Here is a 72089-nt window from a genome sequence, read left to right as displayed (position 1 = left end):
ACGTTAATTTTGATTGGTACTTCAGAGACCTGCTCTCTCCCCCAGCAGCACCGCTGCCACTGCTACTGCCCCTGTATTGTGTCAGTAGGGGTCGAGGCCCCTGTCTGCATGTTGTGCCCTGTTTCTTTTTCTCTGTCCGTTATTTCTTTTTGATAATTGTGTCTTGTTCTGTTTTTTCTGTCATTGTCTAGATCTCATATCTAGTCCTCTTGTCTGTTTCTACCTGTGCCCCTGTCCTCTCGCTACCCTCATTTCCAGCCACTGCTGTCCCTGCAGCCCCTCCCACCTGCCGTCTCCCACCTCTCAGCTGCACTTCCCTTTCCCTTCCCTATTGAATGGCGGCCGCTGTGCGGGCATACCAAAATCAAGCCCATCTGTGTCCCGACTGCAAACAGCGCCAGGGACCCTGATTCTCCAGCCACCCACCACAAGGGCTCAGCTGCCCTGAGTGCACTCGACCCTGGAAGGAAAAACAACTGCAGGCTGTCTATGCCAAACACCACCAACAGGCAGTTCTCCTGCCTACACTGCCATCAATCCTTCATCACCCTCCACACCCCTGCGGCCACCGCCCCCACGCCGGATGCCAGCACCCCGCATATGTGCTACCTGCACAGACATGCCATAGAGATCTGGGACATCCTCGAGACCATCTCACCAGACGTCGCCTTCTTCATGGAAACCTGGACCAACTCCACCTCCGCCCCCGACATCCCCACTGCCATCTCCAATGGATACAAGATCCAGAGAAATACCACTCCAACTGCCTGGGGAGGACTTGCATCGCACCCAAGAGCTCCCTCCTACTCACCACCTTCAGCACGATCAGCAGCCTGCCTACCAAAAACACCTCCATTTCCAGATCCAGACCAGCCCCAGAAACACCCTACGAGGCACCCTCGCCTACAGACCTCTCTTACCTAGATCCATGTTCACTACTACCATAGCTGACCTCATCGTGCCCCACACCATGGCCTACCTGGACTACATACTCATGGGAGACCTCAAATTCCACCCCGACAACCTCAACAACCACAACTCAGCCACCCTCCTCGACAACCTCGCCAACATCACACTAAAACAACTCGTCACCACCCCCACCCGCAAGGCAGGATACACCCTCAACCCCATTTTGCTGGAGGTAACAACAACCACTTTAGACACCATGCAACCCCCCTGGATGGACCACCACTGCTTACACTTCCACGTCAACAAACCAAACCCACTGCCCCCAAACCAGCACCACACCCACTGCGAAAGAACTGGAACAAAGTCACGGAGGAGCACCTCAATCCGCCTTCAACCACAATGCTCCCTCCACCTCGAGCAACACTAACCTTGTACCAAAAGAACTTCACAGATGGATCTCCAACTGTGCAGTTGAGCTTGCACTCTTCCGCAACCCCGAGTGACCACGCCCCAGAAAGGCCACCTGGTTCACTGCTGACCTCCAAGAATTCAGACGCCTCAAAAAGAATTGGAGAAACAGCAAATCCTTGGAAGATGACACCAGATACAAAAACACCATGACAGAACACCACCAACTCATCAGATCCACCAAAAGGACCTTCATCCAGAACAAGATCCTCACCAACTCCAGCAACTCAAAGGAGCTGTTTAGCATCATAAAGGAATTCACCTAACCCCTCAGCGAAGCCACGGACATCACCCCCTCCCAAGACCTCTGCAACAAGCTCGGCTCCTACTTTCATCTGAAAATCAAGTCCCTCTAGGACTTCGACGAACAGATCCCTGACTCCGAATACACTCCTGCCTCCAGCAACACCAGCCAGCCCACCATCTCCTCCTGGACCGCAGTCACCAGCAAAGACACCAAATTGACAATGAAAGGCATCCATTCAGGATCTTCCATGGACTCCTGCCCTCTGCACATCTTCCACAGAGCCGCCATCACACCTGAACTACAACACGCCATCAACACCACCTTCGAAACTGGCAATTCACCCGATGACTGAAAATGCTCAAACGTCAAGCCCCTACTCAAGAAGCCCTCGGCAGATTCTACGGACCTCAAAAACTACAACAGATCTCCCTCCTCCCCTTCATGGCCAAAGTCACCGAGAAGACAGACAACGTCCAACTTATGAAATTCATTGAAAATAACGTTATTCTTAACCCCATCCATTCTGGATTCCGCAGCAACCACAGCACTGAGACCCCTCTACTCTCCTCTACAGACATTATCTGGAACCTTATCCACCAGCGCCACACAGCGGCGCTGATCCTACTTGACCTCTCTGCAGCCTTCAACACCGTCTCCCACTGCAAGCTCACCTCCAGACTCCACAATGCTGACATACAAGGAACCGCCCTCGAATGACTCCGATCCTTCCTCACCGGTTGAACCCAAAGAGTCAGACTGCCGCCCTTCCTATCCGAGCACTCAGAGATTAACTGCTGAGTACCCTAAGGATCATCACTCAGTCCTACGCTCTTCAAGATCTACATGGCCCCACTTGCTACCTTCGTCAGACAGCACAGCCTCAGCATAGTATCCTACACCGATGACACCCGGCTCATCCTCTCCCTCACCAACGACACGGTCACCACCAGACTCAGCTTCCTGAAAGGAATGAAAGACGTTGCATCCTGGATGAGCAGCAGCTGCTTGAAGCTCAACTCGGAAAAGACTCAGGTTCTTGTCCTCGTGCCCTCCCCTCTGCATGGGACAACACCTGGTGGGCCACCACCCTTGTCTGCCCCCCCACCCCCAAGGACCATGCCCGAAACCTTGGCATCGTACTCGACTCCTCCCTCTCCATGACTCGACAGATCAACGCAGTTGCCTCCACCTGTTTCAACACCCTCTGCATCCTTCAGAAAACCTTCAAATGAATCGCCACCGAATTAAAGGCCGTCACCCACACACTCATAACCAGTAGACTGGACTACAGAAAACCCTCTATGCCGGAATCAACAAGTCTCTCCTCCGAAAACTCCAGACCATACAGAACACTGCAGCCAGAATCGTCCTCAACATCCCTCGACACGAACACATCACCCAACATCTGCGAGACCTCCACTAGCTCCCTATCTAGAAGAGAGTAACCGTCGAGATACTCACCCACACCTACAAATGCCTCCACAACACCAGACCCCAATATCTCAAGGAAAGAATCCCCTTCCACGTACCCAAGAGAAACCTCCAATCCGCCAACCTCACCCTCGCAGAAGCACCGCACATCCGCAGAGCAAGAACCAGTGGAACATCCTTTACCTACATCATGGCTAAGAGCTGGAACGAGCTCCCGATCAACATCAGACGTGCCCCCTCCTGCACATCATCAGGAGGACCCTCAAGACCTTGCTCTTCTATTGACCGGAACTGCCCCCCCAGCACCATGAGACCCTCTCGGGTGAGTAGCGCTCTTCAAAATTCCCTATTTGATTGAACTTATATCTTTGTCTTTGTTTTGTATCTTTACATGATTTTTCTGAAAAACAATGACAGGGTCGTTAGTTTCCCATTCTACAGTTGAATATTTTAATTTGTGATAGATAATTAGCAACCTACTCAACACAAAATGCAATGTCTTGTCAAACCAGAATAGAATTTATTTTCTGTTCCCACATTTGTCCTATACATCCAGCGGGTTGCAAATTACCTACAGGTACCTAATTACCTATTTCATGCAAGTGCTCTCTGATCATTACCTCACCTTCTTTACGGGCCTGTCTATAATAACAATATCTATGGAAACACAACATACCCTCCATGTTGCCCCCCATATTTTGCTTGCCGACAACAGCCAAAAGGTAAGGTGGAAATGTGGAGTATATGAACAATCAGAGGGGAATTCAACATGCAAATTATGGTTCCCCAATAATTTCACATTACTCGGGTTTTTTAAGGGTTAACATTTTTTTATACCTGTTAATTCTGCAGCTTCAGAGGTACCAGGACAACCAGTATGGTTGAGGTTTAATGAGCCTCTGAATGTTGTCCTATTCTGATGTATGAATAAAAGTCGATGAGGGCTGTTGATAAGTAGCTATAGTTTTACAGTGCTATCCATATTAAAACAATACAAATGTTTTATTCATTTATTTACCATGACGGTGCTTATCCGAATTGATTATATCCGTATTTATTCTTTGAAGTTTTCGACAAATTAATTGCTCTAGAAAATGTTTATGCAATATCCACTTACAAACAGCGAAATGTATTGTGTCTCTTTGAAGTGTGTTGAAAAATGTGAACTATACGCGTAAAATGTATACCAATGGGCAGATTTATGTTGCACTTGCGCCACTTTTGCGCCGCCGTTGCGTCACTTTTGTGACGCAGCAGCGGCGCAAATCCTGCGCCATGGTGCGGGGTATTTACAACGTGACGCATCTGGGAGATGCGTCACGTTGTAAAGCCCTGCGCCACATGTAGGCGTTCCAGGGCAGGTGGGGGCGTTCCGGCGCAGGAACGCCTCCTAAAAGTGGCTGAGTGAAATCTACAAGATTTCACTCAGTCACTTTTAGGCCCATGCTGCGTCAAAACCCTGCGCCTGCTTGAAGCAGGCGTAAGGATTGACGCAGCATTGTACAGATAGGGCCCCCCAGAACATTGCTGGAGCTGCGTCGCGCTTGCGACGCAACTCCAGCAATGCGCCACTTTTACGGCACAGATGCGTCACGCATCGGTGCCGTTTTTGCCCCATGGTGCGCCGCATTATAAATGCGGCGCATCCATGGTGGCGCAGCTGTGGCACATAATAATTGGCGCATCCCTGCTGATATGCAGGGATGCGCCAGTTAACATAAATCTGCCCCCAAGTATTTAGTGAGATGTTACACCTTCCAGCCAAAAAAATGCAAAAAACAAACATTGGTATTTAATTACAACAGCGCTAACACAAAAGGTTTTTCAAACATAAGCTTATTGTCCTGACACCAAAGGGATAAACACAGCTGCAAAGCGTCTTTGTACAACGGGAATTTCTGTTTTCAGAAATATTTCACCTCATGGTTGTTTATTTTAAAGCCAGAAATGCAGAGTTACTAAAAGCATGATTTCTTCAGCAAATGATTAGCCTAACATTTTCTGCTCATTCTGTGTGGTGGCTATTGTGATTACAAATGTGTTTTTATTCCTACAGAGACATCTTAGTTTGTATTTTATTATCTATAGCATTTCCTACATACCACTTAAAGTCATTGCATCTGAAACATGCTTATGTTGTTTTTTTTGTGACATGCTGCCGTATATTCTTATATCATGAAGTATTTTTGATAATTAAATCAATCGAAAAAACTAATTTTTAACCAAACACACAATCAGAAACTAAAGCTACATTCACCGCATTGCAATTTTCATCTGATGAAACAATTACTTCATATATCTTTGAGGGAGGGACACACACAAAGTGGTTCTGTAAAGAGTAACACCGAACATTTGGGACGTTTCTTAAATAATTGTTTACAAAAATGTGTTTGAAAAGAAATTTGACATCAATAAGCCTGACAGGCTTGATGTAGTCAGTAATTGAACTTCTCAATGTAGAAGCAGAGTAGTACTCTAAGGAAAACAGTTTGCCCCAAAAAATAGCTGTGGCTCACCTTTCCATGATCGACACCGATTTTACAGTGGAATAATTAACCAAAAACCAAGAAAATTAGACAAGGGTTACACATTGTTGTAATAAAGGAAAAGTCCCACTAAATATCAATTTAAAAAAAGTGTTGTGGTCAACGTCCATCAAAATGTAAACAGTTGAAAATCTCAAGTGTCATCTCAAGGTACAGCCCATATTTAAGCATCTCAAGTGGAAGACCCGTGAAGACGGTTGGTAGGTCTCATCGAACTTTCACTTAAAATTGTTGTTTACTGTAATAAAATGACAACTGGGACCAATGTGGACATGTTATCATGGACGAGTTCAAGCAAGGTCAAAAACATGATACAAGGAGTGTTCTGTGTGTACCAAATTGCTGTCTGTAAAAACTATAAGAAAAGTGAATAAATGAAGCCATACAAATTGAATGTGGCTGTTTGCGCCTTGTGAAGAATTCTACTTTTAGGATTAGTCACTTTTCTAAATCTTGAAGCTACCTAATATGATGAGAGCAATATATGTAATGGGCAAGGTATGTATGAGGTCAGTGCAGGAGGGCTTGAAAAACATATTTTGTGAGACTCTGAAAGCTGGGATGGGACAGGACAACAATATCACCTGTTCTTATCTTTCTCAGAATCATGCTCCAGGTGCCATCTGATCTTTCTGAATCCACAAATATGTAGATTTCTACAAACATTCAAAATATTAAACAAACATTGTCTTTACAGGCAAAATGGCCTTTAGAACTGACGTTTGAAACAGGTTCCTTTTTGAATGGTTTCTGATATTGTTTCTCTTAAAGTGAGGTGTAGGGATCCTAACTAAAGTGTTGCAGGACTTCATATTCCACACTTTGACACAATATTTAATTCAAATTTTTGGAGATGGGTCAGCAACACCCTCTAATGTGAGAGGTTCTATGACATACGATCTAGGAAAACAAATCATGCTTCACAAACATTGCCAAGAAATATTGATAACCCTATAATTGCGATCCAATACTTAAAAAAAAATAACAATAATGTACACTACAAAAACATTGCCATATTAAATATCTAAAATACCCAAATATTGTAAACAAAAATATAGAAACACTAAATCTTAATATATTGGTAGTATAATTTTCCAACATGGGAATGATCCAGACATGGGAGTGAGAGACACTCAAATCATCCAGACCAATTGAGGGTCTTTACCAATAACAGGGTGAAACAATCCAATTGTGGGGGGAACAGGGAAGAAAAACTCCAAATGTTTGGTGTCGTATTGCCTCCTGCAAGTAGGCACAAAACAACCCTTGGGACTAAATAAGGATGTGACGTAATCAGTAAGCATCAGATAGTTGTTTGGGAATTATACTAACCCAAACAAAGAAACGGTTCCAATACTGTACCCTGAGGTGCAGGTCGCACCTCTCCTGACCAATCTCTCACCTGCCTCCCTAAATATTAGGTTCAAAAAGAAAAGCTGTTTAGCTAACACAGTGTGCAACCTTACAACCCCCACCATTTCCCGGGGGTGATCCACTTGATCCAAAACTTTTAGGCCCACTGAAGGTCGCACCACCTTAAAAAGTCCAAATAACAATGTCCATCCAGTGATGTTTATATTTTCAAGTCTTGCTCTTTATTCTTCTTATAGTGTGAAAGTTCATAAACAGCCAACGCGTTATGTTCTTAAAAAAGAACTTCGTCAGGGCTGAAAAAACATTTTAAAAACACATATGTAATACAAACTTCAATAAAAATTGTAAAATAAGCATAATACAATTGTATTGTGAATCAATCGCAAAGACCTATTGACAGAAGTTATGGATAGCATCCAGCTAATAGATTCCACATGTCCAAGATGGTGCATTACAATTTATATAAATTCAATTGCTTGATTGGTAATCCTTTCTATCTCATGTACATATTCCTGATAGGGCAAGTCATATGGGGAGCATCTTATTGTATGATGTTAATAAAACATTTCAAAAGCACTCATTAAAGGTTCATAGTCCAGTTAGTTTAAAAACATGGCTTCCTCTGAACACTAAGGTTCCATATCACTCCAAAATCATATTGGAAAGGTTAAAGATGCACCTACCAATTGTTTCTTTGGCGTGTAGAAAGCATTAATTATGCACTGTATAGGACGGAACCATTGATTTTCTGGTCATTACGAATTTGTTGGGTAAGCTGATCCTTCAGTATTGTACTTGCTCATCAAGACGAGTGTCACTGGGCTAGTGTGCCTGTAATATAATCACACCATATCGAAAGTGGTCATAAACAATCAAGGTCTTATATTTTGACCTCACCCTATTCCCCATCGCTGATTATTTCCTTGCTGTATATAATAAATAAAGCAGCCTCAATTCAATTGACACTACGTATCTTACAGCCATGGGATTCTCGTCATTATGTAAAGCTCACTCGATAGTAAAACATAATTATAATTGAGAACGCATGTTGCGCCTCGCATTCCCCCAATATAAAGTGCACCTCCCTATTTTCGGCACTCTAAATTATAAGGCTGTGCATCGTCATTAACAAAAACATTTATTGGGCCTCTCGCACCCGCAGTTTTGACAAATGCAAGATACTAAGTCCTCCAATGTATATCTGAGCCCCACGCTATACATTTCAAATGGCAAGGCCTCCAAATTAACAGACCCTACACGCCTTAATACTGAGATTGCGCGTCCTTATATATAAGAAGGGACTTATTTTTTAAAAAACCCCATCCGAAATACGAAGTGGCAAAATAGAAATGCTCCAAATGGTCATTTTAAACCTACACGCCTTAACATACGCCATTATTCATGTAGTTATAAACAAAACCATGCGTGAATTCCAACTCCACGCGTGTCCGGGAATGAAGTCTCTAAATAAAATTAAATTAAATTAAACGAAACCAACTAAAACACGTCACTCCATAGTCCGAGCTTATCTGTAAGGGCCAACATCTACCCCTTCTCACCTCCAAGCAGTATACGCTGTCGGTCGTCTATCCGTCTCTGTCGGGTCTCCAACGAAAGCGCGCGTGCGTCTTTCCGTAATTTAAGTAAGTAACCACGTAGATCACATGGGCCTACGTTCGTTTTAGCAATTATGCTAGGGACCATCTCTAAATAACAGAAACCAAAAGGGTTCAGAAAAAGCCATGCGAGAGAAAGATACTGTTGTTATAGCGGAACTGTTTGTTACGAGAGTTACTATGTTTGTCCATTTTATAAAGTTATAAGAATTCATTTTTGGGTCACAAAAGCCGCTTTAGTTATCATATGAACAAAGCAACTAATACCTCCAACCATTATTTATATTTTTGGTTTGTCGAAGTCAAGGATCTCGAGCACAAAGATCTATGTACATATTGCATTTTGAATAGTGATGCTTTATGTACAAAATGTGTACAGACACTTGATAATAATTGTCCAAAAGACCCTTAGCGTGTACCTCTGGTATGAGTATGAGTTACCTCCTACTTTGAAAAATAGTCGGCCATATAGCTGGTAATCAAAGGCCATTACAGTCGAGTCATATATTCTTAATCATGTAAATTGGTTCCAAAAGGGAGGAGATTACCTCCACCCATTCCTGATTGGTACGATTAGTACGTTAAATTTCAGTATGTTATGATACCATGGGGTCCCAGATTGATTAAAGGGAAAGAAAAAGGGGTTATTGACAATCCTGCTGTACGGATCCCAACATACAAAGACCCCCTGCAAAATGTATATTATCAAAGTGTCAAGCATCCATCATTTTGAATCCTGAAACACTTGCTCCCTGGTGTTTATGATTTAAGACCAACCGAAAGTCAGTGATCAACGGCCGTTGTTTTCATAAACAACCGATATCTTGAATATTACATTTAGGTACACCTTATCTTACAGGGTCATCAAATTTGGAGAATATATTATCAAAGTGCCTGTTAATTCAATGGGATCATAGCCTGGTTTTATAAGAAATAGTGTAGTTCATCATCACTATTATGTCCCTTATCAGTGCTCCGTAGTCTGCAAATCCAACCCGCTTCATTGCGTCTTAATGCAGTCTCTCTATCCCCCCCCCGTGCTCTCATAGGAACATGGTCAATACCGTGAAACCAAATTTCAGGTCTACCTCCATGTTGTTCGTTCATATGTAATGTCATGGGGTATCTGGTATCCCGGTTACGAATGGCCCGTACATGTTCTTGAATTCTGTTTTTAAGGGGTCTGATGGTACTCCCCACATAGATCATGTCACAGCTACAGCCAATTACATATGTCACGTATGTTGTTTTGCACGTGATGGTATGTCTAATGGTAAAGCTCCGTTGTGTGTTGTAACTAAACTCCTTAAGTTTGTTCTTTCCAAATTGACAAACATTACAGTTTGTACACGTAAAGAAGCCATTCAATGGTCCAGGTAACCAAGTGGCTCCAATATTTTCCTTATAGGATACATAACTAGGGCAAAGCATTTCTCTCAATGTTTTGCCCCGTCTGTATGTGATCTTGGGTTTCTGGGTGACTACTTCCTTAACCCCGGGTATTTCATGGAGCAGAGGCCAATGTTTACAGAAGATTCTATATATAACCTGACTTTGCTTATTGAACCTACTTACTTCCAGTTACTTACTTAAATTACGGAAAGACGCACGCGCGCTTTCGTTGGAGACCCGACAGAGATGGATAGACGACCGACAGTGTATACTGCTTGGAGGTGAGAAGGGGTAGATGTTGGCCCTTACAGATAAGCTCGGACTATGGAGTGACGTGTTTTAGTTGGTTTCGTTTAATTTAATTTAATTTTATTTAGAGACTTCATTCCCGGACACGCGTGGAGTTGGAATTCACGCATGGTTTTGTTTATAACTACATGAATAATGGCGTATGTTAAGGCGTGTAGGTTTAAAATGACCATTTGGAGCATTTCTATTTTGCCACTTCGTATTTCGGTAGGGGTTTTTTAAAAAATCAGTCCCTTCTTATATATAAGGACGCGCAATCTCAGTATTAAGGCGTGTAGGGTCTGTTAATTTGGAGGCCTTGCCATTTGATATGTATAGCGTGGGGCTCAGATATACATTGGAGGACTTAGTATCTTGCATTTGTCAAAACTGCGGGTGCGAGAGGCCCAATAAATGTTTTTGTTAATGACGATGCACAGCCTTATAATTTAGAGTGCCGAAAATAGGGAGGTGCACTTTATATTGGGGGAATGCGAGGCGCAACATGCGTTCTCAATTATAATTATGTTTTACAATCGAGTGAGCTTTACATAATGACGAGAATCCCATGGCTGTAAGATACGTAGTGTCAATTGAATTGAGGCTGCTTTATTTATTATATACAGCAAGGAAATAATCAGCGATGGGGAATAGGGTGAGGTCAGAATATAAGACCTTGATTGTTTATGACCACTTTCGATATGGTGTGATTATATTACAGGCACACTAGCCCAGTGACACTCGTCTTGATGAGCAAGTACAATACTGAAGAATCAGCTTACCCAACAAATTCGTAATGACCAGAAAATCAATGGTTCCGTCCTATACAGTGCATAATTAATGCTTTCTACACGCCAAAGAAACAATTGGTAGGTGCATCTATAACCTTTCCAATATGATTTTGGAGTGATATGGAACCTTAGTGTTCAGAGGAAGCCATGTTTTTAAACTAACTGGACTATGAACCTTTAATGAGTGCTTTTGAAATGTTTTATTAACATCATACAATAAGATGCTCCCCATATGACTTGCCCTATCAGGAATATGTACATGAGATAGAAAGGATTACCAATCAAGCAATTGAATTTATATAAATTGTAATGCACCATCTTGGACATCTGGAATCTATTAGCTGGATGCTATCCATAACTTCTGTCAATAGGTCTTTGCGATTGATTCACAGTACAATTGTATTATGCTTATTTTACAATTTTTATTGAAGTTTGTATTACATATGTGTTTTTAAAATGTTTTTTCAGCCATGACGAAGTTCTTGTTTGGAAATTACCTGTTTGGTCCAGTGAGAATTAAATGTATATTTCACTTCTGGAATGTGCTGTTTAAAAGTTAGTTATTTAGGTGGTCGCCTTAACAAGCCTTAACCAAACCTCTTGGAACCTTACAAGGAAATAGACTTCTGATCTACTCTTCTCTAGATGTACCCATATTTGCCCATATTTGTTTGATTAGCTCAGTTTTTCTCTCCCCTTCTGTATAGCTTTCCTCCTCCTTGCCACTAAAACTACTAAGATTGTATCTGAAAGATTTGTTCATCTGGAGGATGTTTTCAAATGAATTATTCCAATATAATTTATTGGTTTTATTTTATGTGGACATTGTCGCATATGTATTTTGATTCTGTTACCCTTGGAACAATGGAGGTGGTAAGAATCATAAGGCCCAATGAAGAATTATTGTATTTGGGACTAAGAGTGATATTCATTTTGTGTGGTTTTTGTTCCCCTAGTATTATCAGGGACACCTATGGTATGATTGTGAGTCATTGGCAAAATGTCATATTAAATATATTGTCATATGGATTATATTAATTAATTGTTTGAATCAAATGAGGGATATTGATTGGAAATAATTGATGAAGAAATGAATGCAGTGAAGAAAAATAATTACCTGTACCACACATTTGTGCATTGTAAAGTGCAAACTGCTTTATCAAATTTGAAACTGGTACGCTGTAATGGGGAAGAGTCTTTTCTTTCTTTTTATAATTTTTATGTATATATGTTTTTATCTTTGGTCCTGCTCGTTGAAACTGATTAGGCGGAATCGCTAAAATGCATCTTGCGGATGGTGGAATAAACTCTGGATTGATTTATTCTTCAACTGCAAGCCATTTTCTTCCTTGTAACCAGAGGGGCTTTCTTGTTTGGATACCAAAGCAAGGAACCAACACTGCTGGCAGAGAGGCTCCTCACCAATCCATATTGAATATATATATATTTGTAAACTCGTACAAATGAAGAAGCCAAGGATTTCCCGATTCCTGAAAGACAACCAAAAAAAAGTCCACTCCTAGAGAAAAAAACTTATTTTTGAATAAGTTAAATAAATCATACTTAAGTTAGATTAAATAAATTAAAAAGTCCGCACATTTATTGTAACAAAATAATTGATATATGTATATAAATATATTCATGTTTGCTAAATACAGACAAAGAAAAGACACAGCCAAACTAATAGGAAAACCTCACTGAAAATAACATTGAATACATATTTGAAATTCAAACAACACAACAGCAAATGCAAAGTAAGTAATATGTAAAAAAAAAAACATCCTAATTAGCTAGCAACTTCTCTTTCAACAGCAAAATAAGCAATAGTTAAGCAATTAAACAAAATAATTACTTAGCATACTAAAACGAATACTGCAATTTCTCCTACAATCCAAAAGAAACACCTATTCCAAAAACATACAATATGAAAGAAAATACTAAAGTGTTGTTTCCAAACGTCACTAAAACATCAAATTCAAAAGTATATATGCAAAAAAATATTTTACTAATGTATAAAGAGTTCACTAGTAAAATGCAATCATTTAATCATTTATTAGGGCGTGGTCTCACCAGCGGCAAGATGGCTTCGTGCTGAGCGAGCTCTGCGGGCCGAGCCACCCAATCCGGCATAATCCGCCATCAGCCGGAGACATTTAGCTACTAAAATGCATCCCAACACCGTGCACCTTCACCGAGGCACCGGGGGGCCGTGGAGAGACGATGCCAGGGGCCTAGCCAGTTGAATGCCCATCCTGCAGTGTCCAAGGGCCTTGATGCAGCGTCCTGGCTCTCTCCTTGGCCCGCCCTGCGCTGGAGCCGTGCCGCTGCCTGCCCCAGGCCTACCATTGACTGCCGCCTGGACCGCCTGGACGGAAGAGGCCTGTGCCTGGGGGCTTTCTCTCTCTCCAGCCCTGCTTCACCTCGAGCATGCATCCCAACTGGCAGCGGGGCACTCCGGAGGCTTACACCTGATCGCACTACTGCAGCCACGCCGGAGGCATTGGTTATGGCCGAATGAGACCTGCCATTGCATCCACGACAGCACAACATGCGGGCATCACCACCCTATGCCCACGGTTTCTCTGCGGCTGGCTCCAGACCTTCTTGCGCCGGCCTCGCTGTCTGCAGGGGCCCCACACAGACCTGTTTAGGAGCTGCCCTATCATATCCTCCTATTACCTCGCTTGGACGGACCAGCCTTTGAACTTGAGAGCCAACCTCACCGCTGCAAAGCCCTCTGCGCTACTCACTGCCCCCACTGCCATTTCGTTGTGGGCAGCCATGGGGAAGACAGACACCAGACAGCCCAAGATCACTTTCTCAGGTGCGGTGCGGGCAAGGGTGGTGAGCCTTCCCCCCCCGATGCTGGTGAGCTATCTACTCAGACAGACCTCCCTGGTGAACAAGATGATAGTCTCAGAACCATCCTTCGACGCGAAAATAGACCACCTAACATCCCGCCTCAACCAGGGAAACCAGAGTTTGGACTCCCACGACGCACGCATTGTTCAGCTCGGGGCAAGGGTTTTGGATGCTGAGGATGCCCGAGGCTCCGGAGTGCAGAAGCTCCTCAAAATGGACAAAATCCTCAAAGTTATTTGCGCCAAGAATGAGGATTTAGAGGCACGCTCCCGAAGGAACAACATGTGAGTCATTGGCCTGCAGGAATCCATCGCGACCTTTTGATTAGAGGACTATCTCGAAACCCTGCTCCCTGATCTCTTCGGCGCGATTCTGTCCACCCACTTCATCGTCAAGCGGGCACACAGGTCACTTGGCCCTTGACCCCCCCCCCCGGGGCCTTGGCACAGCCCATTGTCGCCCGCTTGTTGAATTACTAGGGATCGGGACTCCTTTCTGTGCAGGGCCCGGGACCTGGAGCAAGGTCAATTATCAGGGAAACACGTTGTCCTTCTACCCTGACTTTACTCTGTCAGTCCAGGTGGCCCTCAGGAGTTTTCTTCCCACCAGGCATATCCTGCAACAGCTCCACATTATGTATGCGATGCTCTACCCCTCCAAACTCCGCATAAGAATTCAGGGAGGAACCTAAATTATTCACCGACCCAAAGGCTGCCCTCACCTTTGCGAAGCAACTATAGAAATCCTCAACACAAAGCCACCGCACTAATTTTGAGGGCTGCTGCACAAGTGACAATGACTGATCCTTCCATGCCCGGCTCTGCCTCACTGTTATGCATATTTCATTTTGTTCCCTCCATGCACTCTGCTTGATGTAATGTCTCATGAATCCTTTAGCTGTACATAATAACCTGTAATCTCTGTATGCCATGGCTACCAGCAATGGGAAGACATGTGTTGCTCTTCAGGGTTTGTGGGTCCCTGGGACAGCTTAAATACTGTAGTAAGTAGATTGTATTGTAATGGTAAATGTGTAGTGTTACTTTATGGAATGTAACTAGGTGAGCAGTAGGTAGAATGTTACTGGGGATCTAGAATCTCTGGTGGAAGTGAGATGAAGACAGGATGTTGATGGGATATGTCGTGGGTTCTTTGCTCTGAAAATAAATACTACATTTCCTGAATCTTCTGTTCCTGAGACTTCATTTCATGCTCTGAAGGTGAAGAGAGCATACTACATATTTTGGCGACGCACTGGATGGGATCGGTGAAACTTTGTAGTATATCGAGCATTTTGAACTTTGAAAAAGTGGCATTGTGTCATAATTGGAAAGAAAAAACCCACCGACGGTGATATCCTGCCTGAAGTTCACGTGCGAGGCTGTGAGTACATCGACAGTATCAGTACTTAGTTGTTTTTGTTGGCTGTCTTACCTGTTACGCCTCAGCATCTTTCAAACTGCGCGTTGATTCTCTGGGAGGTCCGCGCTCGCATCTCAACTGCCGACAGCTTGCTCAATCGGAAGCGGCAACAAGGAAGTGACGTCTATGCGCGATCGCATCATCACGTTTTGGCGGCCATTTTGTAAGGTTGGGATCGCCTGCATTGCAAAGCATTACAGCCACGTTGTTTTGTTCGCGCATTTCAAGAAAACATCGTTTTTATCTCGTTTTTTTTTTTTTAATTATTTGTTGCACTTGTCATCACTATCAGCATTGACTACAAAACGGATTAACACTCAGGTGTGTTTCTTTTTTCAAGTTTTTTTTTTCTTTCTTCTTTCTTCTTTTTCAATTTATTAACAAAACTGTTGCAATATGGCAAAATCTAATGAAAGTATTGTGGCTCCACCTTGTTTTTTAAAAATTGCGGGTAAGCCACCCACTCCTTGGCCAAAATGGTTAAGAGTTTTCACAAACTATTTGGAAGCCATTGATGCACTTGAATATTCTCCGTCTAGGAAAAGAGCCATTTTATTTAATCATCTTGGAGATGCTGGTCAACAAGTTTTTGATAGTCTTCCTACTGTCACGAATCCTTCAGCTGACGATTCTTGGAACGTTTATTCAGAAGCTTTAGCTCGTTTGGGTAAACAGTATAAAGATGAACCCTCAATAATGATTGAAAGACATGTGTTTTTTAAACAAAAACAGTCTGCGGAAGAATCCATTGAAGATTATTTAGCTACATTGAGGATGTTGGCTACAAAGTGTGAATTTGGGTCCTATTTAGAGACAGCGCTTCGAGACCAACTTGTTTTTAATTGTTACAACAAAAAAATACAGGAACGCATATTAACTTGTAAAAATCCTACCTTAGATGAAGTTGTAATTATTGCTAAGAGTATTGAATGGTCTGTCACATCATCCAAGATTTTAGCAGAGACTTCCAATGCATCTTGTAACACCAAGGTCATGAATGTAGATATGGATGTGGGTAATCAAATAGAAGTCAATGCTGTTGCAAATCGTTTAAAGAACACAAAAGTGTTTGAACGTAAAAATACCATTTTTTGTTACAGGTGTGGGTCCAAGTTTCATGTTGGTAACAATCCAAAATGTCCTGCTCAAGGAAAAAGGTGCAATAATTGCAAAATAATTGGTCATTTCTTTACTATGTGTCGGTTACCAAAAGACAAAAGTAAGGTGAGCCACATTTACAATGATGACGACATATGTGATGCGTTAAATGTGTCTTCCTTATCGATTCATATTAATTCTCTTGAAGGGAATAAGGTTAAAGGGCCTAATTGTAAAGTGTTAATAGGTCAAGTTGAAATGGAAGTAATGGCTGATTCGGGTTCTCCTATTACGATTTTAGATGAAAAAACATTCGACAGGCTATGGACAAACACAAAACTGATAGCTACTGATGTCAACCCGAAAGCCTTCGGGGAGTACGACATCATAATGAGAGGGTATTTCAATGACACTATTAATTTTAAAGGTAGAGTCATCAATACCAAAATTTATGTGGCTTTGGATGGCAGAGACATTTTGGGTTGGCGTGATCAAGCCAGTTTGGGTATTTTCTTGAAACCGGGTCATCCGGAACCTGTAGTTCTGGGTGACTTTCCAGTACTATTAGTTAATGATGATAACATACATGACCCCGTTCTGGACAAATTGTTTAACAAATATAAATCGGTGTTCAGCAATGAAATTGGTGTTCAGCAATGAAATTGGGTTGGTTAAGGATTTTGAACATACCATCAAACTTAAAGAGAAAGTATCCCCGGTTGTTCAGAAAGTTCGCCCTGTTCCACTTTCTGTTAGGGATGATCTAAAAAAACACTTGGATCAATTGTGTGCACAAAATATCATTTGTCCCGTCGAATCATCAGAGTGGGTTTCTGCTGCTGTGGTAGCTCGTAAACACTCTGGCGATATTCGTCTATGTGCGGATTTGCGGATGCTTAATCGCAATATTGTTGTAGATGCCCACCCGTTACCCAACATTCATGATATGCTTGCCAAATTAGGCCGCAGCAAATTCTTTTCCACCATTGACTTACGCTCGGCGTATCATCAAATTCCGCTTTCTGTTAAGTCTCAACTCTTGACTACGTTTGTTACACCATTTGGTGTTTTTATGTACAAGAGACTTCCTTTTGGATTAGCGTCTGCAGCTAGTATATTCCAGAGGTTAATGGATAAGATTTTTGATAATTGTGATGGTATTCAAGCCTTTCAGGATGATATCTTGGTACACTCAGAACCGTTGGAACAGCATCACACTCGTCTTGAAGAAGTTTTATTTAAATTACAAAAAAATGGTATGACTGTGAATATCGACAAATGTAAATTCCTGACACAAGACGTAGACTATTTGGGTCACAATTTATCTAAGGAAGGTATCAAGCCAAAGAATTCGTTGCTGGACGCTATCAAAAATGCACCAGCCCCATTAGACAAGGACTCACTAAGAGCATTCCTTGGTTTGAGTGAGTACTATGCTCGCTTTGTTCAAGGGTATGCTCTGGTGGTACAACCTCTTCGCAACTTGTTAAAAAAACATGCTAAGTTTGAGTGGTCTGTGGATGTGGAGGAGGCATTTAAATCAGTCAAGCAATTGATAGTCAATGCTCCTGCAATTAAGCCATTTACCTATGGTTTTCAAAGCATAATTACGGTTGATGCCAGTGCAAAAGGTTTAGGGGCTGTTTTGAGTCAGATAATCAATGGACAAGAGTGTACAATAGCCTTTGCTTCTCGTACTCTAACTAGTGCTGAGATCAATTATAGCACCATAGAGCGAGAAGCCTCAGCGTGTTCTTGGTCTGTAGAAAAATTTCGCACATATATTTGGGGGACTAGATTTCAGCTATACACAGATCATAAACCATTGATGTATATGCTTTCTGATAGTTCTTCCAATAAGGCATCTTCTCGGCTAGTCAGGTTGCTAGCTAGACTCCAAGGGGCAGATTTATGAGCCCCTTGCGCCACTTTTGCGTCACTTTTAACATGGGAAAAGTGACGCAAAAGTGGCGCAAGGGGCTCATAAATCTGCCCCCAAGAGTTCAACTTTGATATTAAATATCTTCCTGGTGGCAAAAATGTTCGGGCGGATTGCCTTTCGCGTATTCCGCTTCCTCATACTCAAGAAACTTTTCATGCGGATGATGAGTTTGAATGTGTGTTCTCTGTGGAGGTTGTCATACAAACTCACAAGATCACGCAAGATGATTGGGTGCAAAGCTTTCAACAAGATGATTGTTTGCAAAATGTCAAAAAGTTTCTTGTTAAAGGTTGGCCACTGGATCGGAGTTTATCATTAGAGGAAAAAAAATTTGCACAGGTTGCTTCAGAATTATCTTGTTGTAATGATATTTTAATGCGACAAGATAAATTTGTTCCTCCTAGAGGTATCCGGGATAAAATTATTTTGCTTGCTCATGAGGGACATCCAGGTACTACGGCTACAGTTAACAAAATTAAACTCTCATATTGGTGGCCTGGCATTGATAATCAGGTTAAAACTCATGTGAACCAGTGTGCTCAGTGCTTGTGCTCTGACAAACATTGGAAGTCATCTAATTCCCCGTTATGTCCTGTTGAATGGCCCTCTGCAGCATGGAGGAAAATTGGCTTAGATTATTCTGGTCCATTTTCGGTTTTCAATTCAGAAAAGAAATACCTTATTGTAGCTGTTGATTATTTTTCAAAGTGGATTTATTTTTCTATTGTCAAAAATGCAGATTCTAACACTGCTATCTTATTTTTGCAACATTTGTTTTACACGGAAGGTACACCTGATGATATTGTAACTGACAATGGATCTCATTTTATTAGTCGTGATTTTGAATTGTTTCTAAAAAAGTTAGATATCAAGCACACTCTTGCTCCTTTATATAGTCCTTCTACAAACGGGTTGGTTGAGCATGCCAACAGAGTGTTGAAAGATGCAGTACAAACTGCAGTCAGCAATGGGTTAAATATTCCTTCTTTCTTATTTCAGAGGATTTGGAATTACAATACTACACCACACACTACCACAGGTGTTTCACCTTTCACATTGTTAAGGGGCCGCATACCAACTTCCAAACTTAATCCGTCATGGTTGCTTGAAAAACAATCTCATGTTCCTCTTGATTTGAATAAAATTCGAGATTGTGTTATGAAGAAACAAAGTAGTTACAAACAAAACTATGACAAAAGATTTCATGTTGTTGAGAAACCTTTGTCTGTAGGTGATTGGGTTTTGATTCGGAAACCCATTAAGGTTTCTAAAGGTCACTCAAAGTTTTCATCTCCTGTTCAAGTTTTGGGTGTATCTCGGGGGTCTGCTATGCTACAAGATAGAGGTTGGTGGAACAAGAATGCGCTTATAAAAATTACCGATAAACAAGCAGCTATCATTTTGGAAAGTAAGACTAGTCCTGTTGTTACAGATATTTCAGATCAGAATTGGTTTGGTGTTTGTGACAATATTGGTACACATTCAGAACTCTCTCATCATTCTCGTACTAATTTGTGTCAGGGTGATTCTAGGGAGATTTTATCATATCCAGTTTCTCCTTGCGTAACATCTGAAAGGGGAGAAGGTGAGGGTAGTGGTAGAAATCTTGGTGGTGCAAGATTACGTTCAGCACCTATTCGCTTTCGTGATTATGTCATGACTTGAGTAATCTTAGTTTGCTTTATTTCTTTTATGTATCATCTGTTATGTTTGTGAATTATTTAAATTTCTGTTTGTGTAAAAAGGGGAGGGTGTGTAGTAAGTAGATTGTATTGTAATGGTAAATGTGTAGTGTTACTTTATGGAATGTAACTAGGTGAGCAGTAGATAGAATGTTACTGGGGATCTAGAATCTCTGGTGGAAGTGAGATGAAGACAGGATGTTGATGGGATATGTCGTGGGTTCTTTGCTCTGAAAATAAATACTACATTTCCTGAATCTTCTGTTCCTGAGACTTCATTTCATGCTCTGAAGGTGAAGAGAGCATACTACAAATACCCTGCTTGTCTTGTTTGCAATCAAGAACATTCCGGTAATAGTAATGTTTCACCTTTTAGTCGCCTACCTCTGAGTTACCCCATGCTCAGCCACTCTGCCTACATGGCAAGGGGAAATTGGCTGTGCCCACACACCCCGATGGCATGACTCACATTCCTGTATCTAACTCTCCAAATTTGAGTTCCCTGGTAGGGGGTGTAGATGCTCAACATAATTCGGGGGTTAGAGTGGGTGGATGGAGGGCAGAGGGTTTTTTGAAGGGTTCTGTAATTGGAGCCTTCTACAAGAGGCTTGCTTAGTTATTCTTTTTGTTCAGATTTCAGCATGTCACTGTCTTTATACATTCCATAATGTGCTGTACCTTATTGCACTAGCTTTCAATGCTTTCTTCATGGACTGCAGGCACTGCGCTACTCACCGCCCCTTAGTTGCTACATGACTGATACTACCTTTTGGACTTGGAACATTAGGGGTCTGAGTGACCACCGTAAGGCATGTCTTATGCATGCACAGCTTATCAGACACCAGGTAGATGTTTGTTTCCTTCAGGAGACGCATCTCCTCCCTGCTACCTCATCTAGGCTACAATGTCGCCACTGGGGAGAATCCTACACCGCCTTCTACTCCAGCTATTCACGTGGTGTCTCCATTCTTTTTAGGAGGGGCCTTCCTTGGCATGGCACCCACTCCCTCATTGACACAGATGGTTGCTATGTGATCCTTGCTAGCACACTTTACAATCAGCTGCTGATACTAGCTGCACTCTATGGCCCCAACTCTGATGACCCCGACTTCTTCACACATGCCTGGCAATTTATATCCTCTCTGGGGCCCCACTCCTTGATAATGGGGGGGGACTTTAACATAGCACCTTTGCAGGCACTGGACTGTTCTGGAGTTCACATTCTACACCCACCCGCCAACGCCCTCCTAAATTCAATCATGGCTGACAACTCCCTTTTGGATGCCTGGCGGCATGCATGCCTTGGCAAGCGCGAGGGAACCTGTGTGGATGGCTCGCGTGAATCCTGGTCCCGCCTCGACCTCTGGATCACTACCCATGATATTGCCTCTTGGACACTTCTGTGGACCACATGGCCCGCACTTTCTGCGACCATGCTTCCGTACGCCTATGTTTGCGGTTCCCGCTCACACTCCGATGCATGTTTGCCTGGCACCTACCTTCCAATGCCCTTCGCGACGCCGCCTTCCGCGAGGACATCCGCGGTGTCATTATTGCCTATTTTGAGTGCAACACGGGCTCTGTTGAGTGCCCCTCGACCCTCTGGGAGGCCTTCAAGGTTGTGATCCGAGAATGATGTATTGTCAAACAATCTGGGGTGTTAAAGTCTATCAGGGGCACCCTCGAACATCTGGAAAAAGATATTAAAGCTCTAGACATTAAACAATCTCAAAACCCCAGTCCTGCTACACTTGCCTCTATTAGAGCCAAGCTTACTGAATTACACAAGGAGGCTGATAGAGAGGTCACATTCCTTGGCAGAGAAGCCCGCGCTCAAAGCTATATTGAGGGTGATCGCCCTGGCAAGACCCTTGCAAATCTCCTCCGACAGCCACAAGCCTCTTCTTACATTACGTCACTAAACGGCGAGGCCGCGGGGAGGACTACCTCTTTCACAGACATTATTGCTTGGATTTCCGCCTTCTATTCCCAAAAATAAACTGCTGAAACTGCTGCATGCAGAGAGCTTATGGATCAATACTTTGACTCAATTGAACTGTTGTGGCTTGGCAACAGTCATCAAGAATACCTGGACAAACCATTTACTCACGAGGAAATCTCTAAAGGTATTGCAGGACTCCCAGTTGTCAAAGCCCCTGGTTCAGACAGGCTCACCCCCGCATTTTATAAAGAAAACGTGCCCCCCCTTGTCCTCTATCTGGCTGAAATGTATAATAAATCTCTCAAACTGGGCAGATTCCCCCATCTCTTCCTGAGGCCATGCTCACCCTTCTCTTGAAGCAGGACAAATCCCCCGAGAGTTGCGATTCATAGCACCCGTTATCGCTAATTAAAACGGACAACACAATTTGCGCTAAATTGCTGGTCAACCGTCTCCTCCCGCTCATGCCATTAATTCCTCACCCTGACCAGTCAGGATTTATTCCGGGACGTGCTACCTCGCACAATCTGCGTATTATCTTCTCGGTCATTCACCAGATTAACCCCACTCTACCTGCTGTGGCCACCCTTTTGGACGCCACTAAGGCTTTTGACACTCTAGTGTGCCCTTTCCTTTTTTATCTCCTTCCTCGATTGGGCTTTAGTCCGAACTTCATGCGCAAAATCCAATTACTATACACACTCCCGACGACATGTATCAGGGTAAACGGGCAGGTTACTGACCCCATAACCAACTCGAGGGGCACAAGGCAAGGTTGCCCCCTGTCCCCCATGTTATTCGCCATCGCTATGGAGCCTCTTGCAGTGCGGCTGCATCAACATCATTCCCACCGGGGCATCAGTTTCTCGGCTCGTGCCCTGGTCACTTCAATGTATGCAGATGAAGTCACAATATATATCCATGAACCTCAGGAGAATCTTGCGCCCATGACCAGGGAGGTCGTCCACTTCGCCTGCCTTTCAGGAGTTCAGGTCAACTGGAGCAAATCCGTCCTTATCTCACTTACCGATGCCACTAAGCAATTCACTGCAGACTATCCATTTATCTGGGCGACTGGCCTCACCAGGTACCTGGGCATCTGGTTGAGCAGAGATGTGGATGAATTATGGAGGTCCAATTTTGGCAGGACAGTGGCTTGAAACCAAGTTGTGCTTGCGGCAAAAACTCTCTCTATCACTTGCTGGGTGTATCGCCACCGCCAAAATGGTTGTACTCCCAAAATTCCTATAGCTCTTTTTAAATATCCCCATTCCTCTCATGTCACAATTCTTCCAAAAATGACGCTCTAGTATTATCACACTGATTTGCTCAGGACACCAGCCCAGAATTGCTTATGACATTCTAACACTTTCCCTGGTCAGAGGCGGTATGAAGTCCCCCAATTTCAATCTCTACGCGCTATGCGCCCAAGCCGGCTTTCTCCATTTCTGGTTTAATTCAACACCCTTCCAGCCTCATATGGCGTTTGAGGCGGATTTGGCTTCTCCATGGCCATTGCAGACTGCAATATTTTTATCACACAAAGCCCCCCGAGGGGAGATTGATACGGCCTGGCCTGGTCCAGGGATGGGCTGCGCAGATACACTGGCGCCAGTGCGCTCTATGCGCCATCCATGCAACACGCCAGCAACCCGTCATTCCCCCCACTGCAGACAGCGGGTATGGCTCGCCACGCAGCTGACCTGGATATTCGCACATTCGACATTTAGCCCAACAATAATTTCTTAAAACTTCATGATAACACAGCTCCCCTCGACAAATTACTCTATTGCCAGATGAGGGCAACGTGTATAAGCGATAACCCCACCTTTCCACTTGCCCCCCAGCCCAGTGCTGCGCTTGAATATGTCCACTCTTCCAGTCCTCCATGAAAAATGATCACAAGACTATACGCTCTATCACTTGTGGCTTCTCCCACAAACAGAGAGCGTGCCCGCAACGCATGGGGTGCAGACCTGGAGAGAGAACTTTCCCCCGAGTAGTGGCAATATTGTTGTAACCAAATTAAGTGCCTCTCCCCCAACTACCGTCTGCGGCTTATTCATATTAAGTATTTACACAGACTCTACCGTACCTCTACATCGCTACACAAGATGGGACTGATGGACAGTGACAGATGTGCGTGTTGCTCAGCACCCGGCATGGACTTTGCGCACCTGGCCTGGTTGTGTCCCAGAGTTTCCTCATTCTAGCTGGAGCTGTGCACCGTAATCAGCGAAATCACGCTTGGGCGCATTGCCCCTGATCCTCTACTGTGCCTCCTAGGTCATGTTAAACACATTTCAGATTCTAACCGTAATATGACCTTGATGCTACTGGTGCTTGCCAAGCGCCGGGTGGCCATTCATTGGGGCCACAAACCGGCACCACAGGTTAGACGATGGTGGGACGTGCAGCCCACTGTTAAACACTCCTAGGTGAATGCTGGGATTTGATGCCAGCAGCAGGCAGACCCCCAGACATATGGGGCCCTTTCATTTCCTATCTCCAATGGTTGGCTACCGCGGATGAACCTACGACAGACTCCCCTATCACTGACGCTCAGATTGCCAGCGATAATCCAGTAGACTCGAGTCTTAAATCCTGACTGACCACCCACACCCCTCTCTAGCATAACAATCACAGTTCCTAAGTCAATGTTAGCACCATGATGCCTCTTGATTTACAATGACTCTGTAGTGTTGATTCCAGTTGTAAGTGAAACCGCTATTATACTATCTGATGGAGTGAAAAAATGTAACATGCCATAATTTTTGAAACATAAAAAATAAAAAAAATATTAAGGCAAAAATATTGTATAACCCTCAAATAAAATGTCTAGCAGAGCCACATAAACAAAATCTCAGAAAGGAAAATGATTACTAAACTATATGGGATGACCATGCTGCAAACAAAGTACAAGAAGTGACAGAACACACTGAAAGTGTACACAATATTATTCTAGAGCACGTTAGGGAGGGCAAATTGAAAACAATTTAATTGTCGAAAATATTGGAGAGCAAAATCATCCATCCAACATAAAAAAAATGTAAGTAAGAAAAGTACTGCAAGAACTCAAGGTAGCTGGAAACAGCTATGAAAAGTACACAGGCACAGTTTAAATAATTATATAGACATTGTCCTGAATACTTCACAGTCCAGAACTCTGCAATTCTCATCTAAAAACAACCATAAGCCAGAAACAGAAAAACAACCAAAGAAACACCTGCTGCTCCAGAAGGATTTGAAGAAATAAATATCCTCGAAAATGTAACCTTATCACAGACAAATTTTAGTTTCTTTTTAAACGACAATGGTAGCATTGAGAAAAGAATAATATTTGTCAATGACAATAACATGCTAACATTTACACACAGCAACACATGGATAGCTAAATGTTCAAATTGTGCCTTTCAGCATTTATGCAAATCTATATAATCTATCGATAATATGGAGAAATGTAGAGGAGCTTTTGAAATTTGCACTGAAATTAGGCCACAAACCCATCAGAGAGCTTGTTACGGTTTAAAAAAAACAGATGCCTCTCGATCACCACATATGGTGCTGGGCTGTGTGGTTTGTGGGAGTATGACATGATTCCGAAAGTGGAGAATAGATTTTTGAGACGTCTGCTCTCAGTAACCCAATGTACCTATACATATTTGTGCCATACTGAATTGAGACTGGGGTACCTGAACAACGCCATCAGACTCAGCAATGTCTTATTGTGATTGGCAGTCTGGTCCAACACCTCAAACAACTTTACGTGCCAAGTAGTAGAAGGTTGTCTGCACCAGGACATGGCAAATAAAATTCCCTGGCTGATGTACATCAAGAAACTAAGTCACACCCTTCGTGCCCCTTTTTGATAATCCTAGTGGCTAACCTATCTATTTCAAGTATATCCTTAAAAGAGAGATTCTTTGATTTATGCCATTAATCAAGAAAGCTTTGTTGACTTTAAAATCTTGAGCAAAGTATTAGCCACGCGGCTCTTGCCATATATGACCTGCCTAATACAAATGAATCAAAATGGGTTTGTGCCGACAACATCCACCTCTGGGAACTTACGGAGGCTGTTCCATGTACTTCATCACTCTGACTGGGACCGGTACCCTGACGCACTAATAGTATCCATACACCTGGAGCAGGCATTCGATTCTGTAGGGTGTAATTGCCTAGAAGACACGATGGAACGAATGGGGTTGGGGGAAGGATGGATCAGGTGGGTGAAAATACTGTACAAAAACCCAACCACATGAGTTAGGACAAATGGGGTAATCTCAGAACCTTATGATATATCAACAGAGGCACTAGACATGGGTGCACATTGTCACCGTTAACATTTGCTATAGCAATAGAACCACTAGCGACAGCCTTTCGGCAACAGGAATGCCATATCGGCATTCAGTTGGGGCGAAGGCCTACTGTGATTTCTCTCTATGCAGATGATCTATTGCTGTATTTGAAAGATAGGGTTACAGGAACACATCGGGCCCCGGGCATGTTAGAAGAATATTCAGACCTAGCAGGACTCAAGATTAATAAATGTAAGACCTATGCCTTCCTGCTTCTGAAGGGTCACACACAACTTTGGAATTTCCCAGCTGGCCTGACATGGTCACTTTGCTCCTTTGAATAGCCAAGTTTTTAATACGTTAGATGATTTTCGAGAAGGCAACTTGAACCCAATTGTTAGGTCTCTAAAATAGTCTATTCAGTTTTGGCAGTCTCTTTAACAGCCTTAGATGGCATGCATAGTTCTCTCGAAAATGATCATGTTGCCCTGGCTGTTGTATCATTTTACGATTCTCCCAGTGGTGATACCTCCATGATGGTTCTCGGATTTGAACCAACTACTCCGGGAATTGACTTGGGATGGAGGGTGGAATAAAATGGCTCTGGAGATGGAGGCTCTCGAACTATTCTATCTGGAAGCCCAGTGGTTAGCTCAGAGGATAGATGGCCAGAACATGGAGCTACTGCACAAGATGAATGGGAGAAACAATCAGGAATGGTTGGTAGCCAAGCTACTGTCACATAACCAATAGGGACATTGTCGACATCACTAAGTTAGCATGATCCCTGCAGCCATGATGCAGCTTTGCGCACATTGCTACATGGCTTCATTTTTGCATGACTCTGTTTATGCCTTTCACATGAGAACCATCTGCTGTGTTCGTTCTCTGCTTGTTCCTGGAGTTTAGATGAGGCCCTAGCAGCTATACAAAACATACCAATGCAACTGCTGCTGGAGACTCGTGCTCTGATATTATAGAAAGAATGTTTAGGTGGCACACACTTGGAGAGGGACTTTTCTAGGGAGAAGAGCAACACGCACCTAAGATGTAGAAATATCATCTATAGTCTAAGGTATGGGGTCTGCTGACAAAGACACTTCTGTCAATGACAAGATCCCTTTGGGCTCCTTTTCTAAGCATACAAATACACTTTTAACTGTCACACACTTTTGAGACCACCAGCATTCACAAGAAACTAAAAAGTAATATAACAATTATACCGTGTTTTATTATATGCAATCCACAAAGGATTCAAAATGCACAAGATTTAAAAGCAATTTAATAATAAAAGCAACATATACATCATCAATATACAGTGAATGGTCAATTAGAATTAAAACAATTGCTAACACAAAGGAAAGGCTATGACAGTTGTTGAGACATAGAAATCCAATACATCAAATTGGCAAACAAAGTCTTATGGCTAAAAAAAACCCTGGGTCAACACTTTGTTGCGTTCTTTTCTTTCCTAATGGACCCCGGGAGTGCTTGGATGGTCAATCGACACAAAGCAACGCGTTTCGGTGGTATCGTTTAATTCACTACCTTCTTCAGGCTTAATGTAACAAACCAATGTCTCTCCATATAGTCCAACAAAATGATATGACACTGGACCGAGGGGAGTCTGTCTCTTCCTCAGGAATGGTTGTGTATCTCCTCAAAACACACCATTTATACGATAAGGAGTATTGTTATATATGTCCTCCCTTCGTTTTCCTTGTTATAGTTTTCGTAAAGATCGGTGACAGAGTGAGCACAAGTATACATCAAGTTTCGCTCATTCCCTTCTAGTATCTCCAACCACGCCCTGCCACTGGAGCTATGGCGGTATGTCTTTAAATGTGTTTAAAAAGCCTACGCGGTGGGCTTAGGTACAGCTTCTACTGGCGTAGACCATACCAAATCAAACTGCTGGGACGTAAAAAGTCTCCTGACGTGCTCCACCACCTTCCGGTATATTCCGACTGACAAATCCCAGAGATCTTCTATTATATAATAATACTTCTTCTTACCAAGGGGGGGGGGGGGCAGGCACTATAGTCCTTTCTCCATTGTCTTTGTATGATGACATCACCCTTTACAATATATGGCCTAGCTGCAATGCTAACTATACTAGTTTTATGCATGTTTCTGCTTGTTGTGGCCCGTATACAGCAAGTTAGAGCACGGTAGTTAAAATAAACTTCTTAACTTCTTAAACTATAGTCGTGTCTCTGTCAGATCTTATTGTGGACAGGTATGAGAGTGTGAGTGAAAAGGTGTGTCTTGTTACAGCGTTTCCTGAGAGATCCGGGAGTTCTGTTTTCTGGGGTGTCTAATCATTTGCTTCTTAGTGAGTGTGTAGTAGAGTGAATGAGTCACTATAGCTAGTCGGTCCTAGGCACATGGGCACCAAGGTTTTGGGATGACTTAACCCCTATACACTGAGGTCCTATAATCCCACGCATAGTTCTATGTATGTGCAGAATCCCTGCAACACTACTACACCAGAAAGTGTTACTACAGCACTATATTGGTGGAAGAGATGTCTTCGATGCACAGAAGACACCCACCCGTAAACACCTGAAATACCACTCATAGGAATCCTACAAGGGAACCCATTGGCTCCACGTCCAAGACTTCAATTAGTAGACTGGGCTGTGGCTGCGATCTCAACGGTGGGAGACTGCTTCAACCTGGGAGTACTGATAACCATAGATGATCTAATGTCCCAATACGACTTACCTCACAGGCAATTCTTGACTTATCACTCACTGACACACTCACTGACACAAACAGTCCGGCATTTGTGGCAAAGTTGCTCCATGGGACCCAAAACATATAGAGTACTCCAGGTGCTGCTGACCCTTGCGACAGCTAGGCACCTGATAAAATGGTTATGTAGAGCACTTCTGAAATTGGTCCAAAAACTGCTTGGACAAACCAGAGGGAAATGGGAGGAGATTATCAGGACAACACTAACAGATAAAGAATGGTCGTGAGCACTGATGTGTTTGAAACAAGTGTCAAGAAACTCTAACTTTAAAACAATCCAATTTAACTATATACATATGGTGTATCTGACGACCCACAGACTGAACGTCATGACTACCCAATTGGATGGTGGGAGGTACGGAGCACAGCCCCTCTTGCAACGGAATAGGGTGTGCCCTACCTTCACAAAAAGGGCCTCTTGACCCCAGATTGTCATGACAGTCAATTTAGAGCCAGGGCAAGGGAGGAAGTAAATTCCATGCATTTCAAAGCCACTGTTTAGAAGCATCTCCCATCTTCCAAAACTAGGGCACCAAGGTATAAAAGTAGAACCTTAGACACCAACTCTTCAGTACACTTCTGGACCTGTGGATACTCTGCCAGGAAGAACGACTATTGTGCTGCTGGAATGACTGCTACTCTGCTGGACTGCTTCTCTCAAGACTACTGCCCTGCTGGATTGCTGTTTTGTTATCCCGATGCTCTGCCACCTTCTGCCTGAGTAAAAGTACTGGATCTTCAACTGTCCTGTTACCACTTGAGTGACTCATAAGGGCTAGTTTGCTGGCCTCCTATTCAGAGCCACAGGGACACAAAAGGCTTCCTCCATGGAACCCATACCTGGACCCAGCCTGAGTGAGTCCTGGCCCTACAAGTGTTGGCTATCCAGTCCTGGGCAATTGGAAGTTGTGCTAAATGTGCCCAGTTAACCAAAATAGAAAAGTAGTGACTTAGAAAATTTTTGACTAAAAAATGCTCCGAGAACCAGGAGGAGACTGGGACTAACCCGGTAGGTTTGACTTTATGGCTTCTCCTGCTACATTCTTCTTGGCAGCGGCAAATCATTTTCAGCGGACTTTTGCCAAAGGGATGCCTGACCTTGTGGAACTGTCTTCGACTACAGCCCTTTACCTTGTCTCACTGGAGATGTTCAATTTCCATTTCAGTGACTAAGTCTGAACATAGAAATCGTTACTGCAGCTTTGACTTGAGGCCAACCGATGAAATCGCTCCTTCCTCAGACACCTTCTACAGCCATGCACAGCTAAATTTTACCTTCCCCGAAGGTTTTTCTCAGAAAAATTTCGAAGTCCGAAGGCAAGTGCTGACCAGGACTGATCCACTACTTATAGCTGAACCACGTTTCATTGTGGCCAGACATATTTTTTGACTTTGACCCAGTCTCACGCAACTCAATGTTTGTGCTTAGTTTTTACTAATAACTTTTAAAAATCGTACCTCTGGGTCCACTGATCGGAGTTTTGTTGTTTTGGTGACAACTCATTTATTTAATGTACTCTATTTTCCTAAATTATTTTAGGACTTTTCTTGTGTTGTATTTTCACTTTATTATTGTTTGTGTGCTGCATAAATACTTTACACATTGCATCCTCTAAGTTAAGGCTGACTACTAGTTGTGCCAAGCTATCCACGGTTAGGCACATGTTTATTTAGTGACTTTTTGTGGTTCACCCTGCAAGGGATTGTAGCTGTTGCTTGACCAGGACTCACACCCCAGTTAACTAACAACTCAATTTCTCACACCACTCATGGGGGATTGGCCAGTTGCAAGGAGCTGGTTGCCTGCAGAAGGTTGGGTATGAGGTCTGGTGACAGGTCAGACCCTGCATCCAACCCTCCACTGCGAATGGTCAAGGGGTATGCTCAGTAAGGGAGTTAGTTGAATATGATCAAAACTACTCAGAGAGTCAATGGAGAAAACAAAAGTTAAAGTGATGGTATAGCTAGGTATTGTAGGAAGATCTTGTTTTATGTAAAGAAAAATTAGAAATTCACTGAAAAAGAAGTTTAAAATTATGTTATAGTTAAGTAAGATTTTACTTTGTCTAAAAAAAATATAAAACTCACTGAAAAATCCATAGTTGAAGGCACTTTGTAGTCAGGCATGGTAATAGCTTTCTGTTGTTAAAAAGCCTGGAAAATTACTAAAAAGAAACAAAAGTCAAAGTGATCTTATAATTAGGAAAGAATGTCACCCATAGTCATGTTTCAAACGCAAAGAACCCAAAAACGCACTGAAATGCACATGCTACAGTAAATTGTGCCCCTGCCATTCAGTGTTTATTACCTCGGGACTCTTGAGGCAAGAGTTATCTCTATTTTTAAATCCTAATTTCTCTACAGCATGCGAACAGATTTACACCAAATCAGAAAAATGATGCTCTCTGATTAATATGTAGGTTTTACCAAATTGGGTGTCATGCTGTTCAACCTTTTTTTCTGTTGAATTGTTCCTACTGAGATTGCATTGGGGGAAATTGTGTTTTGTGACACCTTCTTTTCTTCTTTGGCCCCTGATTGGTTGATCACCTCAAAGATTTTCAAAAGGAATTAAAGAGGATTAACTTTTTTTGGGGACATTTCTGTGACGATTCATCAAGTGCCACCTAAGTTACTATCTCTTCCTCAATAATAATCACACAGATGCGCCCTCTGTGTGTGTGTGTGCGTTTACATATATATACATACATACATATCTATTAGATCCACCGGGACATACTATTGTTAGTTCCATTGGATACTTACTTGAAAATACATCAAGATTTATAGATATTATTTTTGCTCCATATGTGTCAAACTAATTGATTGAGTGAGCCTGGGTTTTGGATATCTGAAAAATGTAAGGCATGTGAGCATGGAACAAACAAGACAACCTATAGGGTTATCCAGAGCCAGATATACAATACACAACAGTCAGGCACAAAGACACATAGCTCACAGAAATGCCCTCTTCTAAAAGTGGCATTTCAAAATAGTGATAATAAATCTGCAAACAACATTACGCATTTATTACCACTATTCCAAACATACCAAACTTGATGACGCTACTCCTCTCATGTCAGTTATTACCACTGAAACACATACCAGGGAATCCCCAATGCATTCCTGTGAGAGGGCAGCCTCACTGTAGTGAGAAACCAAAATGGCTGTTTGACACTACCAGGACATGCCACACAGTTAAGGCACATGTCCCACCTTTTAACTACAGCACACCCTGCCCATAGGGATAGCTATGGCCTACCTTAGGGGTGGCTGCTATGTAGTAAAAGAGGAGTCACAAATGTGGCACCCACTTTATGTGCCATATCACAGCAGAAGTAAACTGCACGCACAAGCCCTGCAATGGCACAGGCCTGAGATAGGATTGAAAGACTACTTTCGTGGGTGGCACAAGCAGCGCTGCAAAGCCACCAGTAGCATTTAATTTACTGGCCCCGGGTATATGAGATACCACTTTACAAGGGACTGATAGGCAAATTAAATACGCCAAACAGGTGTAGACTAATCTTACCACGTTTAGCATAGAGAGTGCATGCACTTTACCACTGGACAGCAGTGAAAATGTGCCCAGAGTACTAAAACCACCAACACCAGGTCAGAAAAGATACCAGGAGGAAAGGAAAATGTTCTGAGATGACCCTGCAAAAAGGCCCAAGTCCAACACAATCATAATGGGAAAAGGATGTTGATGTTATGAGCACTTTAAAAGGACACTGGAGATCGTGAAACTCTATGATCCTGTGGAAGTTAAACTTCGAAACGTGGTGACTGTTCCCTTTTTGCACTGTTGATGAAATAAAGAAGAAAAATTGATTTATGGTTGTTCCATTTCTTTCCTGCTCCATGGAAGAGAGGTTGGGGGAGTTTTGCTGACAAATATATAATATTTATATGTTTACATATATATATAAATTTATATTAAAAAACCCTCCTTAATTTAAACAATTGTTGTATATTCATTTACAAATTCATCATAGAGTGTTACATTGTTAAATGTGAGCATTTGGTTTGTACGAATCTCACCTCAACATGTAGGTATTCATCAAAACATGACAGTTGCCCTACAGGTCAAAATCACAGTTCCCCTGACCCATTTAAATATGGGGAACTACAAGGTTTCAGGCAGCAAAAGCTCCGCTGGCTTCACCATCAGTAACCATTGACTAGACATGAGAACCCCTCATGTGTCCTCCAGGTCATAGTGACAGCCACCTCTTTCTTTTTAGGTCTTAGTGATCATCATGAAACTTACTTTGCTGGGGCAACTGTGCACAGGGATATTGCTCAATGGTCCTCGTGCACAGGGAAAAAGCAAACTTCATTGGAAGTTTTTTACAGAAAAACACAAAGGTTTGCGTTTTTGTGTAAACTATTCAACATTCAGAGTAACTGTCAAAGCAAGGGGTATATCTAAATCTGGCAGGTGGCCCCCAAGGGGGCAAACAAGGCCAGATCTTTTTGCTTGTTGAAAAGTTGGCAGGCCTCCAAATGAGGACATTAGTCAGTCCTATTCAATTTATTATGAATTGGTCTCATTTCACTAAGAACATTATTCTTGTAAATGTTAAATTCCCCTTGAATGCAAGGCAAACTTGAAAATGTGGTATGCTTCAGTAAAAATCAACATACAATGTTGCAAATCTTTTGATTTATCCCTTCAAAGCAGATTAGAAATGGTTCATGTACATGCAGATGTATAACTATGAAACACGTCTTCCTATATCTTTTTCCCTTAACCTTTTTTCTGGATGTTGTCCAAATGATCATTGATTTAGAAATAAACACAGGGGCTGATTATGATAACAGTTGGAAAGGCACTGAACGGCATTTGGTTTGTCCGAATCTGATCCGGAACCCGCGCTTCCGACCGACTCGCAAACACATCCAACCGACCGATTACGATAGTCGGAAACCGTTCGGTTGTTCCAACTCGGTTCCGATCGGTATTTGGAGAAACTGAGTCGGTCGATCTGACGCATTACGATGTTGGATTCGGACAGCCTTTCCAAATCGGTTTGTCTGACATGAATCAGCTGTCGGATTCTGACTTTGGTGGCCTGTAGCAGGCCCCCCTTCACCCGGAGACCTCCAGTTGGGGCCCATGGGGGTACCCATGAGTCCCCTCTTTCCATTCATGCACGATATGGCAGGAAGCAAGGGGTGCCCGCCACAGAGTGCAGGGTTTTCCGGAACCACCCCTTTTTTCAATTGAAGTCAATGGGAGTCTGACCGAACGGTGTCCGGAAACATCGTAATCAGTCTGTCGGACTCACCAAATCTGATTCGGTCAGAAATTATTCTAAGACTGAGTCGGTCAGAAGGCTTTCCGACCGACAGCGAAATGAGGCCCATAGTGTTTCTTAAAAAAAACACTCACCTACCTAGCAGGTGACATGCTTCTTCATAGTGTTCCACCCTGGTCGCTGAATGCTTCCAGGGTGTGTTGCATTGCCTGATTACAGCAGAGCTGGTTTTTGTGAAGAAGTGATATATTGATTGTGTTGGAGTAAGGTAAAAGATAAAATTAACTTGAGGCTCCAATCCACAAGGTATGATTTTATTTTCAGGTTTCTTGGTAATATTAAAATTGGGAGGGATACATTTGGTATATTAAATGACTCCCACTCATCCTTAGTGTGGTCAACATGTTTCAGCCATATTGTTTGCCTCTTAGGGTCAGATTGGTTTTCTTCAGGACCAGTAAATGTGTTCACCTTGCATGTGTACTATAACATGCAAGTGCTTGCTACGGAACTTTTAGTTCTAGGTAAACATTTTTTGCTGCCTATTCTATTTTTAATCTTTGTGCAAACATTGAAAGCTTAGTACATCCTTTACTAATCATCGTGGCTTTCATTTTAGAATTATTCATCGCTGAGATCTCAATCAAAGTGCCCCTACATTTTCCCTATTATTGTCCTGCCCCAGAATAAACATTTGGTTATGATAATTCCAGAGGTAATGAAATAACAAGGATTACTAGATTCAGAGAAATATCAATAGGGGAATCAATGTTTCTACATTTATTCTGTCATGTTTTCCCCTGGTCTTTCACTTGGAGATTTAAGCTGCCTTCAGCAGCCAAAACCTCTGTAAATCAACACATAATTCTGATAGGCCTGGTAACTGCAGTTAAAGATAATCTGCATAAGAGAAGATTGAGGGCCTGTTTTAAGAATTTTCTCAGATGGGTGACTTCGTAATCCTCATTACAAATGCATTATATCCTAAGGCACTGTATTAGACAAATTGGATATCCATCACATTTGTGACTGTTAGACCTGACATCCTTAGAGTCATATTGCCCCAAAACTTTTGGAATTACTCCCTCACCTTGTTAAAAAAAAAATAGCATTTGGCTTTTGTGCAGTTTACCTCTGCTAACCAGTGCTAACATGATTGTGCTCTTTACTTAGAACATGGTAACATTGGACAACACCTAATTGGCACAATTAATTGACTTGAAAGTCCCTAGTAAATGGTCCTACCTGTATCCAGGGCCTGTAAATTAAATGCTACTAAATGCCGGCAGCTCTCATTGTGCCACCCACTAAGGAGCACACCATGTTTTAAGTCTGTCACTGCACCACTTAGTGCAGTTTTAAATTGCTATTTGGACTTGGCTGCAAAACATTTTGCCAGATCTGAACCTTTTTTTTAATATAGTATAGTTCACCCGTAAGGTAGAACCTCAACATCCCTACGGCATGGTGCATGGTCTTTAAAAAGTAGGACATGTGTGTTTTGTTTTTACATGTCCTACCAGTGAAAAACTCATAAAGTTGTTTTTCACTGTTGTAAGGCCTAACTCTGCCATGGACAGACACTAAGTTATGTTATTACATTTATTAAGTGCTAACTTCAGATTCGAAAGCAAAGGAAGCAGGCAGAGATATCCTGTTTACACTCAAATGGATTGTAATTTTAAACCCTCTTTAATGGTGAAGTCTGATTTTAAGTTACAAACTAAAAAAGACACATTTTGAAGGTTTGCATTTTCTTGTTCCAACCAGTTGTGCCTTTTTGCCAGTGTCCTGGGTCACATGATTGTGAATGGCTATGCTGTTGAGGTATGTGTACTGATTCCAGACATGGAAACAAAGAAGGCCTAGGAGCAACAGGGACACAGCAAGCTTCCAGAGACTTGTCCTTCAACTGCCTAGCTGACCAGCACCAACTGAACTTATGTGGAGTTGTCTGAGCCCTGCTGCTGGCCTCTGCTGGAGGGAGTTTTTATCCCCCAAGTGGTGCTTCTTTAGTGAAAACTCCTCCTCTAGAAAGAGTCAATAAAGTGAAGTTTGGGCTCCTCGAGACCGCAAAGTGACCTCTTCACGCCAACGATCAACCACCATTGCAAGACTCCAGCGGGACCTGCTCACACACTGACAGCGACCACCTGTGAAGATAAACCATGGCAAATCTCCAATGACAACCAGATCTTTATGCTACAGCAACAGTCCTCTGCAACACTCAACTTGCTCATCGGCCTGAAAGCCTCCTCCTCGCAGCTTTCTCCAATGCAAATGGAACTCTTTGTGCCATACACGAGAAGTTATATATTCAAGGGGACAAACTCAGTCCCTGTATCTGAACTGCTTTGTATCGCAGTCAGCCTGAACCTGTGACTTTTCCCTGGTCATATGTGACCAGATAACCACGACTGGCCCTTTGTGCTTATGGAGCTGTCTTCATTAACAAGTTCAAAAATGTATATCCCTGATTCTATTGATTGGATTTTTATTGTACTGCTATCATTATATTTACTAAAATATGTTCTACTGTTCTAAAATGGTTTAGGGTTTTTCTTTTGTTGTGTTTTCACTTTATTACTGTTTGTATGCTGCATAAATACTTTACACATTCCTCTTAGTTAAGCCTGACTGTTTTGTGTCAAGCTACCAGAGGATTGAGTGCAAGTTAATATAGTGACATTTCTGGTTTCCCCGACACATGTTTATTATTTGAGTGCGGTTTCCACCCCTCTCAACTAATAACCCGATTTCTTACAGTGGCTGTGTAACCCATCTACCAAATTCTAAATCAGGCCCTTAGATTTTAAAGTGGCCAAATTTTGGCGGAAAGAGTTTAGTTCTACAAAGATCTTCTGTATATCTGCTATGTATATCTTAAAGAGAGTTAGGGTTTGAATGTAATCTTGTTTATGTCTCTTTTATGATGCGTTTACAGGAAGGGTCTTTATTCCGACTAGGGAGCCTTGTGTAAAATAGAGGCTTCAAACTAAAATTAGAAGATACTTCTAATTAGCAAAGGCTTCAAGAAAGTAGTTGTTAAGGCAATATTTTACCTTGGCCTCAGCCTTTTATTTCCAATCCATCCTAAAAATGTAGTCTTTCCCAATTTCCTTTATTCCCAAAGCCATTCTATTGGAGCGTACCCAAGGTGTCATTGTTTCCGATGTACTTTTAATTTTTAAAAGTTACCTTTCACTTGTCTGCTGCAATAATTTGGTACAAAATTCTGGATTTACACAGATTACATACCACTGCTCTTCATCATTAACCTGATCTCACTAAGCTGCTGTTCACTTGTACTCCTGCTTAATGGCAGCACGATGGTGGATGTTCTCATCAAACTTTGCAGAGTTTAATCTTCCCAAGACTGAGGTACTGGTAATTGATGTTTCTTCCCCTTATGGGAACCATTGCAACAGCATCTTATTATCAGTTTAATTTCTGAGGCATCTTGATCTGATACAAAATGAAGCCACTAGACTATTCACTGCTGCCGAAGAAGGGAGGATATTTTTACTATTACGCACCATCTGCTCTGGCTTCTAGTCCATAAGCACACACAATTTAAAACTCTAACCGTTATACCTTAAGTTGCGAATTCTCTTAAAAAACAGAGATCAGCCCCTATAGCCATTGGTCCATACATTTGATCTTTGTCAAGCAGTATGCTACTCATCGAAGGAAGGTGGTTCTTCTGTGTTCTAAAAAAAACATGAAAATCTTTCACAAGGAGGAACCTAATGTCATCCAATAATCCACCACATTATAAATGCTATGAGGCGAGAGGTGAGTCAAGAGAACAGGATAATACATCTTCAAGAGACCATTTACATGTCTGAGATTCATTGCAAAAATTTGCTCTCTCAGACACTTTCCCATAAGGTTGATCTTCTGGGCATTAAATAGAGCTGAGGAAGTTTCCACAAAGTGGAGCAAATAGCAAAGAAATTATTTTAGCATTTACATTAAAAATATCAGTCACCCAACAACATTAATATCAAAGGTATCCATGATTAACAATTCATTAGATATGAAAAAAGGTTAAGGATACTAACAGCGGGATTATTATGTTTAACATTCTTGGCCTGTAAGTACACACTGAAGAAAACGAAGTGGCTTAGCTACTTATTTGTTTTTGGAGTGTACCGTAAAACGGTAAGCATAAAGACCATAGGAGGGTGACAGCAACATCTCTAGCACCACTTGCCCTACCATACGTTAAATGCAATGCTTTAGGACGAAATACTGCAATGACAACAAGGTGATGGATGGAATTCGTAAATAAATCAACCACTGCTGATTGTTCTGGGCTGCATTCTAGCCCATTGCTTTTCCCACCATATCACTCTAGACATAGACTCACCTTTTGCAAATTAGTACCATTTATGCCCCAAATAGGAACAGTACATCCTGAACTACCAGAACAGCCGTACTACAGAAAGGACCAGAACCAACTCTAGACCAGTTTCGATCTACTTGAGGTTTGTCAGTAGGATATAGCTTAATTCCTAAGATACAGTGAGCATGGCGCCGACATCTAGACACACCCATCACACTTAAAGCATCAATTGCAGCAACAACAAGGTGATAGATGGAATACTTGAATTATTTCCAGGCCCTTACAATCACTTGTGTTCACATTCTATTTCTTCATTTTTTACCCACCATGCCCTTCTCATTAGGAAAGAGCTAGAGAACCTCTATCCCTTACTCTAAAATAAATATTAGGTTATTTACTGTAAGGAAATGCCCCTTTTTGCTGCTCACCCCCATAGTTTTGGACTGATGCTGCTGTTTTTCTTAAACTCTGAGAGCACACCAAGGCCTTCTAACTAGACCTCAGTGCCAGTGTTCTAACCCATCTCAAAATGCAAGTTGAATTGACTACCCCCAATTAGCATAAGCTGACTTACTTATACGTCCCAAGTAGATGGTACCAAGGGTACCAAGTTCATGTAAGTTGGAATATCCAGCCAAGGCTGCAGCACTGATTCTGTGTGTGACAAAGTACAAATTGGCTCCCAGCCTGCCACTGCAGCATGGAATAGTACATTTAAAACTGCTAGTTTGACTTTGCCATTCAAACCAATGGCAAAGAACCCACTTCACTCAACAATATAGAGAAGTCTCCCTTAAGGAAGGCATATGAAGCCCTAAAACAGAGAGGTGTATATATTTTTTTTTTTTTTTTGAAAAACCTTTATTGACATGTCAATCAAGAACAAGTATGGGCCTACAACCCCCCGGGGCCGGCCGCTAAGCAATCAGAGCAACAAAGATCAAATGTAAACACAGGCAGCACCTCGGGGAGTAGAATCTTCATGCTAATACTGTGAACAGCGCAGGTAGGACACCAGGAGAAAAAAAAGGTTTTCATTTTACAATGAAACAAGACAGAAGGATCAGGTGCCAAACAATTTCCCAACAGCGATAAAGGGTAAGCAGAGTAATAGACGTAAGCAATATACAGCAATCTATTGAATCAATGGCGCAAACACCGGAAATTCAGGATGGGGAAGAATATCATAAACAGTTGCGCCTGCAGTCCCCCGCCCGAACTCCCAGAAAACACCCCGGAAATTGCGGCACACATGAAACGGCAACGAGTCATAACAAAGGAGGTGTATCACACTGATCCCAGAGAAAGAAAAACAAGAGGAATCAGAGAAGAAAAAGGAGGCCATGGAAAAAAAAGGTGAAAGACTAAAGAATCCCCTCCCCCAACCCCCCACCCTGCACCTCTGCAGATGAGTACGGCCCCCCCCCCCTAGCAGTGTGCCTGTCGCCCTAGAACCAGACCCGAAATATAGAAGAATAGAGAAAAAGAAGTAGGAAAGGAACCCCACCAGACGGGAGGGTATAGAAAGTGTTAATAAACTGGAGGAGGGCCTTCAAAACATACCCCCGGCTTCTCCCTCCCGCATGGTAAGTTTTCCCCAAAGTAAACAATAAACAGCACAAAATCGATCGTAACAAAGAAAGATGGGGAACATTACGCACCTATTATGCTAATAACTATGCGATGAGAGCACGCAACCCCTGGGCCCGCCCGTCCACTAGATGACCACCCCTGAAGGATCAGTCTTATCCCTGACCACTCTTTGCAATTCTGCCCATGCCTACCCCTCGACCCAGTGCCATGTCCGATGTTCCAAGGTAGAGGAGTGTCCAAAACCGACCGAGAAGCGACGTACACAGGTGGGGTGGAAGTCTCTGAGCACCAACACAGTCCGCATCATGGGGGGACGGGCTTCCCAGTGCCGCCCCAGGATCTGCACTGCACTCGAGGTCCAGGAAGGCAGAAGCAGCCAAGGTAGACAATTGTTGCTGGAATTGTCCCCGAATCGCCGGAGGCTGTGCGCGGGACGAGGCCACCACCTCCCACTCAGGTCCAATACCTCCGGGACAGATCAGACCCTCAGCTAGCCGATCACACGGTAGCATATTGTCCGGAGTGTCCAACAATGCGCTAATCTCAGGGGTGGCCGCAGCAGTGTCCTCCTGTGCGCGGTGTGGGAAGTCCCTGTGTACCTGAAGACAGGCGGACCTCCGCTGTCCCAACGCCGATGCCACACCGTCGAGCTTACTCCCCAAGACCCCGACGCCATGAACCAAGGAGGAATGAAGAGCACCAAGGGCCTCGAGGAGGTCGCCGTACCCCAGCACAGCTCTCTGCGATCGCTCCGCCACACTCCCAAAAGTCACACACTCCCAATCCTGCTGCGACCCAGTGGACAGGATGGTAGGCCGCATCGCAACAAGATGGCCGCCAAGTATGCCCGACCCGTATTGGGGCCGGGACCCAGTGACAAGCGCCTCGAGGTCCACGTCGCTGGAGACAGGGTTCCGGGGGCAGGCAAAAAGTTAACCGTTGCGTTGTCACGGGCAACAGTCGTCCCCACCACGGGCCAGCTCCCGCGAAAATCCGGGGGCGGCCCGCAAGGATCAGGGCGAGATACGGGCAGCGTCCGAGCAGCTCACCATCAAAGGCAGGGGCAATCACCGGAGGATCTGAGAATTGCACCCCCGGGCATGCATTCGGTCCGCTACGCTTGACAGTAGGGATGACCCCGACGAAATGTAGGCCGAGTTTGGCACCGCTCCGGTGGACCGACTCCACCCAGTCACCACAGGCCGCTGTTGTTAAACTGCCACCCGGCCAAGGCGTCCACTCGAGGTCCTGGCTCCAGGGCTGCACGGGCCGCAAAGTTCAAATGCACATTTCTCCGGCGATACCGCAGCCAGAAACCTCGGAGTCACACGATCGGGTGCCACTCTCCTTCAGAAACACAATCACATAGCACAGGCTGAGGATCTCGTGCAGGATATCCGTGCGGGATGCGGAGGTTCACGGAGCCGGGAGTCTACGCTGCCGTCCCGGTCGCCATCTTGGCTCCTCCCCGAGGTGTATATTTTTAAGTAGGGTATAAACTTTTAATATATCCTAACCACCAAACGTACAAAGTGTTGTATCTGCTGTGGAAAAGTTCATATCCTCATTGGCTAACATTGAGTTACTGGCTGACCTCTCAGTCCAATAAGCTTTTGAATCGACTGCTAAAATGGATACTTCAAGATATCAAATTAATTGTGGCAATAAACCTGACTTGATTCCCAAGTTGAATTTAATGTCTGTTTTAAGGAAAGGCACATATTAGAAAGTTGCCACTCTATTCTACAGTTTGTCCAGTGGTCTCCCACCACTTCTGGCCACCAGACAGCCTTCTGCTCTCCTGGGAAGAGGTGTGAATGACTCCTAGGCTCTAGTACAAAAGTGTCCTTCTGTAGAAGGAGGTGTTACCGCCCCCTCGCAGAAAGCAACAAAGGGTGTTGGCCCAAAAGGTGAGCATCAAAGGTGAAGCTGCCTTTGTTGGGCAAATGGCGAGTACACTCCTGAAAGGCAGCTCTTTGTTCGGGTAGAAAGGCTGGCAGTGGGAACAGAGAAGGACCGGTAGCCCACAGGTAGCCTCAACTCTAGGTTGGGCTACCAAGCTCCTAACATTCAAGGAGGGGTTTAAACATCTTGAGAGTGAGCAAAAGGGTTCACACTGGGACTTCTAGATGCCATACATAGCAGAAAGTCGAAGCAGGGCGGGAGGGATCCTGGTACCCCATTGGCTAGTGACTGCATCATCACCCAGGGCACTTTCTGGTCATAAATATGCCACCTTTGGCACCCTGAAGTCCAGCTCACAACAAACCTGGTGAAAGTTCCGAAGAAGGACTGCCCTACTGACCCCTGGAACTGGCAAGAGATGCTGCACCGACAGTTGGACTGCACCTGCTGCACATTGGGCTAGCAAAGGAGGGATTGTGCCTGTGGCTCTTAGATCTTGGAAATGTCGCTCGCAAGCCCCAGACCAAAGAAGTGACTCCAAGGGACATTAGGCTGACTCCCTGGAATTAGCACCAGGGCCATTGAAGCTGAAGTAACCCACTACGGCACGACAGTAGCCACATTTGTCGAATGGTCAAAAGTTGATCCTGAGTTGGCTGGACCTGGGCATGTCATCTGAGTCCACATTGGTCAACAAAGACGGACATTAGTCCTTAATATCACTGAATACTGCTGGAACTTCTCTGTATGGATATCAGTAGCCCAGCCACAGTTGGCCTTCTACTGGCTCCAAGGGGACTTTGAGGGACACTGACCCCTGTGGCCAAAGTGGCCTCACCTTACCCATGGACTAAAGAATAATGGCAAGGACACCCCCTTTGGCCACACAACACCCACAGCAACCGCAGCATCAGGACCTCTTCATTACAGTCTGTGGGGGGTTTAATGTAAAGTGTGGAACTGGACTTGAGATTGCATTGGTGACCATGTAAGTGTCCAAATACTCCTTCTTGGCCCTCTAACCCTCACCCTGCTAGAATTGGTCATCCACCTTGTGCTGGAGTAGCCAAACATGACTCTTTTAATCTTTTGAAAAGTTTCCAAACTTTATAGGTAAAAATACTTATTTGCACTTTGGACTAAAACATAAGATTTTTTTTTCTATAAAAAAATCTTTATCTCTGAAACCCTCAGTGGATTGTTCTCATCTTATAATAATATAACCTATGCATATAAACTGATATTGAATTTCTTTTGTGTTGCATGACTTTTCTATTTACACAATAAGGTCGTACAACCATAACATAGAATAAACCAAAATCATCATATTTACTGAACAACAACTGTAATACATAAAAACTTAAGATACAAATGACATAGGATACAGGCTAAGAAGATTTTAAACATAATAATAATAATAATAATAATAATAATAATAATAATAATAATAATATAATAATAATACCTAACAACAAACCAGTAAAGTACTAGAGAACAGCAGATAGAAACAACATTAAATATTAACATTTCTATCAAAATGTAAAATATTTGTAACAGAGCCTTAGGGAATCAGGGCTACGCTTTTTCATTTTTTAAGGTCTACATTATTCCCAAAATGATAAATTGCGATCAGAATTCCTTCCCTGCACAAGGCTCAAGGCTGAGTAGATCTGAGGGAATTCTAAACAGCACACAGACTACTTTGTGCACATTACTTTTGCATTCAGTCTTCCTTGAAGCTCAAGGTATCACAAGTGGTTTTCTTCTTGTGCAGGTGTAGAGGGACCTAAGAGTACTCTTTGTTGTAGAGGGTGTAACGGTGTTTCCTTTCAGCCAATACGGGAATTCTCGCTTATAGATCACAGATTTTGCTTAAGATTATGCTTTTCACTTAATAGTCCTGCTCCTTGTAGCCTTTGATGTGAATGCATTGTTTTGGTGGGCTTAGATGCTTAGATACTGTTCTTTTACATGGAAGGCAACCCTAGGCAGTTTAGGTTTCAATGGTTTTTATCATGTGTTTACCATCTAAAAAGGTAGAAATTACTATATCTAGCAATACACAATAACCAGAGCCATTATCGATCTGATCATTATCTAAAAACTGCTTAGAACTGAATAAACACATGATTTCTAGGATTGAGTTTTGGCTGACCTTGGTGTTTGTGTGCATATATTATAGCCTGAGGTCAACCATAGCATCCATTTGCCTCTGGTTTGCTCTTTTGGGAGGTAGAGCAATAATTTGTAACATATTTTTGATTAGAAATATATAATACTGGTAAACAACGTTCAAACAGACGTTCATATGTATGAAAGATGATTTAAATTGATCATGAGAGGTTCTGTCTGTCTGTCTGCTTGCACGGGCTCAGAATTCATGCTGTTAACGAAACGAGTAACAACACATAGACGAGGAGCAGATTCTGTGACTGGGACATTCTTTCTTTGAGAAATACTTCAGAGTTATCACCAACATTTCTCTATACTCATGGTTTGAACTATTTTATCGCCAGTACCTCTTTCAAAAAGGCTCGAGCCGTCAGAATCTCTGTTTGTGCCCTAACAGCCAAAGAATGGAATTCACTGCTTGCTCGAAGAAGGCTTATTGGCAATCACCTCCAAATCAGAAAAGTATTAGAAACATATTTGATAAATAAAAGATAGAGACTGTGATTTATACAAACTGGTAAATTGGTATCCATGGCTGCGCCTCTTCTCACACTTTCTACATCTGTTCATGCATATGAGCTGGGTGGCTCCCTGCACCGGGTATGGAGGACTCCTTCAACCCTCACACTCCTAGACCACATCTCCCACATAGAACATACTTCATATAGCACACTTGGAAATGGGGCAGCGTTGCGCTGCTGCACATTTTGCGGTACAAAAGGGGGTGGTGATGGACGGAGCATCAGAACCAATCAAACACTCACACCCAGTCAACAGATCTGGGTTTGATCCATCACCGTTCTTTAGCCCACTCTGCCACCCCAGTTCAGACATGGCCATATGCAAATCAGCCTGACCCTGTGCCTCATGGGAACAGTCCAGCCCGAACTGCCAAGCCATGCCTTCCCTGGACCGGAAACAAGCTTCCTAGGACCGGTTTCTGGCATTTCAGCCGTCTTCAGCCACGCACATTTTGCAGCACTGCACTGTGCCATTTCCAAAAATTCAGGGATGTGCTGTAAGTACAAGAATATGGCTCACCCCTGTGTTTTCCCTAGCCCTGGCACAAAAATAGTAGCCTGGCTCCAAGACAGACACCCTTGCAGCATAGTGAACGGGCGCCAGCGTTGCAGGGAGGAACAGTAATGGTGGTTTGCTACTTCTATGTGTGCATTCATTCTGCAGCACACATAGAAGTAGCAAATCACCATTATTTAATTATTGTTTTTGTGCTTGAAAGGACGCCTTATGCACAAAACAATCAATATTGACATTTTGCATTTACTACATGTGCTGCAGAATGCGGCATACAGAAACAGCAAAAACAAGGAGAAATAAAAAGATTTCTCCTCGTTACGCCACTCTAATGCCTGTTTTTGCATGGCGTTCGTTTTTGATTCTGCCTTAGATATACAGATCCTTGTAAATCTGGGGCAGCGTCAAAAAGCAAAAGGTGTTGTGGTGAAACACCCACAGCAACACCCATTGCATGCCCCTTTCATGCAGATACCTGCGTGTAAGGGTACCATATTTACAAAGCAGTGTTAAGCCACAAAAAAAGACGTAACGCCACTTTGTAAATATGGAGCAGGTCCTTGCGCCACCATAACATCAGTAAAAGCGACGCTCTGGTGGCGCAATCCCCATGTACCTATGACCCACACTCTTTAGAAAGGGTGCCTAGAAGCCAATGAAAATCGAAGTGCTTTGAGGCCATGCCAGGGGTATGAAGTAATATATAAATGCTTCACTACCATACGATATATAATGCAAGTGCCAGATTGAGTTCTACAATGAAGTTACAAAGAGTATTAAGATAATATTTTTGGTGTGTTATGGTATGGTATATAATTGGTATGCTGTGATCCTCTGTGTCCATAGACTTGAATTTTTGTCATTACAATAAAAAAAGGAAGAGACTTACAAAAAACTTACTCCCCATATGCTGTACTGCAGAAGTGGACACAAGTGCATTTTGCACATGAACTGATTAAACAGTGTGGGGAATATTTACAAAGAAATTACGCAGCACAGCACTGCATCATTTAAAGAACACAGGGATATGCTGTATTCGCAAGAATACGGTGCCCCCTGTGTTTTCCCTTGCCCCAGCACTAAAAAAGCTGCCTAGTTCCAATGCAGACACACTTGCGCCATGGTTCAAGGGTGCCTGCACTGCAGGTATGATTGTTTATGTGCAGGAAGGGACACCTTCCTGCACATAAAAAATCATTGAAGACGATGTGCTCCTATGTGGGCTCCAGAATGCAGCACACATAGAAAGAGCAAAAAAAGGAGAAATAAAGGTATTTCTTCTCTCTGCCCAGTCCTATGCCTGATTTTCAATGGTGTTCGTTTTTGGCACAGCCTCAGATTTACAGATCCTTGTAAATCTGAGGCAGCGCCAGAAAGCAATGGGTGTTGCTATGGAATGTGATGAGTGAAAAAGGGCCGGATTTAAAAGGCCATGAAAAGCCACCAGGGTGGCTTTTAGTGGCTATGTAAATATGGACCACTACACAGTGTCACTGAGGCATAAAAAAAAGTGATGCTCTGGTGGTGCTAGGGGCTTTTAGATATGCTAATAAATAGATATTATTTATGACCCAGTTTGCATTGCTCTTGCACCATGCAAGGGGGTGCAAAATCGATGCACACCTAAAGTCATATTTTGAAGCAGTTCAAACCCACTTTGCGTGGCTTTGAATGGCTCCAAAAATATGGAACTGCAACATAGGAGACACTTTCTGCATGACAATGCATTGGGTTTGATTAAACTGCTATTGACAAATTTGGCTTAAGTCGTGTTCTTGATGAGAGGTACGGATGGCCCAACAGGAGCATTAGAAATCTGGAAAAATGCCACAATTCCTTGCATGCGGATTAAAAAGTTCACGAATACAAGAGTGAAAAAATGGAGTGAAGAAACGTTGAAAAAGAAAATTATTTAGTAGCGAAGACAACATTATAATGTATTGCAAACGCAATTTGCTGTGCCAGTGGACAGGGGCAGAAAGTGTCCCAAATGTTGCAGTTCTGATATAAACGTGTCTGTTGGGCTGGGCACGATACCATTGAGCACGCTGTGTCAGTAATGACTTTCAAAGATTTTGGATGAACTGGGTGAAAATAGGTGTCGCAACCCATTCTACTATAGTGCTTCCAAAAATATGGAGTAATGCAACACAACACAAATCGCTGTGTTGCCTTACTTTGCACAAAGGAGGCATTCCATGGGCATAGTGTGGGTGTTCCAAAAAAATGCGCCCCAGGTGAGGCGTAACGAGGAGAAATATCTTTATTTCTCCTTGTTTTTTCCTTGTTTTTCCTTTTTCTATGTGTCCGGCATTCTACACTCATTGAAAGAGGAAAAAGAAGTTTCCCTTCCTGCACAAAATCAATCCTGCCTACAACACAGGCACACTTGCGCCATGGTGCAAGGGTGCCTGCATTGGCGCTCGGGTGCCAAAATGGCACCATAGCAAGGGTAAAGGACAGGAATGTGCTGTAATGGATAAATATGGCACATTTCTGCCCTTTCCCCGTGACACAGGCCAGCACAGCAAGGTGATTTGCTGCAATGTCGTGCACCACAAGGGTCAAAAATACCACCCCTAATTTGGGCATGTAAAAAATGAGCTTTTGATGCCCCATTTGTGTTTTTTACCCACTAATGACCCAAATCAAAATATCCTCTAAAGTACGTGGCCAGTTGTATGAAAAGCCCATACTTTGGGACATCCCTTGTTCACAATGGGATGCACTAAGATGTGTTGTTGGCCAACAAATTATCGTTATCTTGAAGTCATGCTTAAAAGAGGACTGGCAAAGCAGAACACCTACTGCTTATGGAGACAGCATATCCACATGTCATTATTGCCCACATCTGCTCTTTACTCCTTATGATATATATTCACACTGCATTGTTGCATTCTAGCCCTCAGTTAGGGGAAGAAGTGCAAATCCCTGTAATGCAATGTTTGCTATGCACAGGTACTTAAAGGTTCTTTGCAGGTTCGATAACTGACTTGTATGTAGGAGCAGAAGGATGTTGACATCATGAGACCACGGTGGCTATCCCCACGTGGCTCAAAAGAGCCAACGTATATTGGAGTCGTGGGCAAGTACCTGCAGCTCTTATATGCACAGAGCTTGGCTAAATCTGCTAATTCACCGTCCTTCAGTCTGCAGGTCCCGATATTTTTCCAGACCTTTAAATAAAAAAATATAGCCGAACATTTGCGACACAAATACGCTCTTCCATTTACGTCATTTGCTTTACATTGATGAGCCCTGCTTATTTAGTGGAGAAAGCTGAAAGGAAATTCAGATTGTGAGGCACTAGAATAGATACTGCTGTACATGTTTTTTTTTTTTAATTGTCCAACTCTAGAAGGATGAGCTTAAGACTTTGAACTTGATGGGGGGCGTGGCTTGCGCGCCGCTGCGAGATGGCGGTTTGCGCTTGAGCTCAGTGTTGAGCGAGGGCCGTCGGAGGTTATTTACCGCTTTGAATTGCCCCGTACATGTCAAAAGTTGGCCTCATGTTCCTGATGCTGCCGTGTGCTGCATGAGCGAGTTTCCTGCTCTCTGAAGCTGCCGGTGACTGCATTTCTGACGTCTTAAGGTGGCGCTCGGTGTTTTCACGAGCGGCCGCCATTTTGTTTCCTCTCTGACAGAGATGTTTTTTCTTCACAACGCGACGGCGTTATTTCTACAAACTTGCCAGGAATGATGACAAACAGGTGCTGGTGACTATTTTCATACTTAAAAAGTCTATATTGGATTTCTTTCATTCCTAATGTTACATTGCTGCCTATTGTGAGAGTATTTTGGTTTTTTTCTACTATACCTCTCTTCAGAGCGCCTCCAATGCCTTTGTATGGTGCTTCTATGCTCTTTTTTTCTTGGTGTCGAAAGGCGTCCTTCTGATACCGGCAGGGCATGGTATTTTTGTGATGAGATTCCTCTCCTTGTCATGTAAGCCCGCCATTATTATTATCCTGTATTGATTGCTGAAAGGGCGCTCTCCACTTTTTGCTCATTTCTTGATTACACATTGAGTATACTTGTATCTACTGGCTCTTTCCTTCCCTTCATTTATCTGAAGTGGTGTATTTTGCTCCTGCTGTGGCTGTGTGCTCTATGGCTGCGAATATGGGCTTGTCACCAAATGCTAAAGACGCAAAGGACTCTAAAGCTTCTCTTAAGAGGTCCAAACAAGTGTCTCCTACACCTGAGACTGCTCCAAAAGACACCAACTCCACTCTTGAGACTATTCTGATGCGCCTTAATGAGGTTCATGACATTGCGCACTCTACCAAGACTAACACAGATTTGCTGCAAGTGGAGGTGTCAGCCATCAGGAATGATTTCAAGGCCCTTTCTCTTCGTGTTTCCACAGAAACACGTATTAGTGGTGCAGAAGATACCATGCAAAAGCAATCTAGATCTCTTTGCCAGTTAGAGCGCTCATTGGCGGCATTGCGGAGAGATTTCACTGAACAAGAGGAACGTAACCGCAGATCCAATCTGCGCATTTTTGGTCTTCCGGAGGATGTTGAGAAAGATGCACCTTTTATGATTGATTTCCTATATCAATGGATTCCTTCTACGCTGCAAATTTCTTTCCAAAGAGACTTTGAGTTGGAACGTGCACACCGTGTTCCTACCTTTCGCCCTAAATCGGCCACGCAACCAAGAGCGTTACTTTTTAAGCCACTGCGCCATCAACATACGGAACAAATTCTGGCTCATATGCGGAAGGTTAAAGCTCTCTCATGGAATGGCCATCGCATTTCAATTTCTGAGGACTTTGCCAGAGACACGGTAATAAGGAGGAAAGGCTTTCTTAATCTCCGGAAGAGTCTCTCTGAGATGAATATCCCCTTCTCTTTTGCTGGCCCATCAAAATTCCGCATTACCTTCAAAGGTCGTTCCAGAATCTTCGATGAACCTGCTGATTTGGCCTTGTTTTTGGACAATCAGATGGAGCTGCAGATGGAACTTCAAATGGAAGCTTCGCTTGATCCTGGTCCCTCTGGCACCTGATGTGGTTACATATAACTGCAATGAGTTTTCTCTTTTCCAGTTCTATTAAGTTTGTCTTTTTTAGATATGCGTGGTGGTCTTAATGTCCATTGTTGTTGGTGTGCTTTTGCTGTTTTTTTCTTCCTACATATCTTTATGGTGTAATGGATCACTATCTCCGTCAGAGTTACTTTATGTATCTTCTAATCTTCGTGGTATTGTTTCTTCATAGATTGGCCTCACTCCTGTTCGCTTTTGTCGTGCTTATCAATCTTTTTCCTCCTTGCTTGCTTTTTGTCCTTGTCAGGTCCTGGTTCTTTTCTTATCTCATTCTATGGATTCTCTTATTCCCTTAGAATTTTTGTGTGAGACTTGTTCTTATCTCTCTTTTGATTTGGTCCTTTTGAGTGACGTTTTTTTCTTGTTGTTTTGTATCTATGGAGTACGCCATTACTTATTAACTATATTGTTGTATAGTTTGGTTACATAAATTGGCTCATAGATGCTTATTAATTGCTATATATAGAGTTAATTTTAATTTTTTTATAGTTAATTGCGATACCTATTTCATTGTTATATCATTGATTGGTTTGTTTACTTATTATTATTAACTGCCTCTTTCTTCTAGGTCTAAATTACTATATTTATATTGCACTTCATAGTCTCATGTTTTTTACTTCTATGGTTATATATTTAAGATATTCTTGCCTCTTTAAATTAAATTAAGTATAACAAGTTTATATATATTGTGGACAGTTAACTAGATGCCTATCTTTAGATTTGACATATTTAACTATATATATGTTTCTTCTATTTTTTTTTTCCATAGGGCTTCATTGATTGTTATACTGATCAGCTATTTCATGCCTTTTTCTATTATGTCTCATTTATTCTCTTCATAATGTACCTTATAGTCTTCTTTGGAAATATATTTCTTTCTCTTTATTCTTTCCTGCTCTTCATGATGTCTGCTTCGGTTTCGTTCTACCTAATATTAGAGATAGCTATTAGCTTATTTTTCATCATCTCCTCATCTGTAGCATTAGATATCTTTCTCTCTTCTGCTCTCTCCATTCTTTTATGTTATACTTTATGTGTTACCTACTTATCAATTTGGTATATACATGTTGCCTTTATAAACTTACATGATGAATTGTTTTTGGTATACTCTAATTAATTCTAGGTCATATTTTAGATATTTCTTCCTCTTAATTAAGTATAATCAGTTATGTACTGTATTGGGGCTGTTTATCCTGATTATATTTATTACTCGTGATGGTCCCCTTGCTCATCTTCCTACGTTCCCCCTAGTATGAATTTGGTCTTTTTCAGACCTTCCTTGTTGGCTCTTCTCTCTTTTCTTCTTTTTCCTTTCCTTCTTTCTTTTTCCTCTTCTTTCTCTTTTTCTCTTCGGATTTCCTCCTTGGATTCTCCCTGTTTCGTGTTGTTGTCTAGTGTCTGGAGGCGAATTTTTATGGTTGTTTTATATCCTCTATCATATATGGAATATCATTTTTCCTATTATTGGCTCTATGTCTGGATTGAATATACTTTCCCTTAATGTTAAAGGGTTAAATCACCAGTAAAAAGGTCAAAGATATTAGACTACTGCAAATCTCTTTCTTCGGATCTAGTCCTTTTTCAAGAGACAAAGGTCTCTGCCAGAGAGGCGCTATTTTTGAAGAAAGAATGGGTTTCTGATGTTGCTTGTTCAGATGCTTGTGGCAAAAGAAATGGGGTAATTACTTTAGTTTCTAAACATTCTGGTTTATCTATTGTCTCCTCTGAACAGGATACAGAGGGACGTTGGCTATTATCTAAGTTGTCTGATGGTAATGCTGATCTCTTTGTCATGAATATTTATGCCCCTAACAAGGATGATCCGTCTTTTTGGAAAGTAATCACCAAAAAGTTAAATAACACACCTCATTCTGGTAATCTTATTGTAGGTGGAGACTTTAATTTACCAATGGATCCCATCCTAGATAGGAATTCTGCCTTTAATTTCCGTCCCCCTAAATCACATAAACAAATGATTAATATGTGCTCTCTTATCCATCTTCAGGATGTCTGGCGTCTTCATAATACCACTGGTAATGATTTCTCCTTTTTTTCTTCCCCCCATTCGTCTTTTTCACGCATTGATTATCTTTTGGTTCACTCCTCTCTTGTTCAATCTTCCTCATCTCCGCTTATCCATCCTATTGTGATTTCAGACCATGCCGCGGTGACTTTCACACTTTTGTCTTTTGCCCCTAGAGCGAGATCCCGATCTTGGAGACTAAACACAGAAATCTTACATGATGATTCCCAGGTTCGAGAGTTTTCCAATGATATTGAGACGTTTTTCCTTGAGAATGTTGGTTCAGTCGATTCCCCTGTTGTTCTCTGGGACTCTTTTAAATGCACTTTCCGTGGTCAGGTCATCAAATGTATGTCAAGGAGAAACGCTGCCATTAAAAAGGAACTCACGGACTTAGCAGCTGAGATTAAAAGTCAGGAATCTCTTTTTAGACATTCTAAAGATAAATCTTGCCTACAATCTATTAAGTATTTAAAATATACATACAATACTATAGTCACTAGGAGAGCTCATATAGGTCTTCAGGCTCAGAAATCAAAGAAGTTGTTGTTAAAAAACCGTGCTGGCAAGATTCTTGCGGCTACATTAAAGTTCCAGGAATCTTCTTATAAATCTTCCCAAATCTCTTCTATTAATGATCATCTTGGTAAGAAAAAATTTCAGACTGAAGAAATTCTTGAGGTCTTTTGAGATTTCTATTATAATTTATATACCCCCTCTACCCAATCTTCTTTTGAACAATGGCAAGAGTTCCTAAAGTCAGTTCTTGTGGAAACTGTATCAGAGGATGATAATAACTCTTTGAATGGCCCGATTACCTCTGACGAAATTATTTCTGCAATTAAAGCTACTCACTCCGGTAAGGCTCCAGGTCCTGATGGACATCCTATTTTGTTTGATAAAACCTTTACATCTGTAATTGTGCCGAAACTTCAATCCGTCTTTGATGCTTTTATTAAAGATGGTTCTGTGACTGGTACTGCTGCTGATGCTACTATTGTAGTAATCCCCAAAGAAGGAAAAGATCATTCGGACCCCAAAAATTTTCGTCCTATTTCTCTTCTTAACATGGAAGCTAAGATTTTTGCTAAAATTTTAGCTAAACGTTTAGAATCCTTTATTCCTCAATTGGTTCATCCTTCCGAAACAGGTTTTGTAAAGGGTCGTCTTGCACGTGATAATATCCACACTTTTTGTCACATTCTCGGTTCAGCCAAGCGATCCAATCTCCCGGCGGCGGCTTTGGCCCTTGATGCTGAAAAGGCCTTTGATAAGGTCTCTTGACCTTTTCTACTAGCTGTTTTATGTGCACACAATCTTGGTGATTCCTTTATCCGTATGGTCATGTCTCTTTATTCCAGACCTAGAGCTAACATAAGAGTAAATGGAGCTACGTCGTCCTTTTTTAACCTTCGCCAAGGTACTAGGCAAGGATGTCCCTTGTCTCCTCTTTTATTTTTGTTATCCATTGATCCTCTTCTCAGAATGATTGACTTACATCCAGACATTAAGGGGTTCTCTTTTGGGTCTCATCAGATAAAAACAGCTGCGTATGCGGATGATGTTCTTATTTTTTCTGATGATATTGCATTGGCCATCCCTGCTATCTCTGATACGATTTCTCTTTTCTCAAAGGTTTCAGGATATACGCTGAACAAAGATAAGACAGAGATGTTCCCCTTAAATGCTTACTGTTTCTCTTCTCATATGGGTTCGGCGGGTTTTAAGTGGCAGTCTAAACAGCTAAAATATCTGGGTATTTATTTTTGTTCCACCCTTTATGCTACGGTTACTTATAATGAATCTCAAACTATTCTTAAGGTGCGACGTCTTTTAGAAATTTGGTCTCCGAAGCATATTTCCTGGTGGGTTCGACTGCAGACTCTTAAAATGATGATAACATCTATTATTAATTTTGTTACTTCTATGCTTCCGGTAAAGCTCTCTGATTCCTTCTTTCACGAACTGGATGTACTTACTTCCAAATTTTTATGGAATGACAAAAGGGCTAGAATTGCTTATAAATTCTTACGGAAATCTTACGATATGGGAGGCTGTAATCTTCCTGATTGGGGGAAATATCAATCTGCTTTTCTGGCGTCTCAGGGTGCGCTCTGGTTTACTTCTCCCTCTATTCATGTTCCATCTTGGTTGCTAATAGAACAAGAATTGGCCTCCCCTCTGCCGACTGCCTCTTTTTTAACCACAAATACCCTTTCTATTCCATTCTCTCGATCTATTATTTTAGACACTATTGCTGCGGTTCGCAAGGGTGATAAGAAAGTGGCAATTCCACTGCATAAAACTAGATGGTCGTCTATTTGGCGGAATTCTAAAATCAAAATTAATATTGATCCAGAGTTGATGTCTTATTGGGCTGGGAAAGGTATCTCACTTGTTAAACATCTCTATGACTCCAATAATGATCCTTTCCCTTTCTCTTCCCTAGCTCAACAATTTTCTTTATCTAACTTAGATTTTTATACCTTTCTTAAGATAAAGGTAGCACTTGCTAAAGTGCACCTTCATCCTTCTTCCCCCACGATTACGCTTTTTCAATTATGGATCAGGACTGGTCATGTAGCATCTAGGATTTACAAATTTTTGTCGTCCTCTACACTTCCTTCCCAAACTGTTGCACAGAAAAAATGGCTACATCATTTCAATCATAGTGTTACCGATCATATCTCTTCAGACACATGGCAAGATATTGGTAAGCTTTCTCTTCGTAACAAAATCGCCCCCTCATTAATGCAATCTAAGTTTTTCTCTGTTAATCTTCTTCACTGGACTCCCATTCGTTTGTATTCGCTAAATCTCAAGGAAGACAATCTGTGTTGGAGTTGTGGTGTTTCACCAGGCGATTTTCAACATATGTTCTTTGATTGTTCCCTTCTCCAACCCTTTTGGGATGTAATTCACAAACACCTCATGATTATCTTTAATATTAAGTTTCAACTCTCTTTTCCATTAATTCTTTTAGGCCTGTTGGCGGCCCCGGTCCCTTTGCCTTTAGATTCCATGGAATTACAATTGTTGGATCTCTTATTGACTATTGCAGTCAAAGTAATTCTCATGGAGTGGAAATCTTTCCCTTCAGTTTCTACCATACTTGGTGGGCTTGGGTTTCCTTTTTACGAAGTGCTCATACGTCAGTTGATCATGCTCATCTCTCTCCTGTTATATCTACTGGTGTTTGGAAAGCCTTAGATACGTACATGGAATTGGCCTCAGAGGGGTTGGTGGAACAATATCCTTTTGATTTGTCTGGTTAATGTTGTCTTGTGTGTTGGGTGAATCCTTTGGAAATCTTCTCCTCTTCCTTCACTCCGCCCTGTTTTTCTCCATCTCTTTCCTACTTTTTCCGTCTTTTCTTCCTTCCTTTCTTTTTCCCTCTCATCCCTAATTTACTATCTGATGGTGATACTTTTGATAATTACTTCTGCCGGCTATCATTTGTTTCTTCCCTAATTAAATTATTTATCTGATATCGGCAGATTAATGAATGTTAAGGATGTGTTTCTTATTATTTAATTTCAATCTAACATATTGTGTGTCTGTATCTGATATCAATTGTATCACTTTTGCTTGTATCCTATGTCCTTATTTGCTCCTCTAAAATAATAAAATTATTTTGAAATAAAAAAAAAGACTTTGAACTTGATGTCAATTGAAAAGTGCTTCTAATTGATGATTTGAAAGTACGAATTATCCTATTGAATCGTATATCTTAAGTGTATTTCATTTAATGTGATTTTAAATGTGTCTAAATGTAATTGTAATAACCATTCATATGTTTTGTTAAAACTTAGAATTCCCATATTTCTAAAAAGAAAAAAGTATTATGCATTAGGAGCATATTTTGGTTGGACAAGCTTCAAAGACTGTGAGCACCTTGTTGAAAGGTAGCAAAACACAACTGCGCTTTCACGTGTTACACAACAACAAGAATCATCCTGAAATTTGTATCCTAGCTATCCTATTTAACATGTTCTTCCACACTGCTGGCAACATTCAAAAGCTTTACTTTTTAAGAAGGCTTCATGTTTTTATAAACTCACAACTTCCTCTCCAGTTGGGTATTCATGCCAAAAATAATGTTGGGAAAACATTTGCCCAAAATCATGATTTGACAGAAATTTCTCCAACTAAATTTCCGTTTTACAGAGTTTTTTTCTGGTATACTGGACATTTTTTAATTTAAAAAATCCGCTCATTGTAACCTGCACATTGTTAAAGAAAACTTTACAAAGTTTACAATGGAAAAAGTTTGAAACGACTTACTCACTTAAAGGTCATCTGAGTTTTACATGGTTTCTTTTTATCTCTTTATTTGCAAAAACATCCCAAAAAGAAAGGAATTTTATAGCTTGTTATAGGCCAGGGTCCAACATATTCTAGAGGAAAATCCATGCGAACTGCACTTCTCCGGTGATGTCCATGGATTGGAGTAAGTTCAATACATGTAGCAATAGTGGACGCATTCCCATTACTTAGTAGTTAGACAATTTTACTCAGGGCTAGTAGAAGGATTTTTGCCAGTCAAAGTGATTTTTAATTTGTCTTTCATTTTAATCTTGCCAAGCACTCTGTTGGCCTTTGAGCGTGGCTTCCAGGGCAAATAGCTAGAATTATTTAATGGGAGATTGGGTCATAGTTTTAGGATATTTTGATGTGCTCCTAAATTGTTCAAAATATTTCCTACAAAGTATCCCTCAGGCTGGAAACATATGAAGACTCTTGGCCAGTGTAGGGGTAATGCAATAAAAAGAATAAAATCATACCAAGTGGCATATTTACTTCAAAATGACGCAGCATGGCTGCGTCATTAGAAAAGTGCAAGGATGCGTCATATTTACAGCGCCAACGCAGGCAATCTTGCTCCAAGCCTGTGTTGCAGGGATGATTGCCTTTTGTGCAGGGTAGGACACCTTCCCGCACGAAAACAATCATTGATGACGTTTTCCTTCTTTATGTGTGCTGCAGAATGCACACATAGAAAGAGCAAAAAACATGGAGAAACAAAGGTATTTCTCCTCGTTGCGACACTTTAACACCTGGCGATGTGTTAGAATCTGACACATTCCCAGCTTTACGAACCCATAGGGCCATATTTACAAGTCCCCTGCGCCACTGGAGCGTCACTTTTTTTGATGCTTTGGTGGAGCACAATGCTGAGCAAGGCCATGCAAAGCCTCCAGGGGTGGCTTTTCATGGCCTTGTAAATATCGCCACCTTTCACACATTACTCTGCGTGAAAGGGGCATTCCATGGGTGTTGCTGTGGGTATTCCCAAGCAATACCCATGAATTCTGACGCATTGCTAGATTTTCAAGGGGGCATATTTACTAGAGCAGTATGTAGACCCCAAGGGGCAGATTTATGTTAACTGGCGCATCCCTGCATATCAGCAGGGATGCGCCAATTATTATGCGCCACAGCTGCGCCACCATGAATGCGCCGCATTTATAATGCGGCGCACCATGGGGCAAAAACGGCACAGATGCGTGACGCATCTGTGCCGTAAAAGTGGCGCATTGCTGGAGTTGCGTCGCAAGCGCGACGCAGCTCCAGCAATATTCTGGGGGGCCCTATCTGTACAATGCTGCGTCAATCCTTACGCCTGCTTCAAGCAGGCGCAGGGTTTTGACGCAGCATGGGCCTAAAAGTGACTGAGTGAAATCTTGTAGATTTCACTCAGACACTTTTAGGAGGCGTTCCTGCGCCGGAACGCCCCCACCTGCCCTGGAACGCCTACATGTGGCGCAGGGCTTTACAACGTGACGCATCTCCCAGATGCGTCACGTTGTAAATACCCCGCACCATGGCGCAGGATTTGCGCCGCTGCTGCGTCACAAAAGTGACGCAACGGCGGCGCAAAAGTGGCGCAAGTGCTACATAAATCTGCCCCCAAATTTCTATGTAAATAAAACAGACTCTAACGCTAACAGACTCTAACTCCGTAGATGCGTTGGGGTCTGCAGCCTGTGTGCATCCATTCAGGCTTCAGATTGTGTGTTTTCGACGATTCTCTTCAAGGCACCCATTTATTTGGGCACGCTGTACTGCTAATTCAATCACAGTGGGTATGGTTGCTTATTTTCCTCGCAAATCGTTCTCAGCTAAAACGCAATAATTCAACTTCCCATACACTCGTCATTCTCTAAACGTTTCATGGACTATTTGTACACCCTAGTGGTTAGAAGCGGTAAATGCACGAAACAAATATTCGATTTAATATTTTTCTTTCTAGTAAAGTGGTGCACTCTACAGCTGACGGAACAATGGACATAAAACATGCTTTAAAACGAATTGAAGTGGCATGAAAATGTGCAGGGTGTGATATATCTTCACAGATAAAAGTTATCATTCTGAAAGGTCAGCTGGCATTTCCAATTTAAACTTTATTTTCAGGGATTCCTTTGTACAGTGCAGCTATAACTCAGTGTTTGAAACTCAGATATTGACATTAAGGCAGGGTGGAACCAATGTGCGACTCTTTTCCTGCAAGGCACGCATTTTAAAAAAAAATCAATTATTCTTTGCAGCGGTTTCAAATAGATTATTTTCTGATAACTGAATTTTTTTTTATCACTGAAATATGTCTAGGAAATGTATTGTATCGGAGTTATCCTCCAAACCCTATCACAGCCTTTAATCATATGAAATTATGAAATTATTTTTAATTACATTGACATTGTCTGAGGAAAATAAGTGGCTGGCTGAGTAATTCTCCTCAACTTCAGTTCCAGTTTTCCCTGGGTAGTTGCCACTGGCCCTGGCTTGGTAGTGTTGGCACAGCTTATTACAGCAGTGGTATTGCAAGGGCTCAAGCAAAGAACAGCCTGGCGGCTGGTAGCTAATGGTATACTGGAAAAATCAGGGTTCAGTGGGTCCCTCAGGCCTCCGAGCCCCTATGCCACTGTACCTACTGACCAATTGCTAGCAGTAGCGGCCCGTGGTGGGAGTGCTGCTGGGCGCTGACGTGGCGCGGGGGAGGGGCAGGGTGGGGGGTAGTAAACTACGGATTATGGCTGATTAGAGGTAAGTAAACATATAAATAAATAAAACGAAGTTCGTTGTGTGCGCTGCATTGTATTTGGCGGTGCAGCGCGCGCAACGAAATTCGTTTAATTTATTTATATGCTTACTTACCTGTAATCAGCCATAATCCGTAGTTTACTACACCCCACCCTGCCCCTCCCCCACCCCACGTCAGCGCCCAGCAGCACTCCCACCACGGGCCGCAATGGATTGCTAGGTATGCCCCTGGTTGCCAGGCTCATATGAAATGAACATTAGATTTGGGGGTCCTTGCAGCATTCATTTCCTATGGTTTTTTTTTTATTTTAAGTGGAGAATTGACCACCAGATTACTGCAAGTACATAGAGTACTATGGGGTATATGTGCAAACATTTTGTGCTGAGTTTGCATTACAAAAGTGATGTTAACCAGCACACTTTTTTCCCCTAATTTACTTTCCAGTGCAAACCTTTTTTTGTACTGGGAAATATCCTTAAAGTAAAACAAAGCAGCGTGAAACACTGCTTTGCTTTATTAATCGCCAAGGGAGTGTTATTGAGGTGGTACATGGACGACCCTTGACCCCACCAGGTAGGTCGCTCCCCCTCAGCACAGCAACGCCTCTGTGTCCCTGCCACAGCTGCCGCTGCTGCTGAGGAAGTTCGAGGCCCTCCACCACCTGCAGGCTACCACCTGCGCCTCATCCCTGGTGGCCAGTGGTAGGCCGTAGGTTTGTTCATCTTTCGCTCTATTGTTTCATTGTATTTCCTGTATTTCATTGTTGTGTCTGTGACTGCTGTTGTTCTGTCTTCCCCCGCTGCCTGTTCGTGGTCCGTGCACGTTTTCCTCCCTCTGTTCCCCTCGCTGTCCACGTGTCTCTGCCCGGTTTTTCGTTCACTACCCCTCGCTGTCCCCGTGTGTCTGCCGGTTTTTCCTTCTGTACCCCTCGCTGCCCCGTGTCTCTGCCCGTTTTTTCCTTCTGTACCCCTCGCTGCCCCCGTGCCTCTCTGCCTGTTTTTGCCTTCTGTTTCTCAGCTGCCCCTGTATTTCTGTGCCCTCTTGCCTTCCGTGACACTCCTTTTCCCTGTATTTCTCGGCCCTTTTTGCCTCTGTGCCACTCGTTTTTCCTGTATTTCTGTGCCCTCTTGCCTTCTGTGCCACTTGTTTTTCCTGTATTTCTGTGCCCTTTTTGCCTTCTGTGACATTCGTTTTTCCTGTGTTTCTCTGCCCTTTTTGCCTTCTGTGACACTCATTTTTCCTGTATTTCTCTGCTCCTTTTGCCTTCTGTGCCACTCGTTTTTCCTGTATTTCTCTGCCCTTTTTGCCTTCTGTGCCACTCGTTTTTGCTGTATTTCTGTGCCCTTTTTGCCTTCTGTGACATTCGTTTTTCCTGTGTTTCTCTGCCCTTTTTGCCTTCTGTGACACTCATTTTTCCTGTATTTCTCTGCTCTTTTTGCCTTCTGTGCCACTCATTTTTCCTTCATAGACGCCTTGACAACAATGCACATAATAGCAAGGAGCTCTTCAACATCGTGAAAGAACTCTCCAACCCCAGCTCCAACACCAACGACATCCCGCCGTCGCAAGCCTTGTGCGACTCCCTCGCCACTTTCTTCCACCGCAAGATAGCAGACATCCACGACAGCTTCAACACCCAGACAGCCCCAACAGACAGCAACACAACAGACCCTCCGCACACCATCGACCATGACCCCCTGCTAGCCTGGGCCAGTGTGAGCATCAATGACACCATCAAGACCATGAGCACAATCCACTCCGGCTCTCCATCAGAACCATTCCCGCACCACATCTTCAACAAAGCAAGCAGCTCCATCACACCCCACCTGCGCAACGTCATCAACCACTCCATTGAGACCGCGACCTTCCCAGAGAGCTGGAAACACGCCGAGATAAACGCCCTACTCAAAAAACCAAAGCCAGACTCAAGAGACCTCAAGAACTTCCGGCCCATCTCTCTGCTCCCCTTCCCGGCCAAGGTCTTCGAGAAAATCGTCAACAGACAGCTAAACCGTTACCTCGAAGAAAACAGAATCCTGGACCCTTCCCAGTCAGGGTTCCGCAGCAACCACAGCACCGAGACTGCTCTCATCGCCGCCACCGACGATATTAGGACCCTGCTGGACAACGGTGAGACAGCAGCACTCATCCTCCTAGACCTCTCCGCCGCCTTCGACACCGTCTGCCACCGCACACTACGCGCACGCCTGAGACAAGGCTCTGGAATGGACCACCTCCTTCCTCTCTGGGAGAACCCAGAGCGTCCGCCTCCCCCCATTCTGTTCCGAAGCCTCCGAGATAATCTGCGGCGTACCACAGGGATCCTCCCTCAGCCCGACACTGTTCAACATTTACATGGTCCGCTCGCACACGTCGCCCGACAGCACGACCTCAACATAATCCCCTATTCAGACGACACTCAACTGATCCTCTCCCTCACCAAGGACCCCATCACCGCCAAAGCCAACCTCCACGAAGGTATGAAGGCTGGATGAAGATCAGCTGCCTGAAGCTGAACTCGGACAAGACGGAGGTCCTCATCCTCGGCTCCAACCCCTCAGCCTGGGACGACTACTGGTGGCTGATGGCACTGGGGACAGCCCCTACACCCACAGACCACGCACGCAACCTGGGAATCATCCTCGACTCAACGCTCTCAATGACCATGCAAGTCAATGCCGTCTCCACCCCCTGCTTCAACACCCTCTGCATGCTCCGCAAGATCTACAGATGGATCCTGACAGATACAAGAAAAACAGTGACCCAGGCCCTCGTCAGCAGCAGACTCGACTACGGAAATGCCCTCTACGCGTGAGCCCCGACCAGGCTCATCAAACGACTACAACGCATCCAAAATGCCTCGGCGTGACTGATCCTCGACGTACCATGACATGGCCACATCACCCCCCACTTGAGAAACCTGCACTGGCTCCCCGTCAACAAGAGGATATCCTTCAAGCCCCTCATCCACGCACACAAAGTACTCCACAAGACGGGCCCAGCCTACCTCAACAGACGGCTCTCCTTCTACATCCCCAACCACCAGCTACGCTCCCCCAACCTCTCACTCGCCACCGTCCCTCACATCCGAAGAACAACCATCGGCGGGAGATCCTTCTCCCACCTCGCCACCAAGACATGGAACACACTCCCACTGAGCCTATGACAGACCCAAGACCTGCTGACCTTCAGGAGGATACTCAAGACCTGGCTGTTCGATCAGTAGCGCCCCCCCCCCCCAGTGCCTTGAGACCCTCGTGGGTATGTAGTGCACTTTACAAATGATTGATTGATTGGGCGTTCCCATGCATCCACCCATGCCTTTTGACACTAAACCCTATCTACAAACAATAGTAGCCAGGACTTGGTGCCAAAAGTTAACGCCATTTGAAAGGAGGTGTTAAATGGAAAAAAACATTCTTTACTCCTTTTGTTTCCGACTTTACATGCATGAGGCACTGTGAAGCACACATACTAAGTTGGGAAAGTTTTAAAGTGTGTCTAACCATAATATTTTGCACTGGAAGGGTACTCTTCCAGTACAAAACCTATGGTAGACTCAGGCACACACCATAGCACTATGGCACAAATGGGGGTGCCTGGCGCACAGTAGCTAAGATCTGTGCCGGCACTAAGGAGAGGAAAGGAGAAAGCCATATCTCTGTAGATATGGCCCTCTCCTGCTCCCCCTTGTCACACAATGAAGTGCAGCATTTTTGGCTGCTGCACTGTGTTTCGTGACTGTTTTGAACATCTGGGACAGCGTTACTCCCTATGGTCTGTCATTTGACAAACCACTATCAACGCATGGTTATCCAATTGACTCCTTTAGGACAAATGTTGGAGCTCCCAGAATGCACTGAATTTGTACATACATGTCTAGGGCTATAAACATGGAACCCAATGTGCTGCAGTCACAAACCAGTGGCCATAAAAAACACAGAAACACTGTATCAAAGGGCACAAAAGACCTTGTCAGAAAAATTAGATCATGGCTCAAATGAATAATAACTCACAAATATGGGACCGATTAAGTGATAAAAGTGATTACCTGCTTGCACATCACAATCACTATGTACAAACATCCGCAAATCGCGACTAATCACAGAACAGAGGTTTAGCACTTGCTATGGTGGTTGTTTTTATTCCTGATTGGCTATGCTTTATGGGAGAGTAAGGAAAATAAAGGTGTTGGCAATGTAGCAAAGGAGGAAAGGGTGGCACAAGAGGATTTTTAGAGTGGCTATAACAGTACCTGATCAAACAGGAGAAGACATATCCCAAGTACAGGTCCAGGAAACAGGTTGCAAGGTTCCTTATTGATGATCTGGAACCATTATTAGGTAGGGACGCATAAAGACTTGAGGCTATATGCACACATTAGCATGCCCTATGTCTATTACACCTCCTTGCCTTCTACATTTGCTGGCTATGCAGTAACAGCAGGAGGTGTGTTACAGAGTTACCTACGTACATCTCTTCATACTTTCTTGAACCCAGTTTTGAAACCCATATTTCCTTCCCAAATACCACACAGAAAACAGAGGAAACCAAGCTTCAGTTTTACAGCACTGCACTTTTCCCTCAAATGTTAGGAAATGTGGATAGGATGCATGTTTTGTGTTGGCTTTTCTTTGCTGCTGAATATCTGTATCTGAGTCACAAGAATCAGCACATTGAAACATACAGGGGCATATTACAAGCCCCTTTCACCACAGGAACATCACTTTTTAAGCTGTATCTGTAGCGATCAGGGCTTCTCCTTATTTAAAAGGCAGCGTTAAGCCACATGATGTGGCTTAATGCCACCTTGTAAATAGGGCACCCTTTTATTCTACACTTAAAAGGGACGGGCAATGGGTGTTGCGGTGGGTGTTCCACCACAACACGCATTGATTTTAATGCTACCCCTTATTTACTAGGGTGGCATAAATATGGGGCAGTGCAAAAATTAAGACCAGGGAAAACCTGGTCTTAACATGATGAAACGAGGAGAAATGCTTCATTTCTCCTCTTTTTTGCTGTTTCTATGTGTGCTGCATTGTGCAGCACATATAGAAACAGCAAAACGCCATGAATGATTGTTTATGTGCAGGAAGGTGTCCCTTCTTGCACATAAACAATCATGAGGAAACTAAAAATTTCCAAAGTCTATGTGTGCTGCACAAAGCAGCACACATAAGAGTTACAAATCACCATTTGCGATTGTTTATGTGCAGGAAAGCACACCTTCCTGCACATAAACAATCATTCCCCCCAGTGCAGACACCCTTGCACTATAGTGCAAGGGTGCCTGCATTGTCACTAGGCAGCTTAATTTAGCGCCAGTACTAGGGAAAAAGCAGGGGTGCACCGTATCTTTGTAAACACAGTGCATTCCAGCCGAGTTAGCAATGCAGCAAACACAAGGTAAATAGTTTTATTTATTTAATTACTTACCTTACTCGTGTCCATCGTATGTCGGTCTCCACTACCCCCCCCACCACCCTGCCCCACCGCCCCACAGCACTCCCTCGGCGAGCCGCCAATTCCTCTATTCTGAAAACGCTGGGATGCACTGTGTTTAGAAAGATACGGTGCACCCTGTCCGGCAGACTGATAGTCCACCTGCTCTATGAAGAGTTGGGCACATCAACATGTTTCCAGCAGACAGAGCCCTGCTCGCTCCCAGTGAAAACCCTAGACAGACAGCTCTATAGAGACTAGCCCCGCAATGTAGGTACATCAGGCTATCTGCCCTATTTAGAGTCGATGGTCTGATGTACTGTTTTCAGTTTAGGAAGTCAGGGAAACTTTACTTATAGAATAAATTTGCATAGTGGCAGCAATCACAGGATACCCAGGTCGAGTTAAAAACCATCTTTCCTAACTCAAAATATGTGTCTCCACATGATTTGCAATTTCTAGCCTCCATTGTTGAAGTTCTTTTAGTATTTCCCATCATTTGTGCAGATATTTTTTACCCCATTAATATTTACTCTTATTACACATGTGTATGTAACCCTCTCCTTTAAGAACCATGTTCTGTTATTAGCAAGCCGTAGTTGTATTTCTTAATTTTACAATGACTCCTTTTCAACACACCTTCTCCCTTCCTCCTACTTTAAACACAACAATCCCTTGGGGTACAACATGCTGATCGCCCAATAGTAAACACATATATCTTAAGTAAGGCTCCCTGTTTTCCATTTTTACTGAGTTTTACAGATAAATACAGACAGAAAACTTTCATTTTCTTATCTGTATTTATCTTAAAATGTGGATAAAAACGGAAATTGGGTTGCTTTTTGAGTAAGTCTAAATACTGTCTGCCATGATTGCCAGTCCAGTAGATGTATAGATTGATAGGTAAGGGGGTTAAAAAAGAAAGACATTTTTGTAAAGAGTCTTTAAAAGCAGTAGATATGCACATGGTTGAAACTGAAATTTGCGCATATTCATATAAGTGAATAGATTTATCTTCTGCAGGTGTTCACAGCACTGAAATCTGGCAGGCATTCAAGCATGAGTGCATATTTATCAGGTAAATAAATGCGGAAATACACCAGTTTCAGATGAATTTTTCCAAAAAACCCAAATGAATATGGATAAATACAGACGGAAATGGCAAAAAAATAAATATCATAAAACCGGGAGCCCTAATCTTAAGCCACTCAAGAGAGGAAACCACTTCCTTGATGGCTGTTACCCAAAAGCCATTAAGATGGACCATCTCTACTCAGAGACCCCATTCAGTATAATCTAGAAATAGGAAATAAAAGATTACTATATCTATAACATATAGAGACTCATATAAAAGCTAAAGGACTATAAATGATGAGCGTCCTTAATCAACATAATATGTGCCTACCTTTTGTCTCTTGCTTTTTAGCTCCCTTTCTTTAGCCTCAGATTTCCACTAGTATGAATAATTTTTACATGAAATTTAGATTCTTGCAGATTCCTATTGTCCTATACTTTTTCATCCTTCCAGTAATATATAGTCAGTGTTTGAAGTCTGCATGTTTTCCCTGTTAGGACAGGTCTCAAACGCCCAGATGGTTAACAGCCTTGCTGGTGGAGGAGGACACGGAGGAGGAGCTGCTGTACTCAGATAGTGCCTTTTGGTCTGTCTGACCGCGACCGGGCTGAGCCACCTCGCTTTCATCTGCACTAGACATTTCAATGTCATGGGGAAACGTAAGTCAATCTCTTCAAGCCAGAATGTCAATATGCTGAAAAGCAGTATCCTCTCTAAATCCACAATTAAAGGCCTGATTTGGATCTTGGTGGAGAGGACTATGCCATCACAAAGGTGACCGATATCCCGTCCACCATGTTACGATTCCATTATATCCTATGGAGATCCTACTATGGCGGACGGGATATCCATCACATTTGTTATGGAGTATTCCATCGGCCGAGATCTAAATAAGATTCTTAGTCTTTTTTTGATGTCAGAGATGTGTGCCATAAGTGAGGAATTAGCTACAGTTGAGGAAGAACTGACACTGCATGCTTTAGGGGTTGCTGTGGGTGTCCCTACGGACGCTCATTGGTTCAACCCCCATCACAATTAACCTCGCCTGTTTTAAAACCTAGTGTAAGTGGCTTAACCATTGAGTTTGAAACATTGATCATTTTGTCTGAAGTGCAGCATGCTGCCATAGATTCTGATCATGATATCTTGGAAAATTCATTTGAACCTCAGCCCAAAGCCATCAAGAAAAAAAGACACTGTACCCCTATTACATTGTGTGATAAACCACCATCTGGTGTCCCTAGATCAACCAAGGTGATATTTCAAGTCGAATGATGGAACATTTATACTCCAGAGTGGAGCATCGGATAGAACACTCATTTAACTAATTATTTAAAAGACTAGGTGCTGTTGAGAATGTTTTGCATGACCTAGCCTCTAGGATTGAGTAGCACTTTGGGCATGTATAGAAAAAGGTGGCGTCCCCTTGCATGGCTGACACCTTAAAAGAAGGTAACAGAGGGTCATCTCAGCCATATAGTGGGGACATAGTCACTCATTCTGGGGGGCATGAGGTTAGCACCACTTAATGCAGTGTCTTTGAGCTTGCATGACCTGTGAAAATACACAGATCATCACTTGTCCCTTCAAAATATTTCCACCAAGCTGGCTGCTTCAAACGTCACAGGAGTGGATAAGATGTCCCACAGAGATGGTGTCTTAGTTATCACCTCGGCAAAAGTAATTATTAATGTCCTGCCTGATGTAACACATTAATTTGTGGGCTTGAGCAATATCTCCCCATTACAGGAGAAGTCCAGGGAGGATTATAGCCAGTTAGAAAACAAAGCCATGCATTGACTGAGCTGACATGTTGACAATGGAGGCCAGTTAGCCCACCATATTTTTATGGTCAGGATGGTGGGTTGGATCAGACCTGACATAAAATGTTTCAATGATGACTGTGTGTTGGTAAATTTTGATGTCTGGCATTGCAACCCAAATTTTGGCTAAATCTGCTGTCAAAATTTGGTCTGTCTCTGTCATTAAGGTGTTGCCACTGTGTTTTTTCACAAACCGCATGCAGTCTTTTTAGTTCTCCTAATTTCTCCATTATACGCTTACAAGATCACAAAGTAGGTGCCAAAATGTATGTTATTATCCCAGAAAGTAAAAAGTGTGAGCCTCTGAACTCTTTGGCTAACTGTGATTCATAATGCACAGATCACAGGATCATGCAGTCCTCCTGTTGTAAATCTTTAGGAGGGGAACTAACATTGACTGTCTTCAGACATTGAGTTAGAACATAGTGGGACTTAATCATAGAAAATCTGATTACCTGGTTTGAAGTCTTCAAGCACTTTCATATGATTTGCCTGCAGGAGACTTGGTCGACCTCAACCACTTTTTGTCTAGACGGATATTAGTCCTTCTATATACTGGGTATTGCATCTTACGCAAGCAGAGCCAAAAGAGGTTTGATCACTATGATCTAAACTCATGCTCAAAGCACAGCTCACAGAACTCGACACAGACTCTGCCAATATCCAGGCAGGGCAGATCATCATTCACAAATATTTTACTTTGCCATGGATTCATTTTTATAATCCCAACTTGCTAGTGCATAGTATGAATGTTTCACATTCTTTTCTGGATTGTTTTATAGAGCAGAAATCTGGATCGATTTATTATTTGCTACTGGGAAATTTTACTATCCAGTTATGTGAAGGAGTATTGTTTGGTTCTAACTCAGTTGGCTCACTACATATGGAACAAACACACCAGGGGGAAATCTTCAATGCCCTTATTCTTCAGTGTGATATGGTTTTCTCTCTAAAGAATGGTATTCAGACAAAATAAATATTGAGATGCAGAAATATCAAGTTTTTAACATTGTTATCCACAAATATCATGATGCAGGAATATCGTTGACAAGGATATTTTTAATGGCTTTTATGTATTTTAGTATGTGTTTTAATTGTAAATGTTGTAAATTGTTTGTATAATTATTTCTAATGTTTTGTAATATAGATTGTAATTTTTTGTTGTTTTTAAATTTAATTTAATTTGGATTGCAATTTTTAGCATGATAGTGGGTTGAGGGGTTTTTAGGGGTAGACACGGTGGGAAGTAAATTAATTATAATTGATGAATAATTATTTTTCAATTATTATTAATTATTTAATTAACACATATTTATGTAAATTGTGTAAATATGTTATTGTTTAACTTAAGTTCTAGTTGAGGGTTGTGAGGTTTAAAGGGGTACAGCGTAAAAAGCAATTTAAATATAAATAATGAATCATTATTTTAAAATTATTTATAATTACTTAATTTATAAATATTTATGTATATTGTATAATTATTTAATTATTTAATTTATATTTTTGGTGTAGGTTGTGGGTTTTGTAGAGGTAAAGGGTGGGACGGTAATTAATTACAATAATGTATAAATTAATGTTACGTAATAATTATTTAATTGATAATTAACTATGTAAATTGTGTAATTAAGTTAATTTTTAAGTTATATATCAGGTGCGGGTTGTCATGTGTTAAGGGTGGGAAGTGAATTAAAAATACTTAATTTATTATTGGTTAATTATTATTACTTGTTTAATTGATAATTATTTTTATAAATTGTGTAATTGTAATGTTAAAGATATATTTTAGGTGTGGATTGTTGGGCTTTTAGGAGTACATGCTGGGAAGTTATTTAAGAAATATTTTGGTGATAGCTAATTATTAATTTGCTATTAATTATTTAATTGACAATTATGCAAATTGTATAATTATCATATTTGTTAAGTTATATTTTCGGTGTGTGTTGTAGAGGTATAGGGTGCAAAGGTATTCAAGTAATTATAAATGCAAAAATATGTATTTATGTATTGACAATTGTATTATTTAATATGTTATATGTTAATGGTTTTTATGCTTAATTTTAATTACATTTTATTTCTTGGATATATTGTTGTGAGAATATAGTGTGGTATTTTAATTATATTAGTATTATTTGTTTTAATTTATAATCATTATTAAACATTGTAATAAATATGTAATTTGTTTAATCTTTGTTGAAATTAAGACATCATTTTTGTATTTAAGTTTCTTTTTTTGTTATTTAATAGAGTTGTTAAACTACATTATTTGCTTGAAGTGAGCTACTTTCTCTCTACAGTTGCACCAATTGGAGTGGAAATAGTCATTTTTACGTCTCCTGAGTCCAACTCTTTCCTTACTGATGCACACACTGGCGTTGGAATAGTAAATATTACCCCTCCACAATCCAACTCTTTCCCTACTTAGAGTGGGAATAGCAATTTTTACACCTCATGAACACAATGCTTTCCCTACTGTTGCGTAGATGGAGTGGGACTAACAAATTTGACCCCTCCCGAGTCCAACGCTTTACTTACTGTTGCACTGACTGGAGTCGGAATAGTAATTTTTACCGGTACTGATTCCAACGCTTTAGCTACTGTAGGGCCCCCTTTGTTTCCTCTTTACCATGGTTTTCATGGAGGAGGAAACCCCAAACATAGTGCAGCCTCTACATCACCACACCACTGCCACAGAACAGCAGTTTCCTGGGGGCTGCGGCGGGGCAATGATGTTTCAACCACCTTAACTGTGATAAGGTGGCAGGAAGACTGCCATCACCGTGCCCCAGAGGGCCCTTTGTTTTTTCACTATTGGAAGTCAAGATGGGCATTCAAGGGTTGTCTAAAAATTTTGACTCTGCCCCTGATGGGATTCTTACAGATTTTTAAACTATTGAGCTATAGATATGGGCTCTCTACAGACCCAAACTTTTAATGTAACCATAAAGGAAGGCCCTTTAGCTGTGTGGTCATCTTCAATTATAATCTCAGTCTTCACAAATAGAAGAAAATAAGGATGATCTGAAGTGCTATCCTCCATCTCCCTAATCGACTCTGTTGTTAAGGTGATTGGGCAAGTGGTGCTCAATAGATTGACACCATGGCCTGAAGAAAACCATATCCTTCCTGATCTGCAATTTGGTGTTTGGCCTGGTTTGAGTAACATTGATAAATGTTTGAATTTGCACCTAATCATTAACAAGTACACTGTGGCCAAAGTCAAATGGCTTGTTAGGGATCTGACATCAGCCTTTGAATGAAATTTGGAACATTGTCCTGTCCCTGGAGTAGACACTGACATTGTAGTTTCTCTTCGTGATATGGATATAGACACATCAGAGTTTAGCTGTTACCATTATGATAGTGCATGTATGGAAAGCTTCGTGGTCCAAAATGGTGTGCACCAAAGATATTTCCTGGCCTCGGTTTTGTTTAATTTATATATCAATGGTCCAGAAAAGCCATTCTATACATTAACCAGGATTTCCCCATGGTTGATAAATATCCTCTCCCTGCATTATTGTACAGAGATGCTGTAATGCTCTTATTTAGAACAGTGGTGGAAATTTTAAAATTAGTGGGTTCATTTGTAAGTTTCATGGGAGCACAGATCTAGCAAAAAACTATAATAAGTTCTTTGTGATGGGGCCCAGGTCAACCAGATCTAAAACCTGTCACACCCAGATGCACATGTTGGCCATAGTGAATACCTTTTCCTATCTTGGAGTCCAATTTGACTCTGCACACACATGCCTTCCCGTGATTGATACTAAGAGAAATCTGTTTATTCAGGCCACTGCCTTAGTTACTGAGTTTGCCTTCAGACTGTGAAAGAAACTATTGCAGGTGTACATTAAGATTTATCCAGCAAAATGTACCTCGGTAGTTGCCTATGGTAGCAATATATGGTGATACATTGATGTCTCCGCTATTCGGATAGCTGAAAGGAAATATCTTAGATGCCTCTTAAATGTTCCACAGTGTACCCCTGGATATATTATTCAGCAAGAACTAGGAGTAAATTGTTTATCTGATACACTCACCCTCCACCCATTATTAAGATGGCTCTTCATTTGGTTGAGGCCTGAGATGAAGCTCAACCGAGAGATCCTATGGCACTGTTCATCTCCTGATTTTGCCCCTCCAATACTTTGGTTAAAATTTCTCAAAAAATCTTTTTCTTCCCTGGGCCATAAAGATGTGTTTGATACCCTGACCTGACAAGGAAAACCGATCTAAATTGGACA

This window comes from Triturus cristatus, chromosome 3_2, assembly GCF_964204655.1.
Source record: "Triturus cristatus chromosome 3_2, aTriCri1.1, whole genome shotgun sequence".
Classification (NCBI taxonomy): domain Eukaryota; kingdom Metazoa; phylum Chordata; class Amphibia; order Caudata; family Salamandridae; genus Triturus; species Triturus cristatus.
This window is presented reverse-complemented; position numbering follows the sequence as displayed.